This window comes from Dipteris shenzhenensis, chromosome 19 (genome assembly GCF_047967505.1).
Source record: "Dipteris shenzhenensis isolate YYH24624 ecotype China chromosome 19, Dip_SZ_1.0, whole genome shotgun sequence".
In the NCBI taxonomy this organism is placed as follows: domain Eukaryota; kingdom Viridiplantae; phylum Streptophyta; class Polypodiopsida; order Gleicheniales; family Dipteridaceae; genus Dipteris; species Dipteris shenzhenensis.
In genome coordinates, this window is record NC_141614.1 from 28,898,325 (window position 1) to 28,970,413 (window position 72,089).

The following is a 72,089-nucleotide window of genomic DNA, read 5'->3' on the forward strand; positions in this document are numbered from 1 at the left end:
TGCATGGAAGAGGTGGGTAATAAGAAGATAAGATGGATAAAATGTGGTGCCCATGACATTGCTTTTTCATGTGCTTTTAGAATGAAGAAAGAAAACTTATAGTACCTTTTGGGATTGTCTTTCCTAAAAAACACCAAAAAGTGGTTTTAGGATTATATTTAATCGTTACTTGGTTGAAAAGCGGTCATCTCTTAAGGTGCTTTACCACCTTATCTTGCTATTACTAGGTACCCTCAACTGGCAACAAGTTAGATGGGAAAATTGCATTGTAAAACTTCCTTGCTTAAATTAATGAATAAGAATATTGACATGTATATGCATACTGTATGAGTCTACTATGAGACTTCAAAAAGAAAGATAATAGCATAAAGAAAATTGATAATCATATTTTTGTTGTTAGTTGAAGTATTGAAACACTCAATAGCCTTGAATAGAACGATCCTCTGTCACCAATTCGCAAAATACTTATAATGTTCTTGGGTTTGGATCACCAATATCTTTGTAAATCAAAAGTAGATTGTCTTTACTTCTTAACCACTTCCAAGATAGCTTTCAACTTTGCCATCCCTTTATCATTTGTAGGTTTTCAAGGCTTTTTCTCTTTTCCTTCCCTAAGAGGACAATCCAAAATTCTCTTGATATAACTAAATTTGATAAGAGTAATCGGCATGATACGACCCATCATCCACCACTTATATTAGTAGTAGTGTAATCCAAAAACTCAGTAGATACTTGCTCTTATCTTGATAATAATGTATAAGACCTAAGCCTCACTTAGTTACATGTAATCAATTACCATCGATCAATCTGTGACCCTTTGTCACCAATTTTGTGACTCATATGATCAACAGGTTTTGTACTTTGTTCATTAGGCTCGTAAAGATCTGAAGTAGAACTCCATAGCCATGTGTTCGCACTAGGTTTTGGGAATTGATTTAAAAAAATCAAGGACGTTGTAAATTAATGTTGGCTCTTTCCCCCACAAGAAGAATAGGGTATTCTCAGTATGCAAGGTCCCGAGGCTTTTTGTCACCTACAAATATATTGGTGTGGCCGTTTGTAGTATAAGTGTAGCTTAGGACCTTGGGTTGTATTTCAGTGAGAGACGTAGGCGTAAGTATGGTAAGCAAACATAGTGCATGCATGTGTGAAAGGAATGTGCATCATCATGGTTGGGGTAATAAAGGCTTTCGCCTTCATTGGGGGTTGAAGGGTTTAGAAGGAGTTTAAAGGTTCGAGGGAGGTTCAAGGTTTCGAAGGAGGTTCCAAGGTTTAGAAAAAGGTTTCAGGATTTAGAAGAGGTTCCAGGGTTGAGAAGGGTTCAAGGGTTAGAAGGAGGATCGAAGGTTTAGGGTAGAGTACATGGTGGAGAACTCATCTCCCTTGTAGATCATGGAGGTCAATGGTTGAGGGACGAAGGGTTTAGGGGTGGGAGAGGAAGAAGGTGTACGAGCATGGGGGAGAAGGAGAGAGAGGAGAAGAGGGAGGAGGAGGAATGAGGAGAAGGGAGGAGGAGGGAGGAGGAGAGGGGAGGACGAGGGAGGAGAAGAGGGATGAGAGGGGAGGAGGAGAGGAGGTGTTGGGAGGAGGAGAGGGAGAGGAGGGGTTGCAAGGTAGGAGGAGAGGGGAGGAAGAGTTGCAAGGTTAGGACATGCCTTTGGGTGTGGAGTGCAAGGAAGCATGGACACTTGGAGACAATTGCTTGGAATACCAAGGTAGAACTCAACACAATGTCCCAAAGAGTGTGGGCTTCATTCCATTATGGGGTATTTATACAAGTTGGAGAGCTTCTTTCTCTGCATGTAGAAAGTGTAAGACATTCTTTCTCTACATGTAGAACTTGCATCTAGGATGCACATATAGAAGTTGCATGTTTCATGTAGGAGTTGTATGTAGAACATGCATGTAGGAGTTGCATGTATGGACTACATGTAGGAATCATATGTAGAACATGTATGTAGGAGTTTGTAGGACTTGCATGTTGAAGATGCATGTTGAGGATCTCTAAGAGAGATTCTTCCTAGCCTTATGATGGTGGGGCAGGGAGAGAATCTGGGGACATGGGGGAGAAATATGGAAGAGTGTTAGTTGTGGGAGGGGAATCAGAGGGGAGGGAGGGAAGAACTAGGTAAATGGTTTGAGTAGCTTGGTAATCCTTGAGGGTAGAATTAGCAAGGGAAGGGAATAAGTTAGGTGTGAGGGGCTGGTAAGTCTGCGACTATTGGGTTAGTTGAAAGTGGTGAGAGGCATGAGCAAAGAGATGATGAAGGGAGTAGATGTTAGGCTAGAGCTCAGGGAAGGTTAAGAGGGTGGTAGTAGAAAGGGAAGTGAGGTTATGACATTGGAATAGAGAGTGGTTAGATATGGGAAGTTAGATGTGAGATAGGCCATGTCATCCTCTGACACTTCTTTTTGTTGGTGTGATGGGATCATCAACTACAAGGATGGGATGTTGGTTATGTCATGCCCTGTAGATAATAGTGATGGCTTCTGTAGCAATGGCAACAAACCAGCAATAACACTGAGGGGAGGACTACCTATGAGGCATACATATGTGATGAAAGCATCCGTCCTGAATGCTATAAAATCGGCATGTGTAGACACGAAGAAAATATTTTTTTCATCTTCGGACAAGTCTTGACAAATTTTACACAGAGTTTTTGCCCCTATGGAATGTTCCCATTTGATGTTTGAATGAGCAGACATGATCCTGAGTTGGAGTTTATTCCATTGGATAAGCACTTGTGCTTTAATGTGATCTTTTGCTTGTAGAGCGGCGACCACAAGCTCTTGGTACACCACCGTTGTGCATTGTAGTGGGACTTCATTGGTGGTGTCTTCCATTGCCTCATTATTTGCACTAGCAATTGGAGTTCAAGCTTTGAGATGCCTATCTTTTGGGATTGCATCTCATTCATTTTTTCCTTATACTTATGGTAGATGGATTTATATGCCTCAACCTTTTCCATTTGCAAGGTGACCTGTGCTTGTTGAGGAATGACTTCAGTGTTATTGGACCATTGGTCCAAGACTTGTGCTTGAGAAGTGTCGACCTCTACAGTGGTAGCAAGTTGGTACTTTAAGATTCGATAGTCCCTTGTACACTCTTCAATGCTGAATGTGTGTGCTGCCAGATACTATTGCATGTCTTCAAGCTTTTCTTGGCAATCCTGGAGCTCTTCTTCTTTTTGGATTAGAGTGAATCGAGCTTGTGCCAGTTCCTCCATCTACTGAGCATGTGATGAGGTCAAGTAGTCATAGGAGGTCTGTAGGATTGTCGCAGCTTGTACTGCTACTGTCAGCTCTATTTGGCTCTGGTGGAGGTTCAAGGTCACATCTTGCACTACCTCTCTTGAGCTTGGAGAGCTTGGTTCCTGTGCACTTCTTCAACCTCCTTCTCATCTATTTGTGCCCGAAGTGCCCTGACCTCTATGGAGACAATTCAGATTTCACTTGCTACAGTCAGTGTTTTGTAATTGATTCAGGCACTGATTCCACAGACACTTTGAGTACATTTCTTGCACCATGTTTACGACTAGCAACCTCAATCTAGAGGCATCTGCTAAGCTAGACAACTCCAATTACGGCACATGAAAATACCGAATGGAGACCATTCTTGTACTTCAGGACAAACGGTAGTATGTCAATGGATCTACACCACCTAGACCATTGGACGGTCCAGCAGTAGCTCTACTTCACTTGTTGTCACAGCACCAATAGCGAGATCTCCAGCTACACCAATAGTTTCTACACCTATAGCAGATCTTGCCACTGCCCAACCATAGGAAGAATGGAATAAGAAATACAAGTGTGCATATCATTTGATCAAGCAGAATGTGTAAGATGTCATGCTAGGACAGCTCAACACCATCAAGACATCAAAAGAAGCATGGGATATGTTCGTAGCTCTCTATGAGTCCAAGAACTCTTCTAGGATTCTCACACTAAGAAACCAAATCAACTAGAGTTTTTGCCAACAACAGCAATGAAACCAATCATGCTTACGTACTTAGGATCAAAGATTACAACAATTGACTCGCAACAGCAGGAGAGACCCATGAATCCAACAGAAATGGTTCAAATCGTCTTGAGTGGACTAGGAGAGGGATATGAGAATCTAGTCCAGAGTATTGCCATTCAACAACAAATTACAACACTAGAAGAACTTCAGTCAGTCTTACTAGGTGAAGAACTCAGGACGCAAGCCATTCATGTATGCAAAGGTTATTCTAATGATCAAGCATTCATAGCTTCAGATAGAAGCAGAGGTAGAGGCAGAGGTAGAGGCATAGGCAGAGGTAGAGGTATATCATTCTAGCGAAGTGGTCATCATCAACAACAAAGTCATCAGCAAAGTCAGAATCAGCATCAACATCATCCTCTTCAGCAACATCAAAATTAATAAAGAGGAAATCATTCCAATCGAGGAAGATTCTAAGGATGAGGGAATGCATCCACCAATGTCTGAAACATTCAATACAACTACCGTCATAAGTTTGGACACTATGAAAGAGATTGCCACAAGAAGTAGTACAACCAAGGCGGTCAATCTGGCAATCGAGGGAGTTTTTGCAGAAGATGAAATCATCATGGTGGACATTCTAGTCACAGTCATTATGGAAATGAACATGGGAATATGTTCCTTGCAAATGAGGAAGTGAAAAAGACTAATACAACGTATCTAGACACTGATTGCAATTTAAAAGAGGATTTTAGCTATTAAGTCGACCAAGCAGATCATGAACCTTGGTACATCGACGGTGCTGCATCATCTCATATGACAAATCATCAGGAATGGCTCACAGAGATGAAACCATTAGAAGGTCATAAGAATGTCATCTACACAGCAAATAATACACCGAATCCAATACAAGGGATAGGCATTATCCCTATGAACAATTTCACTAGTATGAAAGGATTGGTGAAAGATGTAGTCTATGTTCCAAAGCTCAGCAAGAACCTCTTGTCTCAGTAGTTCAAATGATGGAACACAACTACCAAGTCATCGATGGAGATGAATGCACTATTAGAGACAAATCCAAAGGATTTTAGCTAGTAGGAAAAGTAGTCAAAGAAGGATGCTTGTTTAGAATGCTAGTTACAGTACCAGATTTGCATGCCATGTTAGCTCAACCGCAACAGATGCCACTATCCCACAAAATGGCACAAGAGATATGGACATGTCAATTTCAAGAGCTTGATAGATCTTAGGAATCAAAATATGGCAATTGTGATTCCTAAGCTATAGTTTCTTGGAAAAGTTTGCAAAGCATGCTACTTTGACAAACAAAAGCAAACCAACTTTGATAAAAGCACCTCTCAAGCACGAGGTGTTCTTGATTTAATACATGCATATGTATGGGGTTATGCCCAGACCCATAGCATCAATGGTTCACCTCACTAATTGACTTTCATTGACAACTACAGCAAATATTATTGGGTCTACTTTCTGAAAGAGAAATCTAAAGTGTTTTCCAAATTTCAAGAATTCAAAGCCATGGTAGAAAACCAGACAAGTAGAAAAATCAAAGTCATGAGATCAGACAGAGGAGGTGAATACAGGTCTTTAGCATTCATGAACTTTTGCAGAAGTCACGGGATTCGAAGACAATTCACTTGTTCAGATACTTCTCAGTAAAATGCAAGAGCTAAAAGGAAGAATGGTACTTTAGCAGTAGGTAGTGCTAGAGGAATGCTTAGTGAGAAGCATCTTCTGAATTAGTATTGGGTAGAAGCAATAGCCACTACAAACTACTTGCTTAATCGGCTTCCTACCAAACTGATTCAGGGTATGACACCTTATGAAGCAATAACTGGACACAAGCCATGCATTGGGCATCTCTGCATATTTGGTTGCATAGCATATGCCCACATACAGACTTGCTATAACAATATACCTCACCTCCTGGTGAAGTGAGCTTCACACCCACACTAGCAGCCTTGGTCGAAGGTTTGTATGCGCCATCAAATTGGAGGAGCCAAGATGTCATCACACCAAGACTAAAATTCGGATATCCCAAGTTTCTCAGTAGTCCAAGATAGGTAGAAGGAGAGGGTGGGGAGAATTCAATACTTGAGCAAGACATTCAGCACCAAATAAACTTGCAATCCTTTGTTGATAGTTTCTCTTTAGACAAAAAAGAATTATAACTTGAATCTCAAAATGAGGCACAAAATGTTGATAAGGTACAAATGGATTCCTTGGTCAAAACATTACCAACCATAGCCGAGCCCTAGAAACCTTTATAGTGAGATTGAGAATAAACCATTCAAGACGAGCTTATCCACAGGAATTCATAAGCAGATGCGCCAAATCTCCCCCCAAGCTTGGGGAGCATCCCATCCTTCGAAGGACACTCTTTTAACTACCTCCGAAGCAGCAAGTAGCTCGATCACCGCACAATGAGTATAATTGAAATCAAATTCCTCCCAATGTATCACTAGTTCTTTACCTTGAATCATCCACGATATATCATCCCACCCGTCGTCTCCTTGAGCAATGCACTGTACAATCAGTTATTGAAGATCGACATGAAGATTAAGAAAGAGATCTCACCCATTGGTAGCCGTAAGGTGAGGAGGACCAAGCACCAAATCCTTAAACTCGTCGAGAAGTGACATAAATATTCACCCTCCTCGTGTGACGTGCGTCCGTGAAGTGAACTTGAAAAAGTTTAGAATCTGTGATCTAGTAGGAGATATGAGTAGAGTACATGAAGTAAAGTACTTTTGCTATTTATAGCATGTGAAAATTTCCCACGGTTAGAGAGTTACCGTTCATGGGATTTCAATATATAGACAATATCAGTACATTTTCATCACTTCTTATCTGCTGGCCCAATGATAAGTCTCCCTTTTGTAAAGGGGAGGTCTTGGGTTCAAATCCCACTCTTTAATAAAAAGAGAGAGAGAGGAGAGGAGAAGGAGAAGAGAAAGAGAAGGAGAAGAAAAAGAGAAGAGAGGGGGGGCGCGGGATCTGTTACAGTTTTGCGAAAGCCCAAAAAAATTATCCGTGATCAGAAAACGCAGGACTCCAAAAAACCATCGCCATCTGTCCACGATGCGCGCGGGTGTACACAGTAGGCACACGTAGGAACTCAGAGGGAGCACGGATGTTACAGTCCTATAGATGCGATCGGTACGAGTAGAAGATTCGCCAGCCAGATTACACGTAGAAACCATGAGCAGAAAGCAGGCAGACTGGAAGCATAGAAGCAAGGAGGTTTTGCAGCTATAGAGACAGGGAAGACACACAGTTTAGACGTGCAAAAGTAGAGAACTGCACATGAAAGAGGCCGCAAAGCCGCACCCAGTCGTAGGAGTAACAGATTTTACACCACTAGCCGTGGAGATTTCGATCCCAACATCCATACCATTTCTATAAGCCGGAAAAGAAATCAAGACAAGAGGCTAGAGGATAGGTATGGCAACGCTTGAGAGCTAGAGAGGAATAGGAAACGTGAGGGGAGGAGCATTAACATGGGTGGGGAAAAGGGATTAAGAGGGGAGGAAAATAAGAGGGAGACTATGGCACAAGGAAGAGGGAGAGGGGAAAGAGGAGTATGTACATGGGTGGAGGAGCAATGTAGAGATGGAGACATCAAGGGAAGAGGGTCATGCTTTATTTGAAAGTAAGGATGAGGGAAAATATCAAAGTACTAGCTAGGTGGCTTTACAAGAATGAGCGTGTCCCATCAAGGAATAGCCTCCTCCTTTTATAGCCAAGAGAGAGGGTCTCTCCCAATAAATGCATCCTCCCACATGCATGGCATGTGTGGAAGAGTCTCCCATGTGGGCTAGGCGGTTATGCACTCGCAATTGTGTGCGATAATGCTTGGTCACATTTTTCCACATATATCAACTCCCATATCCCAAGTCTATGATACTCCCTTGATCTCTTCCCAATTTTATAATACGTTCAAACATCTAGGAGGACAAGTGGAGGGTTGGCACAAGGAATCTTGCCACCCCATCCTACTTTTCCCATTATTTAACTTGCACTCTTGGACCTGAATCTATACCTCCCCCACATGGGCCTATCGTATATGAAGGGAATAACCAAATATAATATCCATTTCCACCTATTTTATATTACTTCTCCCATGGACTTTGGGCCATATCTCACTAAATGCAAGCATGGGACTGCCTAGGTGGAGGGGTGGCACATGGAAGAGCCATGCCACCTTAACATTTTATAATATTACTACCATGGATTATGTACAACACACCTGATGGGTCCTCTTACGTGGAAGGGTGGCACATGGTCATGCCTTGCCACCTCAACCCTCGGCCCTATGCACTCCATATTTTATTATACTATTGCCACACCTACAAGCACATACTCATATTTGCCTTTTTACTTTGGTCAAATTTATCCATAACAATGTCGAGCATCTACCATAAAACCTCTTGGTGCAAGGAGTGCATCTTGGCTCTCTAATTGATCCTAATGTTGAGGTATAGGTAGCTTGCCTTTGTTCTGTAATAGGTATGTAGAGATTCAATTGAGTTATTGGCAAATTTGCTAAGAGATGTGCTGCCCCAATTAGAGAAATATACTCTATAGTAGAAAAGAGACAGCAGCCTCAAGGAATTGTGCTTGTGCATCCAAGATGTAGGAGAGAGGGGTTGAGTGATAGAAACATCTACACTAGTGGATGCACCAACTATGGAAGACACATGCTCATTGAGCAACTTCATCACTATCATGTAATGACTCCTAACACAAGGGACATGCTCGGGTGCCATGGCGAACTGTCACAGGAGAGAGAAAGCTCAAATCTTACTAGCTTCCTATAAAAAAGTCCCAATAAGGATGGCATGGCTAGCCCACAGGCGAGTATGTGCATAGTGCAAAGAAAGAAAATAGCTCAATGAAATAAACAAGAGTGAATGTGTTGTAATAGCACTTGATGCTATATGCAACACACAAGATATGTCCATGTAGAAGCGCTAGATAAGGTCAATGAAAAGGCTTCGAAATGGAACCCCAATAAGCTGAAAACGAGGCTGTGAAAGGCCCTAAGAAAGAGCAGTGAAAAGGCTCTATTTTCTCTTAGTTTTTCTTTTTGGTTTGCCCTTTAGGAAATTTTTAGTAATGCTTCATTTTGAAAGCTTAAATTATTTTGCCACAATAGCCTATATCATTTTGAAGATATATTCAATGATCACATCATTGGCCCCTTACTTGAGCATGTTTTTAAGACACCATCAGCATTTCTTTTGGTGAAAGAGAAGCAATAAACATGGAATTTTGTAAAGGTATGAGACTAAGGTCTTGTAATGCTTGCGAGAGGACATTCAAGTCCATGTCTTGGCACGATATCTTGGTAAGAACTCCAATGTCAGCTGCTAGTAGAGTGAGCGAGATTGCAATGGACACTATTGTGGGAGCAAGCATAGCCATAAGAGTTTCTCCTGCTAATTTTCATGCCACTTCTACATTGCCCTCAGAGAAGCCCCTACCCGAAGCACCTCAACACTAGTTAGCCCTGTCGCCTCGTCGTTGATGTTGCTCTATCGTGCGTACGTGCAACTGAGATATGTCATATTGCGCTCAAGTCTATCGCACCGCATTGCACTGTCGTCCTCATTGGCGCTAAGCACATTACATTAAGCATTATGAATTCATAGGTTAGTTTGATTAGGGTTAGGTTAGGCAGGTTAGGTTAAGACAGGTTAGTAGGTTCAGTTAGATTAGCACTAGTTTGGTAGGACATAAATATGTGCTAGGACACTTTTATGTTCTGTAAACTCAACCACTTCCTAGAATTATTTACAGGCATGTTGTAATTTATGTTGTTTTCAAAATACCAGGGTTACGTGATATTACAAGGACCTTCAAATGTCTAAATTATACTTATAGACTGTCTCTAACTGTGGAGAAGTGATACCAATAAAAAAGGGTTATATGTAGAACACATATATGGTATAATTCAAAACTATAAAAGTAATATTTAATGCGCAACGTGTTTTGATAGTTGAAATTTAAGAGCACTTAAACTATTTTAATTATAGCCTTTATTGTGATGTAGTGACTCTTTCCTATGATAGAATATAAATATTGTTAAGATAGGATACTTTGTGGCTAGCTCAGTCAATCTTGTCAAGATAAACATTTGTCACTCTTAGGTGTTTGATATACTTATAAACACTTTGTAAAAGTTGCTACACAAAGTTTCAAATTTGAATACTGCTTGGGTAAAAAACTGTCACCATACATTTGTGATCACATGTAATGGTTTTTTGTGCTCCTATTTTTTTAAAATAGTACTATAAGTCTATCTTAAGCTGAAGAAAGAGTATCTTTAAAAAATAGGACTATAAGTCATTTTTGTGCTCCTATTTTTAAATAATAATACTATAAGACAATCTTAAGCTGAAGAAAGATAATTGTAAAAAAACACATCTACATCAAGTTAGGAGTTTTTCCCAAAACATCAAAAGAACACTTTTATGTCTTGTTATGCTATCAAACTAGTGCTAGGTTGGTTGAGTTAGGATTAAATGTAGGTTAAGTTAGATGGTCGATTGGGTTAGGTTAGACTAACTCAACATCTTAATCCTCTTAGAGGTCTTAGGTTAGTTTACTAATTGTCCCAGTTGTTGACCTAAGACCCCTCCGTCCCCTTAAAAGAACAAGGGAAAAAAGATTAACATTCATGAGGCCTACCTTATAAACATTACAAACATTTATAAGAAGCTCCTATTTTTAGTTTTCCATCGTGGATGGATGAAATAGAATCCCAGAGGAGACAGACGCGTTGGCTAGTTGTGTAGTAGTCTTGCTGCTACAAGACATGAGCTATCCGTCACTAGCTCAATTCGGCTGTCTGTCTACCTTTTGTTGCTATTGCAAGCTGTCTGCCCAATGTTGGCTTTGGCATGTTGCTGGAGAATTCAGAATGAAGATTCATTGGGGGGAAGCAAAGGTTCTAGGGTTGGAGCTCTGATACCCATGTAGAAAAGGGAGTAGGGAAATGAATGGAAGGGAGAAAGCATGAAGGGAAGGAGGGAGAAGGGGTAGGGAGAGAGAGAGAGAGAGAGAGAGAGAGAGAGAGAGAGAGAGAGAGAGAGGAGAGTTGATATATCAGGATGTGGCCTTATATAGTCCTTCTAGCATTTGCCTCTAACTCCCACTAAAGTGCTAGGTGGCTACCTTCTCCTTCCTTTTTACTCCTCATTTCCTCCCACAATTACTTAATCGTAAATTTCATTTTTAATAGACTTTGGAAGGGTTTCATAATGCAAAACCCTTGACCCAAAAATCTGACTTTCAGCCAATTGAAAGGAGAGAACAAATAGCTTGTGAATTGCATAGAGAAAAGGTACATACATGAATATAGTATTAAATGCAAACCTGCTTACTTCTAGCTTTACATCGAATCACGGGCACAGGCACACGAAATCACCTCCTAGCCGATCTCAATGGTAGTAAGCTCTCTCTTCTGAAATCAATTCGTTACGTGAAGGTTCTTGCTTATAAAATTTCCACCAAGCCCCAAAATTCCCTAGATGGGTCTAGTATGTCACATGTCTTCATTTTAGGGTCCCTCATTAATGCATCATTTACCCCTCTCTTGGGATATCATTAAAGCCATTTGCCCCTTGGCACATTTCATGCATTTAGGTCCCTTAGCCTTAGATCCACCTAGTCTAGTGCCATGTCACCCTCACTAAGGACCTTGACCTTGATTCCTTTTTGATCATTTACATGAAGCCCAAACAAATATAATACAAACATTGATCCTTTCAAGGAAAATGTCGACTGACCCTTCCGAGGTCATGTTACATCGACTTGAGCGTAACATTCCTTCCCTCTTCAGGCATCAGTGTCCTCGATGATAAAGTCTAGAAACACTCTCCGTAATTAGTAAACGGATTCCCAGGTAGCTTCTAATAGAGGTAACTAGTATACGGATTTCCAAGTAGCTTTTGAGAGAGGTAAACCATGCCATGCAACCAACACCGTGGGTATCTTCCGATTGCGTACTTGCATTGTTCCTCGGTCCAAGATTCCTATTGGTTTGCGTCTTGCATTATCCTCTATCTCCTAAAACAAAACAACACCCTCGATTAGTGAATCACCTGTATGCAAAAATTTCTTTAAACGAGAAACATGAAACACTGGGTGCACCTTATAACCTTGTGGTAATTCTAATTTATAGGCTACCTTGCCTATTCTTTTTAGCATTAACCATGGCACACAATATCGAGGTGATAATTTAGCACACTCTCCTGCAGTCAAAGATCTAGAGTGCGAAGAAACTCTGAGAAAAATCTTTTCTCCTTCCTTAAATTTTCTAGTAGATCGGTTTTCATCCGCATATGCCTTAGCTCTATCCATAGCTTGGCGGATGTTAGCTCTCGCAAGTGCTAGCATCTCCCGCATCTGAACCACAAAGTTCGCGGCACTAGACACTCTCTGAGATACTCCAACTGTAGTTGGATTTGCTGGTCTATAACCATAGTTCAGCTCAAAAGGACTGAACACTGTAGAGGAATATTTTCTATCATTGTAGGCAAATTCGAACAATGGCAACCACTTGTCCCATGTGTGTTGCCTCAATGACGCATATGCTCTAAGCATATCCTCTAAAATTTGGTTGATTCTTTTCGTTTGACCGTCTGTTTCTGGATGATCCCCACTACTCATTTCCAACTTAGTCCTTAGTGTCTCAAACAATGCAAGTCAAAAATGACCGGTAAATTTGACATCTCTGTCTGACACTATGGATTTGGGTAATCCATTCAAACGAAGTATATGTCTAATAACCAAATCCGCCACTTGCTGGGCACTAACAGACTCTCTAGTTGGAATGAGGTGAGCCATCTTGGTAAGACGATCAACCACCATAAGAATAGAATCATATCCACCTTGTGTCGTAGGCAGACCTACAATAAAGTCCATGGAAATGCTCTCCCACCTACCCAGTGGTATTTCCAAGGGCTGTAAAAGTCCGAGTGGCTTCACCCGCTCTGCCTTACTTACCTGACACGAAAAACGTGTCACATATTCATGAATATGCTTTTTCATCTTTGACCAAAAGAAATCTCGTCTCACGAGATCATGTGTCTTCTCAACTTCTGGATGTCCCGCACATGGGCTATCATGAATGACTCTCTGCTTGAGATAATTCTGATTAGGTACTACTACCTTGCCATTTCTTTTCACCATATCATCCCTTATGGCATATCTTGCATAAGTTTGGCCTTTTCTGGATGCCAGGTCATCCTTTTCCCCGGGTTTGAATACATGAGCCTTAGGCCAAAGGCTTTGGATGAACTCGTCCACCTCTTGAGTTTCTCTAATCTCCGTCATTAGAGCACTCTCTAATACCGTGAAACTCATATTATGCATAATGCATGACAACGCATCAACTACTTTATTATCCTTCCCTCTTCGGTATCGAATCGTCAAGTTAAACTCCTGCATGAGTTCTACCCACCTAGCTTGGCGGCCTCTTAAGTCAGGTTGTTTACAAAAATGTTTCAGAGTATCATGATCAACATCAACATAAAACTTTAATCCATACAAATAATATCTTAGGATTGGCCAAGTCAATATCGTAGCCACTTTCTTTGGATCCATTTCTACCCCTTAGGAGTAATTATGAATCCTAAATATTCAAGTCTTACCAAAGACAGTATAGTTTTCTTTTTATTTACATAAAGACTGGCTTTCCTCAAAGTACTGAACACTATTCTTAAGTGTTCACGATGCTCAGTAATACTTCTACTGAATACCAAAATATCGTCAATAAAGTGTACTACAAACTTTCCGATATACAGATGATGTAAATTATTCATAAGCATGACGAATGTAGCTGGAGCATTGGTAAGTCCAAAGGGCATTACCAAAAACTCATAATGTCCAAACCTGCTTCTAAAAGTGGTTTTATGCATATCCTCGGCTCTAATACGGATTTGATGGTAGCCACATTTAAGATCTATCTTTCTGAAAATTACAACCCCATGTAATGCATCTAGCAAATCATCGATCCGAGCCATCGGATACCTGTGCTTAATAGTGATATTATTGAATGCTATGTAATCTATACAGAGGCGAAAAGTATCATCTTTCTTCTTATTTAATATCACTGGCGAAGCAAAAGGTGAGAAACTTGATTGAATCTGTCCCAACTTGAGGTATTCTTCCAGTTGTCTTCATGCCTCCGCCTCTTCAATAAAACTCAACCTATAGGGAGGTCTATTTATAGGTTTTGCCCTCGGGACTAGTTCAATCTTATGCTGAACATTCCACTCTGGAGGTAACCCATAAGGTAGCTCATCCCTAAAACAATCAGAGAACTCCTCTACTATTTGATCAACTAGCTTGGCCATCTCTCCATTTTGAGCAACATCAGTGCTAGCCGATGAATCATCAATCGGCTCTACCGATGCTGGACAAAGAAACAAAAACTCTTCTTGAGCTTTTCGAATTTCCATTACGGAAACCAACGGTCCTTGAGATATATCTTTTTCACCTCGTAAGACATACAGCACATCATTCATCTTGAATTGATAAATGTGCTTTTTCCAATCTATGGCTGGATTCTTCCTAGAATGCCAAGCCTTACCCAGGGCTATGTCTGCATAAGCAAGCTTAGTGATTTCAAAATCAAGCTTCTCAGCATAGTCCTGAATTCGAAGCTCTAACTGGGTAACCCTTTAGTCCCATACTTCAGTTGAACTTCCATCTGGCATTCTGACTGTATATGCATAGTCAGATGGACTAGTCTTTAATTTCAGCCTCTTTACAAGCTTGGAGTTAATTACATTGTGCATTGATGCTGAGTCAAACAACACGATGACATCATGATTAGCTACTTGCCCTTTCATCTTAATTAACTCTGTATCATTAAAGGCTGTATACCCCGTTGCTGTGGGCTTTGACAGGATATTATCAAGTCCACTAGTTACTAACTTAGCAATAGACACATAACAAAACAGGTACTGACCTTTGAGAAGATCCGGCTAGCTGAATCTGCATCTTTTCCTGCTCTAGGACTTCCCTCCATTTCCACGTCGCATTCTGAGACTACCATCTCAGCCATGCGATGATCCTTGTTTCATGGACAATCTTTCCACTGATGAGGCTGAAGGCATCCAAAACACAAGCCTTCTCTCCTCGCTTTTTCCCTTTGCTCTGGGTTCAAAGAAGACTTCGACCAAGCCCGGGCTGCCATTGGTGTTACTTTTCTTTTCATTCCAATGGTGGTACTTGATTTTGGAGTCTCAACTGGTTTCGCCTGCTTGGCTTGACCACTAGGCTGTGAGGCACTCCCTTTACTCATCCACTTCTTCTTAAACCCAGTTTTCTTCGAATACCCATACTGAGTCCCAACCTGCACAAACCCACTTGTTCTATTCCCTTTTGCATCCTCATAGTTCAGGGCTATGGCAATTGCTTCATCTAGCGTGTTCGCATACTTAGCCTAAACTTCCATCTTTATCCAATCATTTAATCCAAAGATAAAATCTTTTACTTGGATTGACTGAGGTAGAGGTTCATCAAACTTCATTATACTTTCTCTGAACTTATCAATGTATTCTGCCACTGATAAATTTCTTTGACGAAGGTTTCGATACTGATCCCAAGCTCGGGATGCTTCGTCAGGAGGTAAGAAGTATTTTCTAAATTCTTTTTTAAACCCCTCCCAAGTAGTAGATGCTACTCCATCTTTCTACTGTTTTATCCACCACCTATCCGCTGCCTCATTAAACATACGGGTGGCCTCGCGGATTTTCTTCATATCATTCCTGATTTCACAAATGGCGAAGGCCTCGTCCCATTTGTGTAACCAGGTCTCAATGATATCGGAACTACGGTCAGAGACATCCGACTAGAATACTTTTCTGGCCTATAATTGGTAATATTAGGCACCTTAGGCCCCCTAGGCTCAACCGTATGAACACTAGACTCCGGTTCCATTGGAGATTTACATTTCTCTTCACGGGATGGTCTAGCAAACATACTATGTACCATTTTTGTGAGCTCAGATTGCCCTCCAATTGCTTGTAACTGCTGCGCTAAAATCTGTTGCAAGGGATCCTCTAACATTGCAATTCTACAAGATAGTGTATGACCTACTGGGCACGTCACTTGCAAGGTCGACCGGACTCTCGACTCTACGAGATCCATCCTAGAAGCTTCTTCTTCTACTTCCATTTAGGTCGATGGGTGTTTTTTTTTTTTTTTAAATAATAAAACACCGCTTGAAACTGTATTTATAATTCGAAAGTCCAACTTCCAAATTTACAGCTAACTAGGCATATATCACACTGTAACCAAACCCCACTTTTCCCTATACTAGGGAAACTCTTGCAATCCGAAATAACTCAAACACGGAGGCAATTAAACGAGTACATATTTCAACGAACTATAGAAGGCATAGAGAGCTCCCTGGTCATATTTCTACTGCATGACAAGATTAACTTGACCCTGAAAACCACTCCATCGTTCTCAGTGGTCCTCCTTGAACGAATTCATGTATATGACATCGATTTGACTGTTGCTGACCATATAGGCCTTCGTGAACACAGTCCAAATGATACGACTAAATATAACCATTTATCCATCACAACGCACAAACCTTGCAGAGCTATTGACCCATAGGTCACCTCGATTGAGTCACCAGACAGAATATGTGAACCGCTTACGGGATACTTTCGTGACCACACAGTAGCTTTCGTCGTGCACTGTGACCAACGCATGCGCCACCCTGATGTTCCACGTAGCTCCAACGTTGACAAGCTATTCCTGAAACCAGAGCAACCTATGCTCCATATTGTCCGTTGTCAAATTTTGACGTCGCACTGTCCTTTTACCTAAATTGACGAACTAAACGACGCAACGTTCTCAGCTACACTATTTTCGTCTTCCTTCCCTTCGCGATGCCAAAGGGCCCTGAAGACACCAAGTTGTAAACCTGCGACGTCTGCTAACAGGCAACCTTGCGAGCAATATAACGGGCAATCGCCTCTACATGCTACTCTTCAAGGACTTCTGATACGACGCACCACAACACACCTCCACGCGTTGTCACGGAATCTCGAAAGTAACCACCCATAAACTACCGTGTGCGTCAGTCTCTGGTTTTTTTCGTTCAAATTCTATAAGACAGGATTCCCCGCTTTCGCTGCGTCACTCTGATGAGTCCTCGATCCAACCCAATCACGAACGCTCTGATACCAAATATTAAATGCAAACCTGCTTACTCCTAGCTTTGCATTGAATCACGGGCACAAGCACACGAAATCACCTCCCAGCCGATCTCAATGGTAGTAGGCTCTCTCTTCTGAAATCAATTCGTTACGTGAAGGTTCTTGGTTACAAAATTTCCACCAAGCCCCAAAATTCCCTAGATGGATCTAGTATGCAACATGTCTTCATTTTGGGGTCCCTCATTAATGCATCATTTACCCCTCTCTTGGGATATCATTAAAGCCATTTGCCCCTTGGCACATTTCATGCATTTAGGTCCCTTAGCCTTAGATCCACCTAGTCTAGTGCCATGTCACCCTCACCAAGGACCTTGACCTTGATTCCTTTTTTATCATTTACATGAAGCCCAAAAAAATATAATACAAACATTGATCCTTTAAAGAAAAATGTCGACTGACCCTTCCGAGGTCATGTTACCTCGACTTGAGCACAACATATAGTGATTTTTTGAAGGCATGTTCTGCTTTTCTGCATACTCCTTACAGAAATATGTAGCCCAAAGAATACGTGCAATATTTGTTACAATTTTAAATATGTTCAAAATAACTCGTGGAACAAATCTACAGGAGAAGAAAGGTTAGGGCATGACGTCAAAGGGCCATGCAAGAAAGTGATTCATTCCTGAGACCACGACTGGGAAAATGCATTAAACTAAGCAAAACGTGTAAAATAGCCTCAAAATAATTGTCTCTTGTTAATCATCCTTAATTGGGAACTTGCTAAGATGGGTATTTAACCTCTACTACATATTGCAAAACAAGCTAATCCAACCCTTTCTTAATGCTTGAAGAACCCAATGCAGATCATGCTTCTCCCAAGTCTCTTTCTTCCCAAGCATGTTCTAACGTGCATCCAATCTTGGAGTCATATAGTACTCTGGATCATTGAAGAACCTTACTATTGCATCAGCCTTCTCAGCAGAAAGATCTGTATTTTCCAATATTTCTTCTTTGCTGGCTTCAGCAATTTCTTCAATTGATCCAATACCTTGCAGCAACTTCAGAAACATCACCAAAACAAGATTCAAGAATACAGGAATACTATTCCAAATTGTATGGGCTTCGATGGAGCTTGTTGTGTTATCCTCATATATGAAAGTTCAGATATAATTAAGGGTTAACAGGTTTTGTATTTTCACATACTGTGTAGGCATCATGAGGACTAAGCCCACGTATGGACGATAAAGCTGCAGCAAAAGCCTCAGAAGAACAAACCAATTGCTCTCTCTGCAAAGCACATTAATTAAGACATCAAATAAATCCTTTGGAACATCATGATTGAAGACAGTATGGCTGATAAAGCTAACTAAGCATGCTATAGTCAAGACAGATTCTGTAGCAAAAATCAAAGACAAGCTGCCAGAACAATTCTTTGTGGGAATTTTTGCAAAACATCTTGCAAACAACACGTATGCATGTGCCCCAGATGGAAGCATAGATATCAATGAGGACTTACAAAGAGTATGAAGCTTGATTTCTCTTGTTAAAGCTGAAAGATCACCTTATGAGGTCTTGAAATGCTCGTAGGTCTATTATAGTGTCGTTGTTATGTCCTCTCAAATGGGATTGGTGTAGAAGCTGAGGCAATGGCAGAGTGGATATTTGGTCGAGGTAGTTGAAATATCTTCCTTTTCGGACCTTACATCTACTCCATGTTTGCCTTTCTCACCTACCTGTTAGCTGAAACTAACCTCTGAGTTGGGACCAGGGGTTCAGTCCAACTCAAGCTAATTAAAAAGAAGGGCGCCCCTGTGCTTTATTTTATTCAAACATATAGTATTGTAGACCTATGATTGGCTGACTAACTACGACGACTGACATTGACAGTGACAAGCCTACGAACCTACAAAACAAAGAGAGCATCATCGAGAAGGAGAGACAGCTGAGTGAGAAAGGCTATGACTAAGTAGCGACCTGACTGGAGGCTGAAGTGGAGCAATGACCTGAGCGAAGTGGAGTGGCAATCCGAGCGGGGAGCGACCCGAGGTGGACGGTGACCGGACGGGGGGAGAAAGAAATAAAGAAAGAAAGTTTATTAAAGTCTTCTGAAGACCGATGGATCTATGAGACTATGAGAAAGCTGATACACGTTAGTTGGAGTGGAGCTACTAACGAGCATCCACACCCATACAAAAGGGAAAAAAATTGTATCCTACATAGTCAGTGTGGTCCCTTCCCTCGTCGATAACATGAAATCAGATATAGAATGCTGCCGTCTCCCTGTGGATGCAATCCTATGCTGTCTCTCCTGGTCACGGATCTGTGCCTAACAAGAGCAACAGTCACCCCTGCTGGTCTCACACCCACTCTGAACATGGAGGGAATGCCACCGAGTGTAATCCGTGCATCAACCCATGCCTAAGCTGCCGTGTCACTGGCTCTGGGTCCCAATCATTCCTAGGACCTATAGGGGGGGGGGGGGGTTTGGTTGTCTATATGGTCCGGCTGGAAGAACCCCGTGATCATGCTCTGAGAAGAGTCCACTAAGGCATGCTCCTCTAGTCTCTAAGATCGAAGTAGGTGCTCATGATGCCTAACTGCCTCATGAATGAACGCAGCTAGGCACCTTTGATCTAGAAAAGTGAGAAATCGAGATAACCGACCTGTTTCTTCCTATGAACTACTCAACGATACTCACGTATCGTGTCACGTTTGGTCGGAAGATTATGTTTGGTTTCGAATCTAAGTTGGCAGATCAAAGCCTTATACTGATCATCGAACCAACTGTTGCAAGGGACAGTGCCAAGGGGTGGTAGGCGAGAAGAGTGAGCACTGTGAGGAAAGGCATGAAGTGCAGCTTCATGAAGTGAGCGGGTGATCAGGGCAACACGGTCCTCTAGTAGGGGTATGAAGTCAATATATGTGAGGAGCGTATAAAGGCAAGCTAAGTGCCTAGGTGAAAGACTACGATCGAAATTGTATATCCTAATAAGTGCTATGAGTGATCGGAGGGATGAAGGGTACCACGAGGCGGGGTATGGAGATATGAAACAAGAGATAGGTGAGGTCAGCCCCAGGAGGTAGTGGTGCTACAGAAAAGTCAGTGATGCGTGAGGCAAAGGAGGGGGGTCACATGATGTGGTCAACGACGCTAGGACCCCCTCCACAGGGGAAGCAAGTAAAACCACCCAAGAATGGCCATCTGTCAAGACCATTATAATAATCAGATCATGCATCCTGCCAGGATCTTGCAAAGCGATGTGATAGGAGCTCGCCTATCCGTTGAGACTCGCAGCAAACTTGCATCCTCTAATTCAATGTCTAGTAACATAATAGAATCATCTATGAAGTCAAGGAGTGATACCTGACGTGTGTGTCCCTGTCCTCGCGTTGAAGTCCCCAACTAAGAGGACTCTCTCATGACTCGAGAAATCAATGACATCCTAATAGAGAGATGAATATTGTGATGTCTTAGTCTCCTTTCGGATATCTCGGTAAAAGTGTGAGGTCTCGACAGAAGTAACATACTACTATGAACAAATCCTGGTTGTTTATGTGTCGGATCTCGATCTAGAGAAACCTAGAATGTGGGTCTCTCTTCTCTACTGAGATGGCCCCCAAAAGAGAAGACCTATAGAGAACTACTACTCCACTAGACCCTCATACTCCTCCAATGTTCCTTGTCTCATCTCTGTATGCCGCCTCCCAAGTATAGCCATTGACCATTGGTAGAGGACGCTCTGGACTCTGATGTGTCTCTGTATAAAAGACTATGTTGCGACCTGCAAAGGATACCGAGAAATTCCCTGGTTCCGACCATAAGGTACCATTATAGTACCAAATGGTGCACGGTAGGTTCTCGGATGTCTGAGTCCCATAGACCCTGTCCCCCTATGTGGGAGAGGGGCCCGATGGGTGCCTATATCCCATAGACCCCGTCCCCCTATGTAGGAGAGGGTCCCTATATCCGATGGGTGCCTGTAAGGAGTCGCCCATCTCGTACTACCGCCCACTTCCCATCCTTCCGGACTTGATCTCACTGCTGTAACAGAGTGCGTCTCTCCTCTACCTGTAGGGGGGTGAGATCCTCATCTTGATGGGTGATCGCGTAGGACATATCTATGTCATAAAGCAGCAAGTCACACATGTGCATCATGGAAGCATATAATGAGGGGCTGCTCTCATCTCTTCCCACTCGCCAAGCCCTCTCAATCCCATGCTCTGCTATCCCTAGGGTGGTGGCCACAAATCTAGTTGCATCACTCATCGGTGTACTCTCGGTGTGCAAAATGCCACATGGCGCGAACCCTAATGTTGAGCGCCTTACTGGCTCTTTGTTGCTGCTCCAAGAGAGTGGCCGAAACAATTGCCTTCGCTGGTTCTCGTTTGGCCACATCCACTCACGGCAATGTCTCCTCGATGACAGATTGCATACTTGCAATCTATGCCTCAACAAGTGGCGTGCTCCCTGGACTGTACGGATAGAGGTGACCTCCTCCCTGAACTGTGAAATGTTTTGTTTGAGCTCCTGGATAAGGCTAGCCTGCTCTTGAATAAAGCAAGCCTGCTCCTGTACAACACGAGATAGATCCTAGGTATATCGGGCCTGCTCCTATCCGAAGCGAGTCAACTCCACCTCTTGTGCTCGTATACTATGCACCTTTATAAGTAATGCCTTCCATGTTTCTGGTGGATCAGCTAGTCCCTGCCCTAGCTGAAACTAAAAGGGCTGAGGTACAAAAGTAGGAGGGTGGGGCAGGATGGTAGGCGGTGACCAAGCGAGCTAGATATGAAATGCAGATGGCTGAGATATGGATGAGAGGTGCCCAGTGCGGTATGAGAGAGATGACCGAGACATGAGTGAAATAATCCCACTAGGATGTGGGAGAGATGGTTGACTACGAGGGACAGGTGGAAGGAAAGTCGAGTAATGTGGACCTGTGTGTATCGCCTCTGGTGAGGTTGACCTGAGTGATGAATCGGATAAAGAATCTATGACAAAAGAGGTGACAGACCACCCATCACGGGTGTGGATGTAACTGTAACTGTAGATATCACTACAGATGTAGCTATAGATGCAGCAGTGGCTGAAGTAGACCCCGTCAATGTAACTGTAGTTGGGACTGAAGTGGATCCTATCAATGTAGCTGTAGCTAGGACTGAAGTGGATCCTATCAATGTAGATGTAGAAGTGGCTGCAGTTGTAACTGAGGCGGAGGTTTTATGGATCACACTACTATCCACTCCAAGCCTACTCCGATTGAAGCGTTTATTGACATCTTCAAGTTTGAGTTGTACCTGTTCAGGTTTGTCTTCCTTCTTGAGCTTGTCTTTGTCTTTGTCAGTGTCCTTCTCTCTTTCCCCTTTCCCCATTGCAACTACAAACTCTCTGTTATTTTTTGTCTTCGCAAGTGCAAAGGGCCTTTTAGCTAGGCCAGGCCCTATGGCAGAGTCCCCCCCATTGTGGCCTGGTAGGTGACGAGGGGAGGTAGGATGAAGGGTTGTTGAAGGAGGGACACGGTGCAGTAGGAGTGGATGGAGGGCAAGGCAGAGAGTGGGGGAGGGCTGCGGGTGGCTGAGCAGCTGAGCACCTAGGTGGAGTAGGTGGGGGGCGCAATAGACCGGTGAGAGAGGTGCAACAGATGGAGAGGGCAGTGCAGGCAAAGGGAGCTACAACACGGGCACGAAGGAGCTGCAAGAGGCAATGCGGGCAAAGGGAGCTGCAAGAGGCAGTGAAAGAAAAAGAAAGAAAGAATGTTTATTAAAGTCTTCGGAAGACCGATGGGTCTATGAGACTATGAAAATCTTGATACAACAAGCTGTGGTAGTGGAGCTACTAAACGAGCATCCATACCAATGCAAAATGCAAAAATGCAGAATAACAGTACTAAGTCCTAAGTACAACATAGTCATGTCAATGGTCGACTATATATCAGTCTCAGCATCATCATCAATATCATCATCATCATCGACAGCAGTAAGAGCAAAGGGAGCTACAGGAGGCAACACGAGCAGAGGGAGCTATAGGAGGCTGTGTTGACGTGGCATGAGGGATCGTGTTGATGTGGCGACAGGGAGCTGCACTGATGTGGCGAGGGTTGCGATGACATGGCCGGGGCTATGCTGACATGGCGGGGTAAGGCTGTGCAGACGTGGTGAAACTGACATGGCAATGCTGATGTGGCGACACTGACGTGGTGGGGTTGGGCTGTGCAGATGTGGCAACGCTGACATGGTGGGGGGTAGGGCTGTGCTGATGTGGCGGAGGTAGGGCTGTGCTAACATGAGGTGGGTTGCGCTAGCGCTAACGTGGCGGGGGGTTGCGTTGATGTGGTGTGAGCGTAGAGGGTAGCGTAGGGAGTAGAGATGCAGTGCAGGGAGGCAGAGTGGCAGCGTACGTGAGGCGAAGAGGCAACATAGGCTAGCAGGGCAACTTGAGAGAGAAAGAAAGAAAGAAAGAAAGTTTATTAAAGTCTTCGGAAGACTGATGGGTCTATGAGACTGTGAAAATCATGATACAACAAGCTGTGGTAGTGGAGCTACTAAACGAGCATCCATACCAATGCAAAATGCAAAAATGCAGAATGGCAGTACTAAGTCCTAAGTACAACATAGTCATGTCAATGGTCGACTATATATCAATCTCAGCATCATCATCAATATCATCATCATCATCATCATCGACACCAGCAAGATATCAGGATGGATGAGGCAGTGGAGGCATGAAGTCGGCAATAGAGTGCTGTCGGCCACTCAGAGCTGCGGTCTTGGCACATCTCCTGGTCGTAGCTCTGCGTCTAACCAGGGCTACTCTGACCCCTGTCGGTCGGGCTCCGACTCTAAACAAGGAGGGGATGTCCCCAAGTGTGATCTGTGTGTCGACATATATATATATGTATATAGCATCTTTTGTAAGCAAAAGTCTAACCATGAAAATTGTAAACATGGGCAGTGGAGAGAGGCACTGCATACCTCCTCCCTACAAGTTAATCCACCGAGGAGTGTCTCCAACCCCTGGTATTGCTCCAACACATCCGAGGAGTGTTTGTAGCCCTTGAGGCTGTTGCTGTTTTAGTAGCCCACCAAAAAGAGAGGGATGTGTCGTATGGCTCCTCACGATTACCACTGTTGGGAGAGGATCTTTTCCCCTCCTCGCTACTATTGTACATCAGGAGGAGCATCAGTTGTATTTCCCAACTTCTGCAAGGGGGCTGCAACCAGCCCAACCCTCAACCTGTCTTTCGTGCTGTATTTGGTCATGGCTAGGGTGATCACCTGCTGCACAAGCATGAAAGGAAAGGGAGATGTTCTGCATATCTCCTCCCACCAAGCTGCTTCAACACATTGAAACCACGAGGAGGGCTACTCTTAGTCACATTGCTAAAAGGTAAAATAGGAGGGAGGGCTCTCCTATTATTAGGCATAGTTACCGGGGAACTCCATTTCCTCTTCCAAATGGGTGGAATGCCGTTCCCTATTTGGAACCATACCCGAAACACCTAAGACGTTTCCCAAATGTCAACGGGCCCAAAATGCCAGGGATCACCGTTCTCCCATTCGGGGCCCAATTTCTCTTCTTGGCGCCGTGCGGAATTCCGTAAGGTGCCAAAACATTGCATTTTCACAAGGTTTCACATTGCCCATTGAAACTCCAGCTCCTCCTAGCCATCTAGCCGACTTAGCCTCTCAGCCCACCTCTCACTGTCAGCCACCCTTTTCTCTCAGCCCCTCCGTCTCACTGCTCAGACCCCTCCTCTCAGCCTCATCTCGCATCCCCTAGAGCCCTTTTCTTCTAAGTTCTCCCTGCTCAGCCCCTCCCTTTTACTGCAAATTTGCAGCCATTTTGCTGCATTTTTTTGCAAGAGTCCCCACCCCTCTCTCTCCCTCTCTTTCAAGTTTCAACCTTACTTTCAATGGCTCCTCCATGTGGCATTCAAACAGACAATAAGTCTCCTTGGTGGTTGGTGGTAGATCCCCTTGCCAAGTACGACAAAGAAAAAGGAGGAGCACACGAGTGGGATTGTCACTTTTGTAAAACAACAAAAACTGAAGGCACAGACTGAGTGCAGGCTCATTTATTGGAAGCAAGGGGGCAAGGCGTCTCCCCTTGCCCTTTAGTTCCAACAGCAGACCTCACACGTTTCAAGGCGATGGTTGGACATATTGGATCATGACCTATGAAGGTCCAGCATTGCCAGCTTCAGGTACAGCAGGTTCTTCCATGTGTGGTAGCACACCTACTTCCGCTTCTATTTTTGCCTCCTTGTCTGGGATAGAGCTTCATCTGCACATACACGTGGGGATACCACTTCGCCAGCGCCAAGAGCCGTGCAAGCTAGTCTTGTGCCCTCATCGCATGCTCGAAGGTGGGCACATGTAGATGCAACGATGTGTTGTTTCTTTTATGGAGCAGATGTACCCACAATAAAATCCCGCAATCCTTACTTCATTGAAGATTGCAGCCTTTGGACCATCATACACTCCTTCCTCATTAAGCCAAGCATCATTGTCTAAAACACCATTGCTTACCACCAACTCAAGATTAATACAGAAATATCTATAGTCCAAATTTAATGGCACAACTCACACGAGGGGGAGGGTGGGTTTTGAACAGAAACGTTTCAAAATTTTAGCACGACTCTCGACTAGAAACTCACTTTATCTATACGTCACATACACATTGTGTGTGTGTGCGTGCGCGCGCGTGAGCACACGCCCCACCAGCCATTCCCTCCCTCTCTGGGCGATCACTCCCTAGCCCCTCCCAACTCATCTCGTAGCCTCTTCAGGCCCCCCCTCCCGGCCCCGTAGCCCCGGCTCCCCTCCCCCTCTGCCACGACACCTTCCCAGCCCAACTCCCAGACCTTGCAGCCCTCCCCACCTGTCCCCAGTCGAGCTGCTGCAGCTGCTGCTGTTCACTGTGGACTGCTGATGTGGCTGGCAAAACTTCCATTGATCTGTTGGTACTACCACTAGACTGGTCGGGAGAACTTTTGCTGTTGAGGACACTTTGAAGGAGGGCTATGGCTGCAACTACAACAATAAAAACTTGTAAGGATCTGCAAGTTATCAGCAAACAATCTGCCATGCAGAAAAACTGCAAGAACAGGATCTTTGGAAGAAGAAGAAAGTGCAGGATTGCGTGTCGACCATGACGACATGGGGCTGCGTAGAAGACAAGTGGGTGAAGAAGGCCCTTCAAGAGGCTATGACCAATTACCTTGTGGGGTCACCACCTAAGGCCACATCTAAGGTTTTGAATCACATTAAGAAAATCTGTTTGGTGTTGATTGGAAATTTCGACAGTCTAGAAGCCACAAATGTGGCATTGATGGGGTAGACGACGCATGTGGACAAAGCCCCTGCTGAAATGAGAAGCAGAGGGGAAGATACAAGAGGAGTGGAGGATAGAGAAACATAAGAGAGAAGAATGGGAAAAAGAGAAGGCTGGGTGGAAGCTGGAAAGGACCAGGACCAAGGGAAAGATGCATGCCTTGGAAATGGAGCTGCAACAGTTCAACGTAATGAAGGGGTCACCAAAGCTTTCATGCAAGGTAATGGAGGAGCTAAAATTTAAAAAATGGACAGTAAGGAAGGAAATGGCAGCCATGCAGGCTACTAACAGGGGAAGCATGAGGACATTGTGAACGGGATGGCTGATGAGCATGCTAAATCCTCACAGCAGATAACCAAGGGAAAGAAAGAGATGCTAGAATGGAAGGAAGGGTCAAGAAGATACCTAGCCTCAAAAAAGAATTCATATCAGATGCTCCAGAGGAGGACAAGAGGAGGAACAGCAAAGCCTTAATGTACATGCCAGAGAACTGCTGGCAGTGGTTGACACCCCAATGGCCAATGCTGAAGCCTTAATAATTACCAAGATGGATATTAATCTGACATTTGAGGCAGCTCGAGAGTGGGTAAATCCAATGCACCAACAAGGCTAATGGCGATCACATTCCGGAATGCAGCGGACAGATCTACCTTCATAGGCATGAGGGCGATGCTGAAGGGGACTAGGACATACCTAGATGATGACATCATGCTCTTGCAGGCAAGAGCAAGAACGGAGGGGATCCGAGTGATGGCAGCAAGACAGAAGGGAAATGGGCTGCCTGCAGAGATGGTAAGGCGACTATCCGAGAAAAAGGAGAAAGAGGCAAGAAGGATACAAACAGCACATGACGGTGTCAGCCTATGGGGTGGAGGTACAAAACAGATTGAACGTGGCTATGTGGGACTGTAATGGCATCCTTTGGTCCAGATATAGGAGAATTCTCGAAGACCTACACTGATAGAGATGTTGTCTTCTACATTGAGTCACATAAGAGCCTTGAGAGAGGGCTACCCATACTGGAAGGATACACGTAGGCTTGGTTCACACGAAGGAGATGAGGAGAGATAGCGGGGTATGAGGCTTTGGGGGGGTAGCTATTCGCTTAAGATCACATTTGAGACCGCTCATATCTATGATGCGGAAGGGGGAGCATGCACAACACATGTGGATATGAGTTCAAGCACCGAACGCAACCATGCTTGATTTTCATTGCAATATGCTACTTTCCAAACAACATACGGATAGAGGGGTCAGCACGGCCTAGTATGCACGTACTTCCAAATGGTTTGCCAGTCATGGTATTCAGATGGATCAACTCCCACTTGTTTAGTACACTTTGGATGCCCCACCCTCTCAAATCCCACGAGGATTCGTGGATGATATCACTACCTTTTCCACTTGCATCATTAGGTGTGCATTGGTCTCTACATTATTGAGATTCCGCAACATAAAGAGACTTTTTTGAGACGGATCAGACAATAGGAGGTGACGCTGATACAAAAGACTAAGCTATTCCAAATACAACAGCATGTCACAGACTTCTACACATTCAAGTCAACACCATGACACAATGGAGTGGAGGAGGAGGAGCTAGCTGATATAAGGACAAAGTGAATAAACGGGAAGAGGCGACAAGGAGTTGAGCCAAAGCCATAGAGATCAAGGACAAGGCAGAGACAGATCAGAGCACACATGATGGAGGTTCAACCTATCTCAGCTCTACTCATAAGGGAAAGTCAGAGTCGCGATGTCACTCTTGAGATGGCCCTCTGGATACAAAGATCATAGAGGCCACGCCTCCCACCATAGTGAGAGACAACTCGATAAAGGCATATAGAAGATATCTTTATATCCCACCGGAGGACTATCGAGGAACTAGGATCATAGTTGATCACATCTCCTACTCTCTCTCAAGACTTTTGAGTTTTCAGTCTAGCTAGCTCTTTTTTTTTGTTTCTCAATATACCATTCAATGAGGCCCCTAGCCAGCCTTGCATCATCAGCCCATGGCAGCTTGTATGAGATACTATTTTGATTGCACTTTGTCTCATAGGCCCATGATGCCTTTCAAAGACGTTCATTAATCTCTCTCTCTCTCTCTCTCTCTCTCTCTCTTCGACCGCAATCTATCACCTAAGTCACTTCGACCGCAATCTATCACCTAAGTATTATTCCCATCTATGTACATTGCTTTACATACATTGATCACATACCCCTACTAGAGGACCGTGCTTCTCTAATCAGTCACTTCATGAGGCTGCCCTTCATGCATTTCCCTATACCACTCGCTCCATACGGCCCCCAATCCTTGGCTCTGTCCCCTGTAATAGCTTGCATGATGATGAGTGCAAGGCTCTACGCCGCCTACTGAATTTCGATACCAAGCATAACCTTCCAAGTGAACGTGAGACAATACATGAGTACCATTGCTTGGTACGCAAGAAGAAATAGGCGTTTATTGGTCGGAATGAGGAGTTACTAAACATTATGTTTAGCAACAACTCCAAGGACTTCTGGCGGAAATTCTTGAGCGACGGTCCCCCTCACCTCTTACGGAACATTTGGGTTTGGCACACTTATGCATGCGCACTATACACCTTTCCACACTAGCCCGATCTCGATCTCACACACTCACCTTGCCCTACCTCCTACACTCTTTTCACCAAGGTGGGTGTCAAAGATGTAGTATTGAAGCTTTATAATGGCCAAGAGAAAGATCATGAGGGTTTATGCACTAAATTCATTGCATAAGGATTGATATCCTAGCTCCTAGCAAGGCTCTTCAATGAGCTAGTTTGTCTTGGCTTACCACGCACCTGGACCCTTAACCCCATCTCACCCATTCATAAGGCAGGGGATCCCATGAACCCGAAAAACTACAAGACCATCATGATTGGACATGTCATGTACAAGATATATGCATCAGTACTCAATACCAAGGTCAGTCGATTTGCAGAGATGCAAGGACTCATAACAAAGATGCAGGCCAGCTTCTGACGCGACCACGGGACCATGGATCACATACTTGCACTCGAGGTGTCATTGAGGAGGCTAGGGCACGGAGACAGAGAGTCTATTGTTGCTTTGTGGATTTTCGCAAAGCCTTTGATACAATACCAAGGGCTCATATTTTCAGACGGCTACAGGAGCTGGGCTACGACTAGGAGATCATGTGGGCTGTTATGGTACTCTGTGGGAGGGTTTCAAGTAGAGTCTAGACAGGAGCTGCTGGCTGGACACCAACTAGGGGTTGATGGGTGTCTGCTCACTCGTTCCTTGATTTGGATCTTGTTGTACGCAAATGATGTGGTATTGTTGTCCTCCCCTACAAAGGGCCTCCAAAGACACTTAGATGCCCTACAGTCTTTCTGCGAGTCACATGATTCGAAGGTCAATCTTGGTAGAACCAAGGTCATGATCTTCAACACATCCAGAGCAGCTATGCATAGAGAGCAGTTCACTTTCGATGGCTCACCAGTTGAGATTGTTTCATCATATACATATCTAGGGGTTCTCTTCTCTGGTCCTATTTTCATGATGCGACTTGCGATACAGGTCCATTTGAGCATAGGATATGCCTCATTGTCCAGGTTAGAGAGACAATGCTTCCACTCACACTTTCAGGACCCTCGAACCAAGGTTCTCCCCTTCGACTCCCTAGTTCAGCCAGTAGGCATGTACGGTAGCCCTGGAGAGTGGACCGGATCTCTTGGATGCAGAGTGGGCTCGAGTAGAGCATCTCCCGGTTCTCATGCTGTCGAGGATGATACACAGAGTAAGCCATCACTCCCCCACCAGACCATTCAGGCTGAGTTTGGGTCATCCCCACTGCAACTTGATGCACCTTTCCAAGTCATCACTTATATGTACCGGGTCAGAGGGTATGGCGGCTGCACTTCAAGGCGACGTAGACTACCATGGCTAGTAGTATCCTCCTCCATGTCCCTAGCAGCTGAGGGAGATCAGAAATTCTTGTATGCACACACATGCCAGTGGTTTCACAGATTGGGGCTACACATGGACAAATTACCCCTCTTCCATTACAACATTGATACGCTCTTTCTCCCACTTGGATATCATGAGGTCGACCAAGTCATACGTAAGGACCTTCTACACCTACACATGTTCAGGACTTGGTTGGCACCAAGTGAGCTCCCAGTGCGATTCAGCTATAGAGATCACTGTTTGTGCATTTCTAATGAGGGCTTCATTGACCCCCCACGATATACACGGATTCATCTGCCCCACTCATTGAGGATCTCTATTGGGCAGTTTTTCGAGTTTCATCACATCAGAGACTAGTGCTACATCTAGAGTGATAAGCCAAGGGACTACTCTATGGACCAAGATAGCCATGTTTGAATGTGCTCCCTCATAAAACACCTAAGGTGGTGACTAGTGAGTCAGGGCAACAAAACAACATGTGATGGAGTAAAGTACCTCTCCTTATCTTGCCAATCACATGTGAAATGCCCTATCCAATCCTCTAGGCCTCTCTATGACCCCAAATGCACTATTGAATGGACTAGTCCATGTTGAAAGAGCCAAAAGAGCATGGAACTTTTACTCTTCTAGTGGGATCTCCAAGGCCACCTCCACCAAAAATGAGTCCACATCTCCCTAATGTGTTTCCAACTAGGTTTCCACTGCAAGATCTGAATTTGCATTCATCTATCATTTCTGATTGTGTAGCTATAGAAGGAGAAAGTCTTATGGAGGGATGCTGAATCAATCCATCGCCACTCTCCTAGAAGGAGAAAGTCTTATGGAGGGATGCTGAATCAATCCATCGCCACTCTCCTAGGTCCCATGGTAAGTGCTGAAGAGGACAGCCACCATAAAGCCAAAGGCGCCATGGATGGCCGATAATAGAGAAGGGTGGTTCTATAGACTAGGGTTCCTCACACGTGCTCACACATACAATGGCTAGGAGAGCATCCTTCATGAGACAATGGGACCATGGCTTACTTTTCACATATATTGCCACAAGGCCTTATGGCATTTTCACTCTTCGGATAAGTTGCAACAGCCTCATGTCTTTTATGAATGACTTCGTATGAGGTTTTCATAGGACTTCATCTTGGATTTGTGTATTTTGGTCATACTTAATATAAGTTTTCACCATTTGTGATGGTGAAGAAAAGAATGCAAAAAAAATAAGTTCACTTTTAGAGCATTCTTTACAATGAAGAGGTGGGAGAAAGAGATAAAGACAAAGATGTAGGCGAGCGGGACACACACACACACACCAAGAGTGTGTACCCACATTTATTTCTGTTGTTATATTAAAATGAATGAGTTGACAGCTTTTAAACAAATGATTACATCATGATACCAAATTGTAAAAACGGACATTCAAACATGAGATGTAATGACAAATAGTAATCGTACCTCTAGATCAATTTGTGTAATGGTGCCTTGACGTTTGCACTCTGAACATCCCATTAGAATTCATAATTTAAAAAAAACAGAATGTTATAATTGAACAGTCCATTACGTATGCTTTGGTTGGCAGTGCTAAAGCAAGGGCAAACCATGCCATAGTATATCTCATTGCCAATCAGAAGGGGAAAAACCTCTCACATTAATACACAAATATAATTACTTGGTGTTAATTTGCACAGTCAAGCCATCGAACACAACAAGGTCCACTGTAAACTATAGATGCAGACGTAAAGGTTTTCCTCTTATTTATATGTTGAAAACAGATTAAGAATGAAAATTCTGTTTCATACACCTAATGTGGGCACAAACAAGACTTTGTCTGCATTTTCACCACAGAAAATAATATGTGACAGCGAGCATTTATAACAAAGAAGACCATACAAAGTTAACAAAGAATCACATAATTTATCAAAGTTCTAAAAGAAACTTTGTGGTCTTGGTGCACTAGATCTTTCCATCAAGCAAACTCAACAAATTATGACAACTGCAGTACATTGTAGCCAGTATGTAGCTCTTTTATTGCAGAAAATAATATGCGAGAGCGGGCATTCTTAAGATTAAATAGGACAAGGTTACAATGGAAAAGGGTGGGGTGGACAAGAACACATGCAGGGCCTATCTTTAGGTTTTGGGATCCAGAGTAAAAAGAATATAGATGGCTCACTGAGGACACCAATGAATCCCCCCAAAAAAAGGGCAAGTACAATAGATCTGTGAAAAGAAAGGCAAAACATAGCCCCAAAACCTAAAAGTACAGAGGTGAAATCGTTACATGGAAGATGCAAATTCATAAGGGATAATAGGTTGTCTGTCCCTCTCATCCTGAATCTTAACGGAGAACTGTAAGAGGGATCCGATCTGATGCCACACTCTGATAACCGCTTCCAGGAGGGGAGAAGAATACAGACATCCGTGACAATCCATCTCATGCTCGAGAGAAAATCACTGCGTCTGTGGGGAGTGCAGCCTTAAATATGCTAAGTGAAGAAGGGCCTCCAAAGCTTATTGCCATGAAGAATTCCTTTGATGTCAACTTATCTAGCAAGGCTCTGCACTTGATATCAGTATCAATAATGCTTTTGAGTTTCTCATATGTAGCGAAGATGATGCTACTCAAGCCCTCGTGTCATTTGTGCAAAGATAGTTCCATATCAACCTTGAGCTAACCAATGCATAAGCATGAGAAGCACCAACATAAAGTGATGTACCATGTAGGCTAATCAAACCTGAGGCTAAGTTTAGCGTAGTGGGGCTACAATAGAGCAACTTCCTCCTAATATTCTCCATAGCCAAAACGAACATGTGGGGGGAGCCACATCTACGCCTACGTCGCATCCAACATATCTCGCAATGGTACTCCTCTCCCTCCATCTAAATCCAAGCTCAATCCCCCATTCTAGGCACCTACATCACTAACCCTAAATCAAAGGGATTTGTTCTTGTTGATGAGTACACCTACTGCCGCGAGGTTAAAATCCTCCAAATCTGCTTTGAAGCATCGTGAGAGGCCTCTAGGAATATAGTTGTGTTGTTTGCAAGCTAACAGTCAAGAAGCTCCTCGTCATTCTTGATGGGAAGACGAGTCTAGTAATCTACATCTAAGAGCAGATGGATATACCATTCTGAGTGGGGACCTAGCTATGAGCTGAGTGATAAAGAGAAGAAATACTTAAGAATCGGTACTTTGTTGATGTCCCATGGCATCCACTGGGCTTTTCGAGATACATACAGTGGTCCAAATGGGAAAGGGCACCGACGTCAACAATGGGCACCTGAAGAGTCTTCAGAAAGCTATGTTCACTCAAGCAGCCCATCATCGCCCAAGACCTATGGGGCACTTCGCAGATGTATCTTACAGATTGGAATAGCTATCCCTCCTTTGTTTCTACTGTTTTGGCTCATGTGCAACCTTTTGCATGTTTCTTTCACGTTTTTGGGGGAGAGGTACAAGGGTCAACCCAAGGCCTGTCAGCATGAGGTCGATACTTGCATTTACAAGTGTACTGCTCCTTTCTCAAAGGCTCATTGTATCCACAAATTTTCATTCAGCTCCTTTCTTTCTTCCCACTGCGAGAGAGAGAGAGAGAGAGAGAGAGAGAGAGAGATGAGAAGTAGACATTCAAAAATGAATCTGAGAAAACAGAGAGGGACATGGGAGAAATAAGGGGGAGTGACCTCCTCCAAATGAATCGATTGAGATGAAGCTTGTAGGCTCCAAATGAATCGGTTGAAGCCTTGAAGGATGTAGGCTCTTGTACATTGTACGGCAATGATACGGCTGGCTGTACTGCTAGCTAAACAGCCTCAAATAGAGCAAGTCGTGACAATGAGTCAAGGCAGTACATATGTTGCGAGCAGCCGTACGAGCCTCGAAATGCGCATAATTATATTTTACAAGGTATTGTCACCAGTTTTTGCCCCCAAAAAAATCCACATATAAGAGGCCGTATCGTACGCGTATGGAACTGTCATATGGAATCCGTACGATACGACCAACCGCACGCATACGGTTTCAACTACACAGGACCTATGACTCTCATGGAGAATTGCATCCTCAATCGGATCCTACTTTGTTAATTTTTGCTGCATAAAGGACTAGTCTCATGTCCTTGACTAGTCTCTAATTACATTTTACAAGGTATTGTCACCCGTTTTTGCCCCCAAAAAAATCCATATACGGAAGGCCGTACCGTACGCGTACGAAACTGCCATATGGAATCCGTACGGTACGACCAACCGCACGCGTACAGTTCCAACTACACAAGATTGATGTATCGCCCCCCATCACTGAAGCTAACAACTCTGATTGTGTGGGGAATTGCATCCTCAATCGGATCCTAATTTGTTAATCTTTGCTGCATAAAGGACTAGTCTCATGACCTTGACCCAAAGGATATAACTCCTATGCTTTAGAGTGTTGAGAAAATGCCAAACAAGTGAAAGTGTGTGTCAAAGGGAGCCCTGTCCAAGGCATGGGAGTCCCAGGTATGGAAGGATGCCTACATTACTCTTCGACGCTTTTTCTTTGCAAAGGACATTCCTCATTGGAAGGTGAGTATTCCTTCTTTTTTGGAAATGGTTTGTGCAATTGGCCAAGTTGGACCTAGCTTCAAAACTCCATCTTATAAAGTTTTGTGCGCACGAAGGAGCTAAATAATGAGGTGGTATGCATAGATCAAGAGTTGCTAAAGTTTCGGGAGAAATTGAATTAATGTGGCTAAAGCATAGTTGAAGAGAGAGAAATCCAGATGGTGACAAGGAGGTGCATGATGGATGGATGGATGTCATAGAGTGGTACACTATGTATGATGTTGTCTGAGGGGGGGGGGAGGGGGTTCCTAACACTTCCGGAAGTATTACCGGAGGCCTAGGGCCACTGATGCGAGAAGCAAGCAAGACGTGCCATGGGTGTCATGGATGGTGTCAACGATGTGTGAGCGGTACAAGTACAGGAGTGATGTGAGAAAGAAGAAGACTAAAGCGGAACAAAATCACAAAAGCCAACCCTCGACATGAACGGAGCAGAACTCCAACCACATGACACAAGGTCCGTTATAACAGATGAAGGGAGAGAAGGGGAGCAGAACACAATAGGAAGAGATCTTAGAGGAGCAAGCAGAGATGGGAAGAAGCATAGTTCATTAGAAGGAATGAATCATATACTCATGAGAGTTACACCAGATGACTGATACACTAGGAGAAGATACACACTAGGCGAGCTCTTGACTCTAACCTCTCTCTCTCACTCACACCCTTCATCTCCGCTAGAATGCCCCCTCTCTCACCTTTTCCCCCTCTTCACCTTCTCCTCATCTGCTCCTCCTCATTGGAAATACCCTTCCCTCCTTCCTATTGGTTGTCTTCCTGCATCCTTAGCCGTTTCACTATTTGTCGGCCGCTTCGTCCTTGATGGCTTCTGCACCTCTCCAACCTGTTCCGAATCAGTAAATCAAGTGCTCCATGTGTACTGTCTATTTCATGTGCACCTGACACTAGTTGGTAGCGAGGGTTGGTGCACCACCCGTACCTCTTAACTGTTGGATTGCTTCCCATGTGCACCACCATGTGTACCACACGTGCACCTATGCACTCTCTTAACTGCTACAGTCCAATGTGCCACTACTTCACTCTGAATAACTTTGACCAAGGTCAGTCGAGGTCGATTTCGTAATATTCCCGTCATGTACTGCTCCCGTCATATCCAAGTCATGTTCTGTTCCAGTCATGACCAAGTTATGTCCAAGTTATGTATTGTCAAGTCATGTCCAAGTCATGTACTCGTCGCTCCAGAGTGACCAAGATTGAACGTGGTGCGACCAGATGTGAACACGGTGCGACCAGGTGTGACCAAGGTCTAACCATCCTGACATGCTCAGGTGACCATGATGTGACCATAATGTGACATAGCTGTGACCCAGGTGTGAACAAGGTGTGACCCTGATGTGGCTCTTGGTGGGAGTCCGTGATCGAGGTCCAAAGTACAACAATTCCCCCGCCACTATTATTCACCATCCCGACGAATGACTGGGGTTTTGTGTTAGAAAACTACAAGTATAGATTGTTCATATGAAAATGACCTTGAGCCTGACATCCCTAAAACTGAAAAAGAAATGGCTCATGGCCTTACAACTCCAAAACTGAAATAAAATTGGCTCATGGCCTTACAACTCCAAAACTGAAATAAAAGTAGCTCATGGCCTTGCAACTCCAAAACTCCTTTATTTACATGAGAACTACGGAATCCAAAAGCACATAGCTAGGAAAAAAGAAATGCACAAGTGAAAGATCCAGGAGCTACTGCTTGCTGGATGAAGGTAAGGGAGGAGGAGGGTGTGGTGGGTGTGTGGATGTCCTGGGGTGGGTCTTCGCCTCCTCCTCAACTGTCTCCATGAGGTTGCGGATGTCTTCATTCTTGGATTTGTAACGGTGGTACCCAGACCTGTAATGATCATGCTATCTAAATTTTTTGCTACTCCTAAGTTTAATCAATTTTACAATCTTTTGGTGACATTAAAGAGAACTAATTTCATAAATTTTGCAAACTAAGTATACTTTTGAAGTTTTTTTTTAAATGTAAATATTTCTAGTTTAAAGGTGTAAATTTTTTTGCTTTTCATGTCAAACACACAACCTGTGAATGTAATTACTACCAGCAAAAAGAGGCCACCAAGGGCCCTAATATTTCTAGTTCAATCAAGACGTCCTCTTCAAAAGAAAGCACAAGTGCCTCTACCTCCGCCAAGCTATGAGTAGCCAAGCTCATCCACATCAACTCCCGAGCCTCAAATAAAAAGGCTCCATACCCTAATGCAAAAGTGGAGAAGGCTCGATTTCAGGCACTTCAACAATGGGTGCAATAGATTTGAGTGCAGAAATTTCAGTTTGTAGCCCATGGAAGTCTTCTTGCAATTTGGAATTTGAAACCTGGAGATGGTCCTTCTCCTCAAGAATCTACTTCTGAGAATGTTCCATAGAAGATATCTGACTCTGCAACACCTCCACCTGTTGGTCAACAGTGTGCTTGTCCTCTATTAGTGAGGCGTATCTGTTCTGTAGGGCTGCAAGCTCCCTCTGGATCTCAGCTTGTTGGGCTGAATGAATGTCCTCCAAAGCCTTCTTGCTGGCTGCCCACTCTGCCTCCTTCGCCCGAAGACACTGTTCAAGCTCATCCTGTTGAGCTTTCCATTGAGCCTCCCTTGCCTGTAGAATTGTTCCCCACTCCACTTATTTTGCCTGTAGTGTTGCATCCCATTCTTTGCGCATGTTGGCCACCATCTTTTCATGTTCCAAGCGTAGGTGTTGTTTCTATGACAATAGCTTGCAAATCTAACCTGTAGTATTGAAAAGGGAGACACCCATCTAGACGAAGCTATCATCCATGATGCGTTGAGCCATGTGAAACAATCTTTTGGCCCATGCATACCTATCCCAATAGGTCATGCTGTCAGTCATGTCCATGATTTCACGGTATTACTCGAAGGCTGCTTTCATTCCTTTCTCTTCTGGGGTATCTAGAGTTGCCACTAGAGTAAGTGTGTCGATGTCTAGATAACAGCTCGGAGCCCGGGATGCTTTCTTGTTGTAAGCGAGCGTCTCTTGCAAGGGGATTGTGAAATTTTAATCTAGGTCCTCTTTCTCCATGCAAATAGGAGACCGCTTTCGCTTTAGTGCATACAGAAGCCGTTTGTGATCCTGGCTCTACTCCTCCATCTGTATCTCATGGGTGAAGAGCTCTCCCGAAGAGGATGCGAAGAATACATCTAACATATCATTTTGTGGCAGTGGAGGACAATCAGCTGAAAATTGTTACTTACCTCCTACAAAAATAACTTCACCATGTCGAGTATCAAGCAGGTCTTGCTCAGCAGCCTCCACAGTCTCGCTCTAATTAATCAAATTAGGGAATGGAAAATCAAGGTTTAATCAAAATTTTGGGGCTCCATATCACTCAAGTTCTTGGACATGGGCCTAACTCACCAACAAACATCAAATCTCATTTGATGAATGTTAAAAATGGTGTGAATCAAAATTAGTCACTAATGTGTACAAAAATATGAAATTAATTTAGCATCTAGAATATGCCAATATTGAAAAATACCAAAAAATGTGATATGGACACGTGATTGGATGTTATATGACTAATTAGGGAAACTGATGCTCGTTTGGAACAGCCATGGCATTATCACATTTAACTTTTTTATGACTACCAAGCAAATAAAGTAAGCACACAAAATGAAAACTTATTCTTCAAGCAACAGTTGCTGGGAGCTTCACCCCAATGTTGAGAGATATTCAGACGTCTGTAGTTTTTAAGCATTCTCTTTGGTTGTACCTTATTATGTTTGTGGTTTAGACAAGGCTGAAAGATGACCGTAAAGAATAGGTTCCTAATTCTGTGCACTGATGGCTTCAATATGGCCCTTGCACTTACAATATCTGTACGTGATGTTCTTATGGGCTTTCCATTTGCTAGTGGAGGCAAGAGCCTCTTCAGTGCCTAATGTAAAGAGTGGAGATTCTTTGTTCCGGCAATCTTTTTCAAGAAGAAGAGTCACCATATCATCAAACGTTTTCGAGGCAAGCCTAAGTACTTCAAGAGTGTTCTCAAAACGAGAGACTCCTTCCATACTCTTCATGAGGACAACCATTTTGTCCTCGTCGTCAGGTGAACACTTCAGGCTGGAAAGTTGTTGAACAAGAGATTTTATTTTTGCCAAGTGTGCACTTAATGCATCCTTATCCTCCGTTTTCAACTTATAAAATTGCAGCTTCAAGAAAACCTTGGAGCTTATGATTTTATTACCAAAATATCCTCGAGAACGCCCAAATCTCCTTGGCTATCGATTTGAAGTTGATATGATGAATCAAAGAGTCAAAGAGGCAAAGTCCAATAAAAGCAATGGCTTTTGAGTTTTGCAAAGTCCAATGCAATGGCTTTTGAGTTTTGTTGCTTCCATATCTTATGTTGTTGAAGATCCATTATTGTGGCTTAGTCGCAATCATCCTCAATCACATCCCATACATTTTCTTTCATGAGGAGCAGCTGCATCTTAGTTTGCCACGTAGGGAACCCCTTGCCCTTAAACTTCTCAACAATGAGGGATGTGGAAAGAGAAGTCATGGTGTGGCAGCTCCAAAGAGAAGGCAGCGCCAAGAGGAGGCAGCGGGCAGGTGCCAGCAGAAGAGGCAGCGTGGAAAAGAGGAGGCAGCGGGCAAAAGAGGCAGTGTGGAAAAGAGGCAGCATGGGCAGCGGGAAAAAGAGGAGATGCAGCACGGGCAGCAGGCAGGAAAGAGAGGCTGGAGGCAGTGCGGGCTGTTGCACGGGCAGCTAGTAGCAAGCGTGCAGCAAGTCGATGATGAGCAGCTCCTCCAAATCGACATCTCGATCTCCATGACGAGGCTAGAGCTTGAGGGAAGGGCTTCCCTTTGGGAGAAGATAGCTTCCATTTCCGGGCTACCTCACTCCTAAGGTTTGCCCGAGGAAGGGAGAGCTAGAAAGGGGACATGGCTCTGATACCCCATGAAGGAATGGGAAGAAGGTGGAAAGGAGGCAAGGGAGCTAGAAGTAAGGAAGCATAACTTGAAATAGAAATGAAAGGAAATGGAAATGGAAAGAAAGGCAAGAACCAAAGGAAATCATGACCTCCCTCAAGGGTCTACCCTCCCACAGCCAGAGGCGCCATCTGGGGGCATCCTACTCATAGATACTGGAAGGCTCAATGTGCCACTCCTTCCCCAAACATCCAACCACTCTGATCATCTGCCAATGAATCCCATCAAGACTCCCATCCATCTCAGGGTCTCTCTCAGTGAGTGGATGTAGTAGGCCTCCAAGTCCTGTATGAAAGAAGCCGGGGGTGTGCTGCCTCGCTGCATCATCATCCTCAAGGGGATACCAGTCCAGGAAAACTGCCCCAACCAAATATTGTCCCTCCAAACATGAAGTCCCTCCCACTAGGACTCAGGGATGGCTAGGTCAATCTCTCTCATCCGCTGCCCTGCCCCTCACAAATGCGCTACGGCACCAAGCCTCGCCTCTGCCTCCATGGGTAATCTGCTCCATCTGCTAAAAGACCTGGTCGGACTATTGTCCCATTGTGCCCAACCAATGTGAGTCCGTTGCCCAAGCATACGCCCCTCCTGATCTCGAATCTCTGGGTGTCACATAAGGGGCTGCCGCTCAAACTCCTCTCTGCATCTAGGCGGAGCACGAATGAGAACCCCTGCTAGTATCTGCTAGATCCTGTGAAGTCTCCTTATCAAGGGGGAACCCTTCCCTGTAAGGGGGACCTCTAAGAAGATCCATCTATGTGAAGGCTGCCACTGTCCTCCAATGAGTGGGGTGTTCCTGAGAAGCCCTCGCTGTAAGAGGAGCTTCCAAGGCTCTGCACCTGGGGTGAGGCCGCGAACAACCAACTTGCCCAGAAGGGCTCTGCCTTGCATCTCTGGATCAATGATACCCAAGCCTCCCAGTGCCAGCGGCATGATCAACGTCTGCCAAGCAACTCGGACTCTAGTTTTCCACGTGCCGTCCGAACCTACCCAAAGGAAGTTTCGAACCAACCGTCGCAGCTGCCCAATGCATCCTTTGTGAAAGCACCAGCAAGAGGCGATATACCAGGACGTGGCAAGACGGATCTGGTTTGCCACTAAGGCACGACCTGCTAGGGAGAGCTTGGCTGAGCTCCAGTAAAGAAGCTTGCGCCAAACACTTTCAAGGACTGGGGCGATCAGCTGCTCTACTGTAATGTCAATACCAACCTAGCAACCGAAGGTATCTCGCTGTCTGGCCCCGCGGTATCCATCTGAAGCCAAATTCACTCCCCCACTCACGAATCTCATGTGTCTCCTCCCAGTGTGCTGCATAAATCCTACGAGACTACTAACGGAACGTGATCCCAAACTACCTCTCGGGCCACAATACTAGCTTGACTCATCCTCTCCGTCTGAAAAAGCTGGCTGTAAAAACCTGTGGTCAGGTCTAATATCTCCTACGGGTCAGTTTGCATGATGCCTTGCCGATCTCGGAGACCCTGCAGCTGTGTGCCTGCCGATCGGGACCTAGTGGTCTGAAAAAACTGCTTCATCATGTTGTCTCCCTGTTGTACCCATCGGGCCCAGTAAGAGTAATAGGAGAACTCAGCCCGCCGAATCTCCATGTCCTGGAACTCCAGGCGGGCGCTCTCAAACCTATCGCTAAGCCACTGAGAACCTGGGCCCTGCTCCCTGAGCCGCTCTATGGAGGCGAGGTCTCTCCTCAGAGCCCGCTCGCGCTCCTGAAGAGGAGTCGTCCGCCTAAGGGCATGAGCCTGTAACTCCTCACTGGTCCTCTGGATCGCATCAGCCACCCATGAAGCCCAACCCTCGCACGGTGTCATCTCTGTGACTGCCCTGCCATGACCTGCTGGATCTCCTCATCCTACAAGAGGTCCTCTGGAATGCGGACCCCCTTTTGGGGAAGACCTTGGGGGGGCTGATCTAAGTGAAGTACTACCGGAGAGTGGTCTATCATCGTGGTACCTACCACAATCCCAGTAGAGCCGCCTCTGTGCAGTGCCCAGTCCCCAATGTAGAAACGGTCTAGTCTCGCAAGCAGTCCATCGTGGAAAGAGAAGAGGAGGCTGCCAGGTATCCTACTGAAATCTGGCTCTCGCCACCGGTCCCTGCCCCGCTGATCATGAAAATGAACTTCTCCCAGGTGCTACGCTCTACTACTGGCATCTCAGAGGAGGCGTCGCCCTGCTTGTCTTCCCCAAACGCCAGGTTGTTGAAGTCCCCTCCAACAATCCAAGAGTCTACATCCGAAAGACACTTTGACAGCCTCCTCCAAAAGGCAGGGTGGTGCTATTTGCATGCTGGGACATACACGTTCAGGATCCCAATCCTGGACTCTCCCACCCTAACTCCCATCCAAACTACCCGTCCTGGGATAAGCTCGCCCTGATCGTAGACCTCTGGAGCCAAAGTCTGTGAGACCGAGATGCAGACCCCTCCGCTCCGTCCTACTGCAGGGGACCACTCCTCCGAGCCTCTCCCTGGGAGAAGATGGTGTCATCATCTGATGTCTGCTGCTCAGAACATATGCCCCTGAATCAATAGGATGTCCACTGTTCGCCCTACCACTACCCTCTACAACTCCTGTCGGAGTATCAGGTACTACGGTTGACTACGAGCACGAACGTGGAGCCTGTGCACGTTCCAACTCACTATGGTCCAGCTCATGAGGACGGGGGTCTCCTGTGAGTGGGTACCTGTTCAAGAAAGACTGCCTTATGTGACTTTGCCAGGGGGTTGGAGGGCGAATAGTCTGTGTTTGTGCAACGATGTACTAGGGTGGATACCGGCTCAATGCCGATCTTCCGTGCCCACTTCATCATGAAGGAGACTTCCATCCCAAATAGCTCCGCACACTTCTGGAGAGGCTAGAAATATGCCTGCTCCACCTTTGCCTCAAGCGGCAATCTGATAACTCCTACAGCCAAACCACACGTCGGAGTGGAGGAAAGAGGGGGAGGGATCTGGAGGGGGAGGGGGAGGGAGAATCGGAGCAACCACATGCCCCCCTGCTGATCAGGCTCGCCAAGGCTTTGGATCTGCTCCTCCTCAACCGCTGGCTAACGTCCGCCATTGCCTTATCAAGAACTCCTGGGGCTCGCTGTTGATGCAAGGGTGGATATGGTCGTCGCAGGGCTCCTGCTGTTGCTGCTCCTCCTCAGGTGCCTCGCAGACAACCCTATCTCTCTCTCTGCATCTGGCTCTGCCTGCGGCGACGCTTGTGAGCCTGTTTGCTTGGTTTCTTTTTCTTTTTAACCTGGGTCCAGTCCCAGGGGGTCCGAGACTCCTGCTGCTCCTGTCTGAGGGGGTGCTGAACTCTACTTTGCTGACTCTGCCTACTCTGCGGGGGTGGGGGGGGAGGCGCTCGGCCATAGCCACGGGGGCAATCTCTGGCTAGGTGGCCCATCTGTCTGCACCGAAGACACTGGTTTGGTAACCAAAAATCTCCACTTACTGGCGAAGTGTCCCCCTTCGAGGGTCTCTAGCAGGATCAACTCTAAAAAGGACTCTGGGCTCTCAACCACCAGTCTAATCCTGGGAACCCCGTCATCTGCTACGACTGAGGCGGCTGACTCTGGCGGAGACTCGAGCATGGTGCCAAATGCCCGACCAATGGAGGGGAGGATGGCTCGATATTCCTTTGGGAGCCCTGGGAAGCAATTGTCATGGCTCAGTATGCACTTCACGTTCAGACTATGAAGTGTGGACATCAACTTGGTACAAGAATCTTTGTATAAATGAATGCTCAAGTGCGTGTGGAGAGCGTATGATGATACTATGGTCTACACCCACTGTTGTGCATCATGAGGTTGGTGGGATGTCATAGAAGCTAGCAAGGTAAATCATTCGCTCAATGGCAAATCTAGAAGCTTCTCCAAGTTGGGGGCTCATATTCAAAGCTTAAAATTTGATAGATTCGCCCAAAAATCAATATAACTTCCTCATATGAGGTCCAAATCTAGCCCTCCAAGGAAACATACACTCCATGAAGAATGGCAAGAGGAGTGAGCAATTAACAGATGATTATGACAGCGAATAGATCTCTCATCCCAAGATTGCACATCATCACTGGAACCACCATTTTAAAATGGTAAAGCATGCTTTTTGAATACATTGACGTGTACAGAGATGAGCTTGAGGAGACCTTCTAAAGCAAAGTCGGGATCTTTTCTTTTTATGGCTCAAGTCAGCTGCATGCCAGGTCTGCCTAATTACCAACCCAAACAAACTTCGACAATCAAACAATTTATCCACTCCCTCATATCCATTTACAGAAGTTTTCCATCTACCTGCATGTACATAGCCAAGATTCACCATCCTCTCCAGAGCCATATGCCCATCAGTTACAGGAATGAAGGGTGGTCTTGCAATGGAGACTGCACTGGACCTGGAAGCACAGTCATAACAATCCTGTCTACCATTTAATAATTCAGACATTTTTAGTGCTTTCAAAAAAAAACAGCCAGAAGAGCAAGATTAGGCACGATCAAATAACTTTTTCAGACTGAGAATCTTAATTTAACCCATCCCTTAACCTCCTCCCCCAACTATTGCAAATGCACACATGAAAAGTGCAAATGCTCACATTTGCAACACGCGTTGATTTGTAAATCTGTACATTTGATGCAATTTACAATATGATTTTTGCAATGCATTTCTGAAAATCACTAAGCTTGTGATATAGCTGCAGTGTCAGAATTGTGAAATTGTGCCACACTGGCACTATGTTCTTCCACGATGTCAATCTGTTGCGGCAATAGCTGTTCTGAGGTGCAAAGCCCCTCTCTTTGTAGTAGTGTTTTTCCAGTGCCGAGGGCATCCTACTATACAGCACAAAAACATCTTTTCTGCAGCAATGCATCGCAATCTGATGCCATCCTTTTTGGTAATATCTCACACCCTTTGAAAAAAGGTTTCAAAGAAAGCCTACATTGGGAACTTACCAAGCATGAGCGGACTGGCCTTTTCAGCGTTTGACCTTTGTCAGAGTGTTTTATATATTATATCATTAACCTATGACGGCAGGAGTCAGATTTCGAATATAATTTTCCTCCATCAGAGCCGGAAATCAGTGTAGTTTTGATAACCCCGAAAGTGATTGCACTTCCACAGAGGCCACGTTGTCTCGAGGATAAAAATACAGGACTGCTAATTTTTGGCTCAGAGCATTGGGAGAACTTCCATAGGCAAACATTTCAAAGAAGCGAACTTCAATGATAAAGCTCATGCCCATTTACTATCGTCGAGCAAAGAGAGATGAATGACACCATGGCCTTTTCACTCCATACAACTAAATGCTTTATTTGGTAGGTAATGGCTCGTCTTGTTACTTACGTCCACAGCTATCCCTTGCTTGTTGGGGGAAAGAACTTATTTCGGTAGACACATGAGAGATGTTCAAGGTCGAAGGAGATTATTCCGGTGAAAACTTATGACAGATGTTCATTTTAAGTATATTACGATTATTGCTCTTGAATAAGACATTGAAACAAATTATCCACCTGAAGTATGACTCCAGAAAAGACTGGTTGGCCTTATCGGAGTCAACTGTAAAGATGACGTAGCAGTTTTTGAAAATCTTTTTCATCTTTCGAGCCCTGAAACGTCTTACATCAGGGTTGCGAAGAAGATAACAGGACAAAGTTGAAGCTAGCATTGCTGAAATACGTATGAAAGACAATGCATAAGATCTATGTCGGACCTTTGCTTGACTTACTATTGCGCACCTGTCCAAAGTAGCCGAAATGGAGTCACCTTTCCACTCGATCATTAGAACAAATGCAACAGACACGCCAACGCTATTGAATATGAAATCCTGGGGATCGGAAGACGAGATATGAAACTTGCCTACTAACATAAAACTTCATTCTTGAAAATAAATCCTGTTCTTCGATCTGCAAGCCTTCTCAAGTGCGAAGATTCTCCATTCGACCAATGTTACCCACTGTATATAATCGATTTTTTTCAAAGCCGGTAAGGACCGCAAACGCTGATCTTACAGGAACGATGGAAAGGAACTTGAGCCGATATCCTGAAGATTGGAGCATAGAATCCAATAGCTGAGCCAAAACTGGATTGGTATCCCTCCAATGTGCATTGCCTAAACAAACTCCAGCCATCTTGAACCCTTGAACTACGAACATTTTAACCGATCATGAGAAACTGCTGCATTAGGACGTTGCATTTTCAAATTTCAAAGATGATTGCTATGTATTCTTTCCTCTTGCCGAGGAGTCAAACTCAGCAGACGTTACTTCTCACTTTTCAAGTTTCGACTTTTTTGCATCAAACGTCCTTACATCAAGCTGGGATAAGATCTAATCAATGTATACTGTAGCAGAGGAAAACGTAGTACGTCAACAGACGAATCAGTACTGCTTGTTGATAGGTTTCATCTATGAGCTCCAAAATTTCTCAGTAGAGCAGGAATGCAGGCTACATCCACCGAAAAGTTAATCGAAACCTTATGCATCTTGTAAATCCTCGAAGAAAATTAATCAAACTAACTCTCCACGCCTTGCTTTTTCTTACGTCCTTCTCTTTCAGGTTTGGCCGTGAGCTCCTATAATAATTGTTCAGAGTACGCGCCTGGTCTATACGAAAACGTGCCTACCTCGTTCGGAAAACGTGACTTCACGCTATCTGAAGCGATTTTGCTACAATCGAAATTCTAACAGTTTGCATTCTGCATGTACACGGCAAGCTTATTATATTTGGGTGGCACCTTGAAGTCCGAACATTGATGATGTGGCAGTTTGCATGGTGGAGTAGGGGCAGCTAATAAGTAGAGCGTTGCCTGGAAGGCAATGCTAACAATGTTCGATTGTGTGTATTCCAGGCAATGCTAACAATGTGCCATTGTGTGTGAAATACGGAGGCGGACAACACCATTGCATGGAAGGCAATGCTAACACTATTCGATTGTATGTGAAATACAGAGGCGGACGAACACGATTGCATGCTTCGAATGTCCGCCTGTGTGTGAAAATCTTGCCCGAGCACTTTCATATAAAAGTGTCCCACTCAACCTTTTGCCACATGGATTCTTTCTATTTCTTCTCTCTCTCTCTCTCTCTCTCCCCCCCCCCTAAAGGCACTCCTTCTGTGCCTCCCTCCCCCTCCCTCCCTCCCTCCCTCCCTCCCGTAGTAAAGGCAATGCTCACGAGTCCTTGTGCTCGCTTGTTTTCAAACCAACACCATTTGACTAGATCAACACATGAATGGGGCCATCGAACTTTCACAATTTTTGCTTTATCCGCATCTTGGGTCGAGACTCCACATTGGACGGGATTTAAGTAGCAGCGATGTCTATCACCACGCACGTTTTGCGCCTTCAAATGGAATCCTCCCACAACAACTTCTCGTTCCGCACTTGTTCGCCTATGTGTAACCTACCTCAAGGGGGATTCCACGTGAGCTAGCTGCTCGCATTCGATTCCCTCAGGATGACCTCAAACCTCAACTGCTTGTTAGTGTTGGCCAATGGGTGGTTGCACCCCTCGTAGAGGCTGTGTGTGTGAAACGTGGTTTGGGTGTTCACCCACGTGAGCTAGCTGCCCACGTTCGATTCCCTCAATTGCCTGTTAAGCATACGCCAATAAGTGATTCTGCCCCTCACAATGGCCATGTGTATGAGGGGAAGGGTGTGAGTGGGGGAAAGAAATGGAGCTTTTGGGGGTTCATTGAGCCTTTGGTCGTTCCTATTTAAAGGCTTGCATTATAATTTCTCATTGGTGTTGGTCTTTGGCCTTCTAGCCACCCGCATTTCCTCCTTTGACTAATAAAATGTGCATTTGTTGATGGTCTCCTATAGTGCCTGTGTGCAACATGCATGCGCCTCTCTCTTTTTCTCGATTGGCTTGGGGTTCTTGGGTGGCATCCCTCCCCTTCTCCCTTCTCATGGCAAGCACTCCCTCTCTCATGATGAACTCTCTATAGTGTCTCTAATGTTAGCACTCCATGGCAAGCAAGGCATGGATTGCTCTTTGCCTATTGACTTCAACCAGTTACTCCATGATTCTTAGTTATTTTCATAGCCCCCCCTATGGGACCAATCGTCACAAGGCTATCCTTCCTCCCCTCCCCTCCCCTCAGCCTCCCCTCCCCTTCGCGTCCCCTGCCCCCTCCGCTTCCCTTCTCTTCCCTTCCCCTTCCCTCTCCCCTTCCGTTTCCTGTCCCCTTCCCTTCCCTATATACCAAGCTGTGGCTTGGATGGCCACAAGGGATATTTTGGTCGAGCTTCCATACAAAAGCTTACCTTGCAACTCTCTAACACTAGGGCAATATGCGAGGGATCCACCAAAAGCCAAGAGTGGACCCCTAAACCAAAATATAGACCTCCTTAGTCGCTATGAGAGAGCCAAGTGATTTGCCACACAATACAATGCGAGAGCTCCTCGAACTCCCTCTAGAGCCTCCATAAAAATTGTCGTGTAGTCTGCATACTCCAAGTCCAATAGCTCCTCTTGGCATATCGAGAGCCACATCCCCTGGGTGCACAAAAAAGAAATAGGAAAGAAGCAAGAGGGCATCCCTCCCGTATTGAGCAGGCAAGGGAGGAGGCCTCTCCCATATGATCCCCCAAAAAGTTGGTACTCCCTGTATACATGGTAGAGACCCCCCGAATCCATATGTCAGAGAACCCATCTTTTGCATTCTAGAAAAGGCCTCCCCACCTTGTCATAAGCCTTCTCGAGATCTAAGAGAAGGATTGTGATAGGATGAGACTCCTCTCTTGCCCAATCCACTACCTCTCAACAGATGGACATGTTGTTCGAGATATTGCACAAATCCCATCTGTGGGTCATGAATGATGGCAGCAAGGTAGGACCATAGTCATGAACTCAAGATCTTGGCTAAGATCCTGTACATAGTGTCCAGCAAAGTGATTGGGTGCCATTATCGAAAGTGGGATCGGTCCCCCCTTTTGGGATCAACGACTCAATGATAGAGGAAGAAGGGATGTCTGTAAGAACTCCTAAAAGCACCTAAAGAAGGAAGGTCTCAAACCATCTTTGTGAGGGCCCTTTTGTAAAAAGAAGGCCTTGAGTGCCTCCAAGAGCTTCTCGTCAATGAACAGGGCATCCACCTACCTATTGATGCTCGGAGAGGTCACTGATGCAATGTATGTCCGAACTGATTCCTAAACTACAAGGACCTAAGGGGACGAATCCTAAGACTAAAATAAGTGTCGATAGAAAACAATGGTGTCATCTCTAGAATCTCTCCTGAGGGTCTAAGTGTCGGCAGATTTTAGTGGTTGTCCCTAGAATCTCCTGAGGGTCTAAGTGTATCTTGTTGCTCTCATCTCTCATGTGCTACAATTAAGTACCTATTGAGCAGGTGGTTTGGAAAATTGTATGGTCATCATGTCTCCGTACTGGACCGGACAACTCGGCTTTGCAAAGCGTAATGGCCAGAAGGTCAATCTAGGCGCTCTCATACATGTCTATGAGCCATTGAGAGGCTAGGTCCTGCTCCCTGAGATGCTCTATGGAAGTCAAATGCCATCTCAATGCTCTCTCTTACTCCTAGAGGGATTGTTGTCAATAAATTACTATGTTTGAAGCTCCTCATTGCTCCTTTAGATCACATCTACTACCCAATTGGCCTAGCCATCCCCAGAGCAGCTCTTCAGCTACTAATAGACCACTGCTAACCTATTGCATCTCCTCCTCCTACAGTAGAGCATTTGGAATGCGGACCCTCCTTTGTGGAAGTCCATGACGGGGCCGCTCGAGGTGCACCACGATTGGGGAACGATGTGGCATCCTTATCCCTACGAAACAACCTATGGCACCCCCTTTTATGCATCACCCAATCCCACATGTATAATCTGCCAAGTCTCTCTAGTAGACCATTGTGCCACTGCTAACTAAAGGAAAGTAGAGGCTATTGAGAAGTTTAGCGAGCTCAGTTGTTAATTCTATGTCAACAAGGACTCAAGAAGCACAGAATGTATGTGTAGAGTAGCAACAAAGCTCCACTTGTACTAACATTAGCCAAGGAATCTCTCTTAGGAATCCTACATGCACGTCCTACATGTGAATCCTACATGCAAGTTCTACATGCAACTCCAACATGTGATTCCTACATGCGCATCCTCTATGCAAGTTCTAGATGCAAGTCCTACTTAACGCACTATTGAAAATTTTTGGACTTATGTAAAGTCCAATTTGAGAAATGGACTAAAAAACAGTCCAAATTTTTTGAATATACTAGTAATGTTGTTTTTTGAACTAGATTTGACAACTCAAAACAAAAGATTTGATCATTAAGTACTAAGAACATCAATGCATAACCAAATCTCTTACAAAGGTGGTCTACATAAACATCTTCATAACTTCACAAAAATCTCTTACAAAGGTGGTCTACATAAACATCTTCATAACTTCTTGTGAATTGAGCTACTATCACCTAAGAACATCAATAGATGACCAATAATAGATGACCAATTCTCTTAGAAAGGTGGTGTAAATAAACACCTTTATGTATAAGTGGTGTGCACACACCTTTATGACCATTTCTTTTAGAAAGGTGGTGTACATAAACCCCTTAGAAAGGTAGTGTAGATAAGTGTAAGTGGTGTACATATACACCTCACTTGGTATTAAAAAACACCCTTAACTATAAAAATAATTTGACATAAAGTTTAAAATACACCATTAAGTATAAAATGGACCTCATAAACAATCTTTATACACAATAATGAGAGTAAAGAAATCAAAAAAGTAGTAAACTTTTTATTAGATATTCGCTTTACATAGAAGTTCAAAACTTGTGATTACAAAGCCGTCAGCCATCATGTTACTCAGTACCAATGTCCTCAATGCCAGGCCCTTGACTACCAGGGTTCTGACTAATAGGCTGCTCTAAGACAGTACCTATGTCCTCAATGCACCCTTGACTACCAGGGTCCTGACTAATAGGCTGCTCTAAGACTGGAGTCTCAGTAGCAAGGTCCTCAGTAGTTTGCTCTTCAGTTCCAAGCACCTAACTAGTAGGCTGCTCTGGAGTCTCATGACCAAGTTCTTGGTGAGTAGGGACCTGGCTACTAGGTTCCTGACTAGTAGGTTGCTCTGGAGTCTATAAGGTCATGGTTGAAGAACCATCTATGCCTCTTGGTAAGTCCTCCTGGTCATGCTTTGCCTCGTCCATACCTTCTTTGAGTAAGGCTTCCTTGCTTGATCCACTTGCATGTCCTTCACCCAAGATCAAGGGTGCCTTCCTCACTTTTAATTTCAAGGGAAGTGCTTCCACCTCTTTAGTCTTACCTTTTCCTATGACATGATGTACTACTACTTCTTGCTGCCGCGAGCCTTCCCGCATGATGAGTGGAACCTCCTTGACTCTAGTTGACAATTGATCACCCTTATTCTTTGTGCGGATTTCTTCTTCGTGTAAGTCATCGGATGCAGAGCTTTCATCCTCATCAGCACCTGACCTAGAATCAGCACCCTCAGACTCACTACCCTCGTCTTCGACATTTTTCTCACTACCCTCTTCTTTGACAATTTTCCTCTTCAAAGAAGGTAGTGCAACTGTAATATGTGTCAAAGAACTCAATTTGATGGGGGGTATCAATGACATTTACATTTCTACCTTGGCGCAGCAATTTCTCAGCAGCAAAACCCATTCGATACAATGCTACTTCCCACCCATCATTCAGTAAATTCTTTGTCATCTCTAGTATCACATTAGGATCCATCGGCTTTCTGTAATCCACCATTGTTGCATCAAGCTTAACCTTATTGTCCTCAAAGTAATGAAGCTCAAGAGTCCTTAAAGGAATTTTGATTAGATTGCCACTACCCCTAGATAAGAAGCACATCAAGAAAGGTTGCAAGACTTGAATGGCAGTGCCTTCCAAGACAGTCATATGATTGCGTAGGACTATACCATGGTATACTTTTGAAAGTAAATACCCAAATGCAGATGTCAAACTCGCATACAAGGCATCCCTTTGTGATTCTGTCATGAACAGGACCAACGTTGATCTTTTCTTATCTACCATAGGACCTTCTACGATAAACCACACAAGTTCAACTATCCGTGACACTACAAGGTCTTGCAATTCATCTATGAAAAATACGCATGGCTTCTTCCAAGCATGACCGCTCATTGTTATGAAATGCTCTATATCAATGCCATTGATGTGTGCAAATTTTGTATCATTCTCTGATAGTAAGATATCATAGGAGAAGCTGAATGGAGAACCATCATCTAAACCACCAATCGATGGATGTAGATGCCACACCAACAAAGGATCTAAGAGCTAAAATGCCAAAGGTTGTTGAGACAGAATATATGGACATCAAGAAAAAGGCCTTGCAGTCCACTGCCCAAGGTAGAGCTCTCTTAATTTCTCTCTTTCCCCCTCTCCTCTCTCCTCTCTCTTTCTCTCCCTCCCTATTCTCTCATTTCTCAAATTTACAAACTCAAATATAAATAAAAAACTAATTAAAATAGAACTCCAAAACTCAAATAAGAAACTAATTTAAAAAGAATTGTAATGCCTTCTAAAAGACCCCCCTCCTCAAAAACTTTAACAATAAACTAATTGAAAAAGAATTGTAAGTAAAGAAAAAGAATTACAAGACGAATTAATTTAAGAAATAGAACTCAAAAACTTTAACAAGAAACTAATTGAAAAAGAATTGTAAGTAAAGAAAAAGAATTACAAGACGAATGAAAAAGAATGCAAGTACCTGGAAAAAGTGAAAAAAGTAAGGCTCCGCTTATCCTTTCTCTTCCGCTCTTGGTTGCTTCAATGAAATGAGGAGAGAGTTAGAATGAATGAATGGAAAGAAAAGTATATATAAGAAAAACTAGCCCACTCCTCCTACGCATAAATTTGAATTTTCAAAAAAGAGAGGGAAATTTGAATTCATTATAAATTTGAATTCAAATTTGTGTTCAACATTCTTCTCATACTTTCTTCTCGTACGTTCCTTTTGAATTCAAATTTGTGTTCAACATTCTTCTTGATACTTTCTTCAACATTATTCTTGATACTTTCTTCTCGTAAGTCCCTTTCATTCTTCTCGTAAGTCAAATCTTATTTGTCGCTCTTGCTCGCCAGCTAACTCATCATTAGATTTCAATAAAAACAATAGTGCCGAGAGAGCAGCCTCACTTTGAATCATTCGGGTGACCACTTCATCCAAGTTGCTATGCTTGCTCTTCTTTCCAAAGAAGCAGTCACCACTTAGGATCTTCTTGCATACTTCTTCTGTTATTGCATCTAGAACAAACCTTAATGCTCTCCACCAAACAATAGACATCGGTTTCTTTATTTCTTTCCTCTGAGTTGCAGTGTGCTCTGGTGCCTCAAAGGATATCTTTCCTGTTTCATATGCTTGGCAAACATCCACCATGCTCTGAAACACTGAGTCCTCGCGGAAGACAATGCAAGTAACATCCCTGTATCTTGCAACGGCGGTGTTCAAATCCTTTTCCTCAACCTTATTACTTGGTATGCCTTGCATATTGCTTACAACACCTTTCAAGCATCTATAGGACCTAGTCCTCTTTGCCATGTACTCAGATGTAGGTCTCCTGCCCTTCACTGTTTGTGGCTTTCCATAGCCCACCCATAACTCCCTTGCCTTTATCAAGATCTCAGAAAGAGAAGAGCTTTTTTTCAACCTTTCTAATTCTAGAATGTACTTCAAGTCATCGTTAAATATGCATACATGACAAATGACCCGTTGAAATTTTTCCATCCACTCAATCTATGGCAAGTTTCCTTTTCTTCCCTCATCAAGGGCGATCCTGCAAGCTTCACAAAAGTGTTGCCCATCAATGGGCTCAAACCTGCATCTTTCCAAGAATCTATTCTTTACCAGCATGTATCTCTTCTCGATGTCAGTCCCATATCGGCTTTGGTACAAAGCCTCTCCACGAACAAAGTCACTCCTTCTAAAGTTCTCAATAGCATCAAGAAAGTCCATGCGCTTTTGAAATGTGACATCAGGCAATGTAGGATCATCTTCTTGAAGTCTCTTAAATGCCATAGGACGAAGAGTGATATTAGTGGCAATTGGAGTTCTTGTTTTCCTCGTATCTTCATACAATTTGTGTGCAAATGTCTTATCTAGCTTTCTTTGATTTGTGAACAACAAAGCTCGATCAATAAGCATTGTGGCCACGCTGAATTGTGAAAATCCCCAAATGTACCCTTCATCCTCTAGAGGATGTAAGTCTGCCACACTTATAAAAAAGTCTGTGAGACTTGTATCTTCTTCTTGCAGATCCTCTTGTTCATCGCTATCCAATTTTTTGCCTGGTTTTAAATAACCTGCACTTGAACGATCTGCACGTGGAGTAGGAGTTATTTTTCCTCTCCTTCTGGGAATAGCTGTAGAACTTGAATCTGCTCCACAATCACTCCTTCTTGTTCCTGTAGTTGCAGCAGTCGATGGTGTATGTACAGTTGGAGATACTATAGTTACTGCCGTAGATATTATCGTTACTCTTGTCGGAGTTACCATAGTTATTGCCACAGATATTGGCGGTGCAACTTGAGGGTTACATGTTATAGATGGCGTACTTACTGCTGCTGAAGGTACAACACCACCACTTGGAAATGCATCCCACATTTTCTTCAATGCTTCTAAGGCACTAAGTAATTCTTGGGATCCCTTAATTGAATCTGGTAAGGGCTTCAAGAAGTGCTTGTGTGTAACTCGTAACTTGTAGACCACCTCGTCATTCTTCCCTTTGCACACAGCTTCTATCAAATTGTTTTCTTTAATGTTGATGTTTGAGACCATGCCACCATTTCTTACTGCCTCTGGAGAATATTTCACGCTTGACACATTCTCTCCAGTGATCACCAAAAAATACTTTGATTTGCGCTCCATAAAATACCAAGCATGTTCAAGGTATTTGAAAGACACCTTGGAACCAAAACTGAAAGCCATAGTTTTCTGAAAAACAATCAAAAATAAAAAATGAGAATTACAATGATTTTCAAACTCAAAATATTAAAAAAATTTCTAATTAAATATTATTTTAAGTTTTATTTATTCTTAATTTTTAAAATTAAATTAAAATTTTCATCTTTTTTTAATTATTTTATTTTATTTTATTTTTATATTTAAAATTTAATTTAATTTTTAAAAAAAAATTAGTTTTATTTATTTATTTATTTTAACTTTTTTTATTTTTTTAAAATAAATTAAGTTAATTAATTTTTTCATCCTTTTTTTTTCTTTTTTAAATTAAATTAAATTAATTTTTTTGGTCTTTAAAAAATAAAATTAAAAATTAAAGCCCCTTTAGGGGCTTAGAGTAGGGGAGGGGATTAACCCCCAACCTGTAACGTGCGCAACAGGTTCGGGGTTAACCCCTCTCCTCCCTCGTCTCCTCTCGCCTTCCCGCCCTCCCGCCTCTCCCTTCCTCTTCCCCGCCTCCCCCTCCCGTTTGCACCCTCCCGTCGGCCCCCTCCCCTCCCTCCCGCCTCCCCCTCCCGTCTGCGCCCTCCACGCCCTCTCGCCTCCTTGCCTGCCTCCTCTCCCTTCTCCCTTTTCCCTCCCGCCTCCCCGCCTACCTCCTCTCCCTCCTCTCTCCCGCCCTCCCGCCTCCTCACCTACCTCCTCCCTCCCGTCTGCCCTCTCCTCTCCCTCCTCCCTCCCCTCCCGTCCTTCTCACCGCTCGCCGCCTTAAAAAAGAGGGAGAAGAGGGGGGGAAGCGGGAGGAGAGGGGAAGGGAGCAGAGAGGGGAAGGGAGTGGAGGGAGGAAGGGAGGGGGAGGCGGGGAAGGGGGAGGGGAGGCGGGGAAGGGAGGGCGGGGAGGGGGCGACAGGAGGGCAGGAGGAGAGGAGGGAGGGGGGGTTAACGACCGATGAGAGGGGGAGGCGGGGAAGGGAGGGCAGAGAGGGGGCGACGGGAGGGCGAGAAGAGAGGAGGGAGGGGGGGCGACGCCCCCCCTCCCTCCTCTCCTCCCACCCTCCCGTCGCCCCCTCCCTCCTCTCCTCCCGCCCTCCCGTCGCCCCTTCCCCACCTCCCCTCTCCCTTCCCTGCCTCCCCCTGCGGTCGGCCCCCTCCCCTCCCTCCCTCCCACCTGCGACCTCCCGTTGCCCCTTCCCCGCCTCCCCTCCCCCTTCCCCCCCCTCCCTTCTCTCCTCCCGCCCTCCTGTCACCCTTTCCTCGCCTCCCCTCCCCCTTTCCCACCTCCCCCTCCCGTCGGCCCCCTCCCCTCCCTCCCTTCTGCCTGTGACCTCCTGTCTGTGATCCCCTCTATCTCTCCTCCTCCTCACTGCACCTCGCCTTAAAAAAGAGGTAGAAGAGGGGGAAGCGGGAGGAGAGGGGAAACGGGAGGAGGGAGGGGGGAAGCGGGAGGAGAGGGGAAGGGAGGGGAGAGAGGAAGCGGGAGAAGAGGCGGGGAAGGGGAAGGGGGAGGAGAGGGGAAGGGAGGGGGAGGGGAGGGCAAGGGAGGGGAGAGAGGAAGCGGGAGGAGGGAGGGGGGAAGCGGGAGGAGAGGGGAAGGGAGGGGAGAGAGGAAGCGGGAGGAGAGGGGATGGGAAGCAGGAGGGGAGGGAGGAGGGGGAAGGGAGGAGAGGGAGGGAGGGAGTACCTGGGTGGAGAGGTGGTGGAGGAGCTCCAGGAAAGTTGTGAGAGAGAATGAGGAGAAGTAGAGTTTTATAGGAAATGGGTAGCTTTTAGGTCAAGTCAGCTTTTTTTAGTTCTTTTAGGTTCACTATAAGTAGAACATTCTTCATTCTCTCTTTCATTTAAAGATCATTCTTTCACACTCCACGCTTCTCTCCTCTCATCAACCTATTGTAGGATTCTCAAAAATTGTCAAAATGTTGCAAGAGGTGAGTTCATTTTTAACCTATTGCGTACGCAAGAACTTCTAAGAATCAAGTTTTTGTAAATTTGAATTTTTTTTCAAATCCGATTCTTTCCTCAAAAACTTGTGTATACGCAACAACTTCAAAAAACCATCTTTTGCATTAAATCTTTTTTCCCACAAAATTTCCTCTTTACCTCAAACTCTCACAATCTATTTTCAGAAATTTCTCTCCTAGCCTATTGGGCATGCAACAATTTTTCCCAAAAAAAAGAATCTATTACAAATTTCTCTCTCAACCTCAAAACCACTCAAACCTCCCTACCTATTGTATTTAAAAAGTAGTCAATCAAAGAATTGAATTAATTAAAAAAATAAGAAAATATTAAAATTTACACACGTACTTTTAGCATGTATGCTTTTCTTCCATGTGTATAATACTTGTTAGTTAGTCGAAGAATGAAAATTTAGATAATGTATTTATAAGGTAGGTATTTAAAACCATAGAATCTAGAAGAGGTTTAGCATACTTACTTATCTTTGTTACTATGTGTAATACTTTGCAAAAGCCTTAAACTTTGTTTAAGGCTTTGCACAAAACTACAGTATCATTGCATCCATATCATTTTTTTACTTTAGCAACCACCAGATATCCATGGTATGAATCCATGATATGGAATACATATTTCTTCTGAATATTTCTTATCACATACTTTTTGATTTCTTCTGATACACCATGCAGCATGAATGTAATCGGTGTGCTTTTAACCTATGTGCTTATCCCTAATCAGTAGGATACTTTGACTAGGTAGACTTATATTTACTTAAAGTAAAGTCTTTGCAAAGGATCATACCTATAAACAAAACACTTTGGAAAGCATATAACATATAGTCTCTATATATCTAAACTAAATACTTTGGAATGCATATTTTAAATAGTCTATATACCTTAAATCTTACACCCTAAATCTTAAATCCTAAAGTTCCCTAAATCTTAGGTTATACAATCTAAGCTTTTAAACTTATATAACAGTTATAATCCCTAAACCCTAAACCCTAAACCTTAAACCCTAATCCCTATAACTTAAATTCTAAAACCTAATTTTCAATCCTAAACCCTAGATTCTAGACTCTAAGCTCATGATCTTATATACTAAACTCCAAACCCTAAACCCTAAAACCTAAATCCTAAATCCTAAACCCTAAAACAATAATCATAAACCCTAAATGCTAAACCCTAAACCCTAAATCCTAGATTCTAAACTCTAAACCCTAAACCCTAACTTTTTGATTTGTGCAACAGGTTGGATATATCCCCCAACCTGTTGCTCAAGCAACAGGTTGGGGGATATATCCAACCTGTTACACAAATTAAAAAAATTCATTAAATTTTGGTTGTATTTTAGGGTTAGGGTTTAGGGTTTAGGGTTTAGGATTTAAGATTTAGGATTTAGGGTTTAGGATTTAGAGTTTAGGGTTTAGGGTTTAGGATTTATTGTTTAGGAGTTTAGGATTTAGGGTTTAGGGTTTAGGAATTAAATGTTTAAAGTTTAGGATGTAGGGTTTAGGTTTAATGCCTTCTCTGCTAGTTTTGATATAGAAGTTATTAAGTAATAATAAGCTCAATGATTATTTATTATGTACATAAAAAAGGTATTCACCCTAACAGAGGGTATGGATGTGGTGTTATATAAGAAGAATGAAGTGGTGGCTTTTGGACGAATTCATAGTCTTGATCCTACGAATGTGTGTCATTTCCAACAGTGGTGAGAGAAGATGTGTAGTGATAATCACCAACATTGTAAACCCTGAAGTACATTTAAAATATCCACATGGAGACTTTGAAACATTGGCTCCAGATATCTTACAATGTGACATATTTGATATGCAAGCACACAGAACACTCTGGGACCAAGACGAAATTGTTCCAAAGACATACTTTCAAGATATCAAGAAAACTTATTTTGAGGGGGAAAAAGTAGAGATGTTATCTTGCTTCGGAGAGGTTTTAGCAATTGGCAACTTTAAGGGCTATGCTCAGAGTTTTCTCTATATAGTGGAGATAATTAAGTTGACTAGTGCAGGTGTCATTCAAAATGCAATGGATAGTACTTCACATTTAGACGTCCATAATACTACGTCTCAACTACAAGTTCATAGTACTTGTAAATGGGGGTTAGCTTTCTTGAAATCAAGTTTGCCCAAGACAGTTTCCTTCAATGTCATGGAAGACACAACAGAATATTATAAGAAGAAAAGGACTATAACACAAATGGGATCCAAATTGATAAGAAGCTATAGTAGTAATCAAGAGTATCATAGTGGCATGCTCATAGGTATTGAGGACATTATAGTAATAGATGTTGATGTAGAAAAGGTTTCTTATATTGCAAGTGACTCAAATATACTCACTGGTATAGAAGACTTGTCTTGTGTTGCAAGTGACTCGAACAGGCTCACTGGTATAGAAGACTTGTCCTGTGTTGCAAGTGACTCAAACAAGCTCACTGGTATAGAAGACTTGTCCTGTGTTGCAAGTGACTCGAATAGGCTCACTGGTTTAGAAGACTTGTCTTGTGTTGCAAGTGACTCAAACATGCTTACTGATATAGAAGACTTGTCTTGTATTGAGAATAATAAGATGGGACCACAAAGAAAAATACACGCAAAGATCAATGGGATAAGTGATGCAATAATAGGAATTGATGATATTAGTGACAATGATCATGATGTTACCACTTGAACACAAGGCAAAAGGGGCAGAGAATCTGAGACTTGTCATGTTGTTCGTAATATTGTTGCTAGCATGCCAGAGAATATAGATGGGAGAATCTTGAGTTATGAAGGAGAAAGAGTTCAACCACAAAATTCAAGAGGCATTGGCAACAAATTGACATCAATGAACATGTCTACCAGATTGCCATTTCCAAGATATTATAAGGTATCAAATAATTCTCAAGCCCACATAGCATTTGATTATAAAGGTGAAGATTCAAGGGAAATGGATTCGAGGTTTGATGGTCTTACAACTGGAAAATGCAAGAGACTATTTACAAAAAGAAAGTATGTTAGTGTGAAGAGGTGAAGAATCATGGCATCAATTCCAGAACCAAAGAGACATGTAATGTTATCTGAGGAGAATATGGAAAGGATGCTTATGCGAGTTTGTTGCAAGAGACTTTGCATTAGAAAAGTTGGGAAAGATGATTGTGCAACCATACGCCTTGGTATTTGGAGTAAGACAGTGCCTAATAGACATAACTATCTTCTTCAAGAGTTTTCATGCTTTCTTCATCAAGGCAGTAATCAAGATTTGAGCACAAGACACTATAAACCTAGATTGAAACCCATGGTTAATGGGAGACCCATTTGCAATCGAGGATTTTAATGGTCAACTAGACTATCACATGGCACATACTGGACCATTTGGGCAGAGGTGAAAGAAAAAGTGGTTCATACAATTCATGGATATACCTACAAGCTTAAATGCCATGGAAGCACTATAAATGCAACTGCAACATTAAAGCAAGTTCTCGAAGACCATCCATCACCGCAACCTCATCTTCAACAAACAATGCTAGATGGACGTGTCGAATGCCAACAACATCTTCCTTTGGGAATGAAAAAAAAGGTCATCCTAGAAACTGTCAATAAAACTTTACAAGACAGAGACGAGAGCATGATTTCACGATCAACCTTGTACAAAATTTGGCGTAGAGATTTTTGCCATGTCAAGATACCATTAAAGCAAAGGATGTCAAAATGTAAGACATGTGATGAATTAAAAAATGCCATTGAACATAGTAAATGTGAGCAGTAGCGAGAAAGATATATTAAATGGTGATCAATCCATTTACGTCATGTGCAGGATGCGCGAAAGTTGTATGCTTCTTGGAGAGAGGAAGCTATTTCACATGTCGATAAGTCCATGTAACACAGAGAGGTGTAAAGGCGGATGACACATAAGACAAGGCAGTATGAGTGCACCTTGCGACAACAGGCTACCCCCGGTATGGGTGCTTGGAGGCACGGGCGAGTAGGGCATGGCATCCAAGGGCAGCTGGGAGGTATACCCACCAAGAGGGCGGCTCGCACATGGTGCCGTAGGTGTCAACCAAGCTGGTGATCCAAGTGGCTATGTGATGCCCATGAGCATGGGATGGGGTGGCATGCTGAAGGCATGAGCACAAGGGAGGTGATAGCTAGCATCGTCATAGGAGGAAGGGTGGCACAGGAAAGGACAAAGTAGCCCCCTAGGTGCTAGCCATGGTTTTCCGGTGTACCCAGAGGTGGGATGGAGGAGAAAAATGGAAGGAAAACTAATTTTGGGTGGAGTGGAGAGAGTGGGGGTGGGGATGAACAAGGGGATGGAGAGAAGGGGCTGAATTGGTGTGAGAGAGAGAATAGAAGGGGATGGAGGGGGAATGGAGGGAGGAAGGGAGTGATGATATGAGGGAGTGACTGTATGAGTGGGGGAAAGAATGGAAAAGGAGTGATGGAAAAAGTGAGGCGCTAGGATGGAGGAGGAAAATAGACAGAAAACTAAAAAATGAATGGAACTTGATCAAAACTTTACGAGGATGGAAATCTTGATAGAATTATAGGAGGAAGGCACCTTCAATCACTTTCCAAGAACTTGCTCGATGTTTCATGATGGTTGTGGAAGACGATGGACGGTGGGTGGATGGCTAGGATATTACTGCTACTGCGAGAAGGGTTCAATGATAGCTCAATGGATGAGTATTGGAGTAGGTGGTGTTTAATGTAGAGGAAGAATTTGGAAGAGGAGGGAGGCTAAATGTGGAAGAAGAAGAATGACGGGGGTGAGAGCAATTTTATAAGACAAGAGGTGGGAGGTGTGGATTTAGACGACAATTTTGCCCCTTAGAATTTGCCCATGTTTGGATAGAATGCTATTTTGAATATTTCATATCCCCTTTTTGTGGATATAGATTAGGTGCACTTACAACCTCTAACCTTCCAATGCCCGTAACTTCTCAGGAGTGTATGGGATCGTTCTTCTATAAAAAGGAGAAACGTTGAGAATTTCAAGCTCTACACAATGGTATCCATATTATGGCATGATTTGTTCTTTAATTGGTTGTTTTTTTTTTAAGCATAAAATTCCTAAGCTCGGTAACCGACCGTTGCCACTAGGGATTATTGTCTTTGGCTAGAGTTGGTTTTAGATCTTCTAGCCCTTAAGTGATATGGCATTAATAGTTTTCATAGAGTTTGGTTTTTTCATGCGTGCTTACGCATCTCTACTTTAACTTAAGATACTAGTGTCCTCCATAGCGGTGCTAAAATGTTCCCACCTCTCTATGTCATGTGTAGGGTTCGAAGGCTTTTTTTCACCTATAGATATTGTTGTCGTAGTCATAGTATATGTGTAGCTTAGGACCTCGGGTCATATTCCAATAAGAGATGTAGGCTCAGCTGGTAGAGTAGAGGTAGCACATGCTTGCATGATAGAGCCATTCATCAACATGACTAGGGTAAGGATGCTTTCACCTCTATTGGGAGTTTAAGGTTTACAAGGAGATTCCAGGGTTCAAAAGGAGGTTTCATGGTTCAAAAGGAGGTTCCATGGTTTAGAATAGAATACATGGTGGAGAACAGATCCCCCTCATAGATCTTGGATGATAAGGGTTGAGAAACTAATAGGAGCATAGGGTTTAGGAGAAGCGTAGGAGTGGGATAGGGAATGTGTAAGAGCAAGGGGTTGAGGGAGAGAAAGGAGAGGGGAGGAGGAGAGGGAGAGACGGAGTTGCAAGGTTGGAGGAGGGGAAGTAGGAGACAAGGATACAACATGCTCTTGGATGTTAATAGTGTAAGGGAGAATGGACACTTGGAGACAATTGTATAGAATACCAAAGTAGAACTGGACACAATGGCCCAAAGAGTGTGGGCTTCATTCCATCATGAGATATTTATACAAGTTTGGAGATCTTCTCTCTCCGCATGTAGAATTGTAGGAGTTTTTCTCTCTACATGTAGAAATTGCATGTTAGACTTGCATCTACAACTTACATGTAGAACTCCATGTTAGACTTGCATCTAAGATGTGCATATAGGAATGACATGTAGAACTTGCATCTAGAACTTACATGTAACACACTATTCAAAATTTTTGGACTTTCTCTCCTAGTTTGGACTTTTTTTTGGAGCATATCTTCTCCACTCAACTTCACTTAGTGAGCTAAAAAATTGGGTTTTTTAGAGCACTAAATGTGTCACTTATATACAAATATGGCCTTACTAAGCTAAAAGGTCAAGTGGTGACCTCTAATTTTTAAAAAAATGGCTCAGTGAAGCTATAATTCCCAAACTTGTGCATGGTGCTCCCATCCAATAACTATAATAATAATAATAGTAGTCTCCTAACTCTAGTTCAATTTTAACACTATGAAGTGAAAATATGGCACCATATGAAAAGAGTTTGTTGAATTCAACATATAAGTGGTATATAGATACACCATTTTTTTGAAAAAAAAGAGTTTGTTGAATTCAATATATAAGTGGTGTATAGATACACCCTTTTTTTGAAAAACAAACCATACAATAAATTATCTTATTGGTGGTGTATAGATACACCATTTGTATGGAAAAAAGCATACAAAACATTATCTTATGCATCTGAATTTCGTTCAGAGTCATCAGATTCATGTAATGTATTTGCGCTTGATGGGTCAAGTCTTGCCAAATGATGTTTAATATGGACATGACTTGGATCAGGGATTGTGATACATTTTTCAACATTGTATCTATGCTTCCTTTTAAAACTTCGTGTCCTCGATTTCCAGCAATGAATAATGCTATTGACTTCCACCTCTGTTAATCCCTCATTCATAAGGTGTAACAGTCCTCAATGCCCTTGTAGGTGATCTATTTAGCACATAGTTGGCACACATCACTGCATCAAGTCAAAATTTATTAGGCAAGGACTTGGCCTTAAGCATGCATCTAGCCATCTCCATAGTGGACATGTTCTTCCTTTCAGGAACAAGATTATGCTGAGGAGTGTAAGGAGTAGTGCATGAGTAAACAATGCCCCATGAAGACAAAAATGCACCAAACTCCTTTGACATATACTCTCCCCCACTATCTATGTTGAGGGTGACAAGCTCGCATCCTGATTCATTCTCAACCATATTCAGCCACCTCTGAAAGCATGAGAACACTTCAAATTTGGTTTTTAAAGCGAGAGATTTTTCAATGGCTTTGGTTCATACCATAAAGCTGTAAATGTTATAGGAGTTCCCTTGTCATCCCTTTCTATCTTAGCAACCTTTGCAACCCAAATTGGGCCACCTTGGTCATCCAACTCTGAACCTGGATCAGATGCCCAAACTGCAACAAATAGACCCTCTTCAATCTCGTTAGATGGTATAAACTCTGGTAAGGGTTTGTCTCCCTTCCTACCACAATATTTTCGAGGTAAAAGACATTCCTCTGCTTCCTCCATATCTACTAACATATTTATATCCAAAGGAAAACTTGGTGACCTAGCTTGTTCCGGCCAAAAGGATTCACAGTCTTCAATGCTCATTAAGTTTTCTTGTCTTTCTAAAGATTGGATAAGTGCTTCAGTTGACTTAATTGTCTCCAAATTCTTAGTTGATTGCTTATGATATTTCTGCATCATACTTTGAAGATGTTTAATGAAGGCTTTCAAGCCTTTCATTTCATCTATGTCAAGTGATTTGTTTTTTGTAAGAACAAATCTAGTTTCCTCCAATGGAATTATTCGTTGTAATAAAGCATATGACTCACTCCATAAATGATCTCCATCTACTGAGTAGTACTTCCATTGCATCACTGGAATATTGTTATGCATGTGAAACCGAAAGTAGTGTGGATTTGTGTGTCCTATTAGGGCATCATCTCCTGTTTGTAAATGTGGCTCTATGAATGCTCTCCAATCTACCATCCTCTCTAAGATAGCCACTTCTGATTCTTCCCTGCGAGAACCTCTAATTTTTTTTCCAATTCAAAATAGCATATCCTCCATTGTCAAAACATCCACTGACTTCAACTCACCAGAGATAACACTGAAGATTTGATCTATGTCTTCATGTGTATGGCCGACAAGAAGAAAGCCAACTTCCACTTCTTCAAAAATTTTCAAACCAACCAGCATAGAGCATAAAGCAAATATATATTTATTCTTGTTCTCTCTCCAACAATTATTAGCTTGTATTCGCAATGTGTTAGGTAAACATCCGTGAGCATCTCTGACCTTTCTTATTGCTTTCATGATTGATGTAACAACCTAGTTACTATCATGGTCATGCAAACTATCAATCCATACATCACAAAAGATTCGGTATCCATGTACTAATACTCCACACAAGTGTGTTTTTAGTCCACGTTTGCCCTCCAATGCCGGTGGGATACCTCTATATCATGGCAAAGTGGTTGTATTCTGGTCCATGCCACCCTCACCATGAGCTATTGCCAATTCTCTACATCATGAGCCTAGGGATAATCTCTTAGGAATCTATCTTAGGAATCATACATGTGATTCTTACATGCACATCCTACATGCGATTCCTACATTTCTAGATGCAAGTTACTTGAACCAACAATTGGTATTAGAGCCATCTTGAAGATGCCTTCAACCTTGCCCATTTCTTATGGAGGAGACCCTACTACTATCTGCCCATCATGTTGAAAACTGCCCTTGTTTCTATTCATCACCATAGTTGATTCTGCCCACATGAAACTGTGGAGTAAGAGGTGAATCTGGAAGGGAGTGATAGGAGATCTGAATTAGGCTATCAATTGGCTGAGGTCTGCACATCATGGTGATGGTGATGGAGGGTTGGATCAAGTAGCAAGTGCGTATTCTATCAGGGAGGGAGATAATCCTTCGAGTCTCAAAGAACCACCCAGTCGCCTTGATGGAGGGTTGAAGTATTCTATTAGGGAGGGTGATAATCCTTCGAAGCTCAAAGAACTACCCAGTTGCCTTGATGGCCAGTGAGCTTCCTCATCGTACGCATCTTTGTTTATAGACAAATTTATGGTGAACCAATCATTGGTCAAAACCTCTTTACATGGTTGTGGCTTGGTTGTGGTAGCCGTGGATGAGTTTGGAGATTGTGGACAGGCCAATGCTCCAGGTATCAACAAAAACACTTGTTTATCCAACACTCACTATGGATGGTGCCATTGCTTTCTCAAGGGAATTGTATATAGGAATATAGTCTACTAGCTGTTGAGTCTAGAGGATTGTCTATCATGTTCAAGGATCACAGTCGTGGGACTTAAGCAAAGCAACATACATGAAGGAGGAAGAATTAAATGAGATGCAATTCTCAATATGTTTTGCATCACCTTACAAATTGTTGAAGGCTAGGGCATCAGAGATAAACTCTTTCTTAGGGGCTATTGACCCTTCTTGCACCACTTGTTTGCATTCCATCGTGGCGAACAAAACTTTGGCATTTGCTAGTGGGGTATCTCCTAGAGGTAGGCCCCTTACTAACTCACAAAGTATTGTCACTCCATGAAGAATTTGCATTCCATTTGAATCGTCATTTCTATCCTACCTATTGCTTTCAATAACCTAGATTTGAGACAAGGTGTCCATAGTACAGAATGTGTAGAAGCAAACCTCTAGGATCTCACAATGATAGCAGCAATAAAGATCTCAAACAGTGAGGCGATTAACCTTTTGCCAAACCATAAACAAAGAGATAAAGGCTATAGTAGAAAAAGCAATGAAATAATCCCGAGAACTGTTGTTGACAATAGTAATAGAGATACAATAAATAAGCGCATTTGACAAGAACCCATAAATATAAAAACTCATAAAATGATGACTAAATCACAGCTTTGTCCCTTCTGGAATAACCTTGATGCCAAAGATAGAGCAGGAGACACTTAACAAGTATAACTTTGGTCCCCTTTAATGGTAACCAATACATTCCTTCAAACTATCACACCTCCTTCTATACTAGAGGAATCCTTCAATAGAAGAGCCTTTGGTGAGACTGATGAGGGTGATCGATGATGACAAAAAATTATACTACAGGCAAAAAATGCACAGACTCTATTCCAAACCCATTCCCTATCCCATTTATAGATTTTAATGTTGACCAAGCTTCAAGACATGAGATATACTCATTTATGGATGGTAATGGTGGTTACAATTAGATATTTGAAGCATGAATAAGACAAAATTTACTTTTGTTAGTGGGTGGGGTATCTATGCCACCAAGGTGATGCCGTTTGGACTTAGAAATGAACCATCAATTTTCCAAATGTTTATGATAGAAACCTTTAGAGACTATTTAAATGATTTTATTGCTATTTACTTAGATCTTTCGTGTTTACATGGATGTCTTTGTACATTTAGTCTATTGGGAAAGTATTTGATAGGTGTAAATAGGTAGGTACTTTCTTGAATCCTACCAAAAGTTTCTTTTGTGTCTGATTGAGTGTTCTACTTGGTCATGCCATCTCTCAAGAAGGCATAAAAATTGAGACAAGTAAGATTTAGGCTATAGAAAAGATGCTTGTGATCTTGAGACATTAAGTCAGCTTAGGCCTTTTGTGGTTTTTAAAAGGGTGGTGGAGACGAGGAGATGAGGGTGATGGAGATGCGGACATGAGGGTGGAGTAGGAGATGATTGAAACCAGAAGGTAATTATCTTCATACAAGTTCACCACTTAATCAATTGGAGTAAAAGAACACAATCACACCATGAAAATGACAGCAAAATGGGTACAATCTCCCCCCCTAGATGAGTGGCTCATGCTCCCTCATCTAGAGTATTTTATCATTTTTCATAAAAGCACCAAGGAGCCAAAATTATCCCTCTCATCCAAAAATGAGGGATTTTCTTTACATAGCCATCCTAGGACCCAAAATGATTTATGTCCTCAATAAAATATATCGCTCAAACTTGCAATAATTAAACAAATACAAAATTGGCCCATGGCCACATATAATGCACTGTGCGACACCTCGATTAGTACCCTCGCACTAACTCCAATCCTTGCTATGAGTTCCATCACCTGTACTCAAGCCGCAAATTACAATAGTTATTAACAATCAATTGAACGAATCACCGAATCAACTGATCCCAACATAACCGCGCTCAAAGCACAATAATCAAGCACAACACCAATAACACTAGCGACATCAATATTAGCATGGAATCACACACAATACCGATCATCTAGCATGGCAAAACACAAGCTAGTCAGGCGTCCCCAACTAACCACACAAAGTATCCACTAGGACCCCTACCAGGTCCGGTGCGCTCCTATGGAGTACTTTGCCATAGTCACACGACTAAAAATAATAATGTCCAAAACAAGATATATCATAAGTATAATTTTTGTAACATCCCTCTTGCTTGGATTGCAACTGACCTCAGTTGCGTGTTTGATTATAGGAACTAAGGAGGTCTGGAAAAGTTCGAAAGAACTGCTCAGGCATCCACTGAGCATCTTCTCTTGGATGGTTCTTAAATTTGAGCAAGCTGTATTTAGTATAGACATTTCCTTTTCGGGTCGAGGTCTGTTGATGATCAACAATGCATTCGGGTTCTAGAATTTCTTCTTCATCAACAATCAATGGAGCCTCTTTATAGATGGGATGAATAGGTAAAGGTCCTTTGAAGGGCTTTAAGAGGCTGATATGGAAAGCATATGTATTTTCCAATTATCAGGTAATTCAAGCCTATAAGCTAGATCATTGATTTTCTGAATCACCTTGAATGGTCCATAAAAACATGGTGACATCTTGATTACTAGCCATTTCTCAACACTCTTCAATCTTCTTTTCTCAATCCGAAGAAGTACATAATCGCCTGCTTTAAAAAGCATGTGTTTTCATTTCTTATTAGCTTGTTTTGTGTACTTTTCTTGAGCTATTGCAATTGCTTCTTGAACTTCTTTGAGAATATTTTGATAATCATGGGTAAATGCATCTGCTGCTTCCACTCTATGGGTCAATCGTGTGATAGGAATAGGTAAAACCTTCCCATAGATAATCTCAAAGAGTGCTCTTCCAGTTGCAGAATGAGGAGTATTATTATAAGCAAACTGTAAGAGATGAATGTATTTGTCCCAAGTCTTTGGTTGACTTCCTGCATAAGCTCTTATCATATCCAGAATAGTACTGTTTGTAACTTCAGTTTGTCCATTCGATTCTGGATGAAAAGCTGTGATGAGAAGTCTAACTTAGTGCCTAGATTATGAAATAATGTAGTCCAGAAATTACTGCAAAACTTTGAATCTCGATCAGACACTATAGTCTTTGGCAAGCCATGATGAACAAAGATATGCTTGATGAATAAATGTGCAACTTGCTGAGCTGTTAAAGTCTTCTTGCATGGGATGAAATAAGCTTGCTTACTAAAGCGATCTATTATCATCCAAATCATATCATTTTGATTCGCTGTAGTAGGAAAACCTATTATGAAATCCATAGATATTTGTTCCCAAGGTTGCGTAGGAATAGGCAAAGACATAAGCAATCCTAAGGTCTTGCCTTTGTAACTCTTGATCTTCTGACAAGTGTTGCATTCAGCTACAAACTTAGCCACATCTTTTCTTATAGTAGGCCAATGGAATTCTCTTACTATTGCTTGTAAAATGGCAGTCACTCCCCTATGTCCCATATATGATGGTTGGTGCATTTCCTCCATTACAATTTGTCTAAAGGGTCGAGTGATGCATGATTTCTTTTGAGAAAAGAGGTATCCATCATTGCATGAATAGTCCAACATTGGATTCCAATTGTTATTTTCTAATTTGTTCCATATATCAGAAAAGTATGGATCTCCTTGATAAGAATTCTTCATACCTTCAAAAGGCTAGGACTCTACAACAGTGATGTGATTAATACTTGGCTTTCTACTAAGAGCATCAGCAACTACATTCTCCTTTCCAGGTTGATACTGAATCATGGGTTGAAAACTCTATATAAATGATGCCCACTTGATGTGCCTATCGGATATAAGTGGCTGAGTCAACAAATGCTTGATACTTTGCTAATCAGTTTTGATAAGAAACTCAGATCCCATTAAATAATGTTTCCACATTCGTAAGGCATGAACAATAGCGGTTAATTCTTTATCATATGTGCTATAATTGCATTCTGTTGGTTTTAATTTTTGGCTCTCATATGCTATTGGATGTCCATCTTGCATAAGTACGGCTCCAATTCCATATCCACTAGCATTGGTTACAACTACAAAGAATGGTCTAGAGAAATCGGGTAATTGCAACAAAGGAGCTAGAGTGAGAGCTTCTTTCAAAGCTGTAAAAGATTTATCTTGACGCTCAGTCCATAAGAAATGCTTAGCTTTTCTGAGAAGGTCTATCAATGGATGTGCAATGTATGCGAAATTCTTGACAAACTTTCTATAAAAGCTATACAATCCCAAGAATGATCTCAATTCATGTATATCTCGGGGTTTAGGCCATGTGACTATGCACTCAATCTTCTTTGGATCTACTTGAATCCCATCGATGGATACAATGTGACCCAAATATTCTATCTAATCTTGAAAGAAACTGCTCTTTTCACGTTTTATGTACATTTGATTTTCTTTCAAGAGTGAAAAGACTAACTTCAGATGTTCTTTATGCTCCTCAACATCTTTGCTAAACACCAGAATATCATCGAAAAATACTACCACACAATCTTGGTGTTTAAGAAAGATTTGGTTCATCATTCTACTAAAAGTAGCTGGAGCATTAGTTAGCCCAAAAGGCATAACTAAGAACTCATAATGTCCCGTTTGAGTTCTAAAGGCAGTCTTGTACATATCCTCTTCTACCATATGAACTTGATGATAGCCGGATTTGAGATCTATCTTACTGAAGACCTTGGCCCCTTTCAATTTGTCCAAAAGATCATCAATCCTAGGGATTGGATATCTGTTCTTCACTGTGATTTTGTTCAGTGCACGATAGTCTATGCACATTCGGTAGGTTCCATTTTTCTTTTTGACTAATAAGACAGGTGCTCCATAAGGAGAACTGTTGGGTCTTATCAATCCTCTCCCTATCAGTTCCTCCACTTGCTTTTGTATTTCATTTTGCTCTAGTTGGTTGACTCTATAAGGAGCTTTGCAAGGTGGAGTGTTTCCCGGTAAGATTTCTATCCTATGATCTTCAGGTCGAGAACATGGTAGCCCAAGCGGTAAATCCTCTAAGAAACAATCAAAAAATTGAGAAAGAAATTTTTGGTACAAAAGCTTAGTGTTGGGCTGAGTAGCCATAACCGTATTCACCAAAATAAGATATGTCTTCTCACATTTTCTAATTGCTCTTTTGGCTTGTGTGTGGTTGAGTAAAGGACTAACCTCATATTTCATTGAGCTTTTCAGACATATTTCTTGTCTGTCCTCCTGATGTGAATCATAATCTATCTTAGGATTGTATTGATGCCTCCATGGCATTCCTAAGATGATGTCCACTCCCTATAGGGGTGCCACTAGAAAGTCTCGTGTATCCTGTAGGGTTTGATTGAGATTTCAAGATTCTTGACTTCTCTAGTACAATTGTATTTTGTTTTGGTAAAAGCAGCTTTGACCTTATAGTTAGATGGGAAAGACTCTAGGTTTAGCTTTGCTAAGGTTCTTTCCAAAATGAAATCATGTGTACTACCATCGTCATGCAAAATAACAACTTCTTTGCCATTAATGAAACCTTTCATCTTTAGAAGAGCATGACAATTATACTTACCTCCCTCTTGCTTGGCTGCTTCGTCTTCAATCATGTGCACTTTTGCTGTCGGGGTCTTCTTTCTTTCAGGACACTCAGTGGCTATGTGTCCCAGCTTGTTGCACTTGAAACACCTGATTTCTTTCTTCGGAAAAGTCCCACCGTTTGGCTTCGAAGAAGAATTTGTCTTCTGTGGTACAAAACCATTTTTAGATTTAAAGAAGGGCTTTTTATCAAATCTCTTTTTCTTATGGAAGGGTACTTGCCGTTCCTGATCTTTTCCTTCTTTTGGAATCCCATTCTTCCTTTCACAGTTCATTGCAAGAGAAATTGCAGAGCTCAGTGAGTGAGGATGAAACAATCTCGGCTCTTAGCTCAGACTTTAGACCTGCCACATACTTCCTGCGTTGATCGTGCTCATTAATTTTCTCTAAAGACTGTAATTGGATCAACGTTTGCCAAAATCTATCAGTATATGTGGAGATTGTTTCCTTATCGAACTGCCTAAAAGTGTCCCATTGTTGTCTAGCTTTTGCTTTGAAATGTGAGGGAAGGAAATCTCGCTTGATGAGCTTTTGAAAAGACTTCCAAGATT

The 72,089-nt window shown here is 43.1% G+C and overlaps 1 protein-coding gene across 1 annotated transcript; it reads right to left on the bottom strand.

Annotated features, from left to right (window-relative positions):
- Positions 1–18,011: 18,011 nt before the first annotated feature.
- On the bottom strand, positions 18,012–46,122 carry LOC147890311 (DNA ligase-like protein). The gene is made up of 7 exons (XM_087391130.1): positions 46,003–46,122; positions 45,730–45,818; positions 45,505–45,600; positions 44,293–44,390; positions 31,895–31,935; positions 18,370–18,453; positions 18,012–18,224 (listed from the first exon to the last, which is right to left on the bottom strand). Exons 1-7 carry the CDS (start codon positions 46,120–46,122, stop codon positions 18,069–18,071), a joined length of 684 nt encoding a protein of 227 aa, XP_087247256.1. The 3' UTR covers positions 18,012–18,068.
- Between the last annotated feature and the right edge of the window lie 25,967 nt (positions 46,123–72,089).

Excerpts from the sequence above, each read along its gene's own strand:
- LOC147890311 (XM_087391130.1), bottom strand. The coding sequence starts at position 46,122 with ATGGCTGGAGTTTGTTTAGGCAATGCACATTGGAGGGATACCAATCCA. Across the intron at positions 45,601-45,729 it reads ATTTCGGCTACTTTGGACAG|GGCTCGAAAGATGAAAAAGA; the intron begins GTGCGCAATAGT and ends AAGACGTTTCAG. Across the intron at positions 31,936-44,292 it reads TCTTGGCTATGTACATGCAG|AGTGCAAACGTCAAGGCACC; the intron begins GTAGATGGAAAA and ends TGGGATGTTCAG.